Consider the following 60,948-nt stretch of genomic DNA (forward strand, 5'->3'; position numbering starts at 1 on the left):
TCTGCTACAGAGTGGCGTTTGGAAGATAATTGGCCTGGCAGCTCTCCAAGCTCGATAAAGGTCTGTAGTTGTGAAATCTCGTGAAAGACTGTTGGTCGGGACTTTGCTGGAGGGGAATTCCCTTTAGCCTAAATTAAAGGGGTTTTATTGGGGTGGGGGGTCTGCTTCATGATCTTGGGGAAGCCTAGGTCACAACAGCTACAACGGCACTGAAAAAAACTGACTTATGACCATTTCCCACACTTACGACTGTGGCAGCAATCCCCACGGTAACATGATCCAAATAATAATGCCTTTATCACTTAATTAACTCTAAAGACCATTCCATAAAGAAGCCTTATAATATTGTATCTTTTAGCCTGACAGAACAACAGGTGGCCCCAATTCCTTATCCTAACTGTGTAGGGGTTGTTGTTGTTAGTCGTGAAGTTGTGTCCAACCCATCGTGACCCCACGGACAACGTTCCTGCAAGCCTTCCTGTCCTCTACCATCTTCTGGAGTCCCTTTAAGCTCACGCCGACTGCTTCCGTGACTCCATCCAGCCTCCTCATTCTCCTCCTTCTTCTTCTTCTTCTTCTTCTTCTTCTTCTTCTTCTTCTTCTTCTTCTTCTTCTTCTTCTTCTTCTTCTTCTTCTTCTTCTTCTTCTTCTTCTTCTTCTTCTTCTTCTTCTTCTTCCTTCTTCTTCTTCTTCTCCTTCTCCTTCTCCTTCTCCTTCTTCTTCCCTCCATCATTCCCAGCATTGGGCTCTTCTCCAGGGAGTCCTTCCTTCTCATGACATGGCCAAAGTCTTTGAGTTTCATCTTCAGGATCTGGCCTTCTAAAGAGCAGTCGGGGTTGATCCCCTCTAGGACTGACCGTTTGGATGGCCTTGCAGTCCAAGGGACCCACAGGAGTCTTCTTCAGCACCAGAGTTCAAAGGCCTTCATTCTTTGGCACTCAGCCTTCCTTACGGTCCTACTTTCACAGCCATAGATTGCAACTGGGAAAAATCATAGCCTTGACTATACACCCCTTTTGTTGGCAGGGGGATATCTCTGCTTTTTAGTAGGCTATCTAGATTTGCCATCGCTTTCCTTCCCCAGGTACTCGTGTAAAATAAATTTAATGAATGTTCTCACTTAACAAAAGAGATTTGAGGCTCAATTGTGGTCATCGTTCAAGGAAGGTCTGTATAGTTTCCCTTCCACCCCAGGCCGTTTTCCTTGTAGCTTTTGCCTCTTTCCTGCCACCTTCTGCTAAAAATGCATCCAAGTGATACCAATTTGTCCCTATCTGTCCTGGGCAATGAAACAGACATGATTCCACTTGTTGGGGATCCAGACCGAGGACCTTGTTATGTTTAATATTCAAGTTCATTATTTTTAGCGTTCTCTCTCTTTCTCTCTCTCTGATACCAGTAGCATGCCTCTAATAAATTTCCTTTCATCTCCACTCTGGAGGAGAGCAGCTTGCTAATGAAATTTCTTAAAACGCAGCTTTGGGGGGGGGGTTTGGGGGGGCTGTTTGCAGCTCAGCTACACAGGTCAGCGGTGGGATTCAAATTTTTTTACTACAGGTTCTGTGGGTGTGGCTCGGTGGGCGTGGGCAGGGGAAGGATACTGCAAAATCCCCATTCTCTCCCCCACCCCACTAACCTGCTTTCCAGCTCCGTTCTCCTGTGCAGGGCAACCAAAGAAGATCCAGCCAATCAGTTGGGACTCGGGAGGCGGAGAATAGACAGGGGCGGGGCCAATCAGAGGTGGGATTTGCCAGTTCTCCAAACGACTCAAAATTTCCGCTATCGGTTCTCCAAAACCGATCAAAACCGGCTGAATCCCACCTCTGATACAGGTACTCCTCGACTTTCAACAGTTCGTTTAGTGGCCGAAGTTACAATGGCATTGGAAAAGAGGGACTGATGGCCATTTTTCACCCTTGGGACCGTTGCAGCCTCCCCGTGGTTCCCGGATTTACATTCAGATGCTGGGCAACAGGTTCATATTTACGACGGTGGCTGCGTCCCAGGCGTCGTGCAATAGCCCTTTTGCAACGTCCTGACCAGCCGCATCCACCAGGAAGCCAGGTTCACTGAGCAACCATGTTACTCAACAACTGCAGGGATTCGTGGAACCAATGTGGCAAGAAAGGTTGTAAGAAATGAGGCAAGGCTCACTTCACCAATGGCTCACTTAGCAACATAAATTCTGGGCTCGATTGTGGTCATAAGTTGAGAATGACCTGTGCTGCTCTGTCAGAAGTCAGAAGGTTGCATGGAAAAACGTTTTTCCAAACACTCCCACTGAAAAAGGGTTCTTTGGGAGGAGAAAAATAATAATAGAATAACCTGAGTTGGAAGGGATCTTGGAGGTCTTTCTAGTCCAACCCCTGGTCAGAAAGGAAACCCTCTACTCTTTCGGACGAATGGTTGTCCACTGTCTTCTTGAAAAGCTCCAGGGATGGAGCAGCCACAACTTCTGGGACCAAGCCATCGAACGTCATAGAACAGAACAGAACAGAACAGAATAGAATAGAATAGAATTCTTTATTGGCCAAGTGTGATTGGACACACAAGGAATTTGTCTTGGTGCAAATGCTCTCAGTGTATATAAAAGATACGATACATTCACCAAGAGTCAAGAATCATAACATACAACACTTAATAATAGTCATACGGTACAATAAGAATAGAATAGAATATAGAATAGAATAGAAAGAATAGAAAATAGAATAGAATATAGGAATAGAATAGAATAGAATAGAATATAGGAATAGAATAGAATAGAATAGAATAGAATAGAATAGAATAGAATAGAATAGAATAGAATAGAATAGAATATAGAATAGGAAAAGAACAAGGATAGAATAGAATATAGAATATAGAACAGGAATAGAATAGAATAGAATGAGAATGAGAATGAGAATAGAATAGAATAGAATAGAATAGAATAGAATAGAATAGAATAGAATAGAATAGAATAGAATTCTTTATTGGCCAAGTGTGATTGGACACACAAGGAATTTGTCTTGGTGCAGATGCTCTCAGAATCATCAGGTACAACGCTTAATAATAGTCATAGGGTACAATAAGCAATCAAATCATACTAGGAAACAGTCAATATCAATTGTAAGTATACAAGCGACAGAGTTACAGTCATCCAGTCATAAGTGGGAGGAGATGGGTGATAAGGAGTGATGAGGAGATTAGCAGTAATAGTAGTGCAGACTTTATAAATAGTTGAACAGTGTTGAGGGAATTATTTGTTTAGCAGAATGATGTATCATGATTCTGTTGTGACTTCAAGACCAGAAGGAATCTGAATTTATGGCTGATTGCCTTGCAGTTGCCAAAAAGAGCATCCAGGAACTTATTTTTCTTTCCTTTATTTTATTTTTTTAAAAAAAACAATAATTCAAAAGTGCCAGGCAGCCTCTAATACAATCTACCTGCCCATTTTTCTCTGCTCAGTTACAGCAGAAAACCAAAACACATTTTCTCCCGCCCCGAAGAACCACAGGACATGTTGGCAGAATCCTCTCTGCTTCTCCGGGTCATGTGATCTTCTCAAAATTACATGAGCAATTAAGTCATAATTAGCCTCTTTCACAAAAAAAAAAGAAAAAATGTCATCTGAGGCAAGGCTGAAGCAGCCCCGTGGCTCGGCGTGGATGTTCAGCGTTTAAGTTGGAGAAAATTAATCACGATGTTGATTTATTGAACAGATGACTCCTGCTCCAAAATTAAGGTGGAAATGGAAGGTGACACTCGCCGGAAGATCTGGCACAGAAGATATCCTGACATAGCAAAACATTTCCTGCAAACTAGAAAGTTCAGGAGATGTTCTTCTGGATCGAAGCAATCCAAATTCTATTCTATGTGACTCTTTAAAATCTTCTAGAGTAGACCATTTAGGAGAGCAGACTCTTCTCCTAAAGAAAATGTTTAAATCAATTGGTAGCAACCATTTTAAAAAAATCCATCTTTACCAGCTGAGCAAGTGATAAAAATGTAAGCCAAGATGAAAGGAAATTCCAGGAACTGACTTTTTAAAAATCTTAATCTAATCTTTAATTCATTTTAAACCATTTCTCCTCTTCCTCCTTCTGTCTAAACTAAACTCCCCTTTCTATAATCTGAATTTTTGAGCTTTAGTCAAGTAAGAGAACAGCTTCCTGTTTGCTTTGATAGGTCAAGGACTAAAAGATAGAGAAGAAGCCGAATATGAATTGCAGGTCTCTGGGCTTCATTAAATAAAACATGGGCTTTGAGGAATAAAAAGGGAGTTTTGTTAAATATTTTAACACATCCATTACTTTAGGGGGGTCTTCCCTCCTCCTCGCTCTCTGGGGAACTATAATTTCAAAAATTTTGCACAACGATTCAAATAAGGGCCAGATTTATTTAAAAAAGAATCTCTGGGTCCCTGGCACTTTCGTCTCTAACTGTGCACGAAAGAGGTTGAATATATATATATATATTTATATAATGATGGGCATTCAAATTAAACCAGGTTAGACATGCCAGCAGCTATGAAAGACCCATTTATTAATCAATATCAGTGCTTGAAAGCCAAGATACTTTTACGGGAGATATTTTTATGACTCCAAAGTCAAACGTTGGCTTTTACTGTTGAAATCCGACTGTAAGAAGAAGAAAGAGGAGGAGAAAAAACAGATTTAAATATCTTTTTTTGTTGTTTTTTTGGAGGGGAGGGCAGGTTAGAGAGAAAGGCACGAGTTTCTTATTTGTCAGGCAAGAAAGCAAGGATGCTAAATTATTTACAGCTTATTTGTCAAGCACAAAGGAACAGGGGGCAGCGTCTCTATTTCTAACGAAATGTTGGCTTTTCCCTTTGAAATCCATCCGTAAGCACAGTCTGGATCTGGCTTGCCTCTCACGGTTTTTCCTCTTGAAACTTACTAAATATAACAAAGGAAAGGCTGAGAGAGAGACAGAGAATTCCTGCCTGGGCCTTTGATTTCTTTCTTCTGTTAATTACCGTATCCATTCCCAACCTCAATCTCCACTCTCTCGATTGAGCGTTCACAGGTGTGTATGTGTGTATCACTTACATCAGAACAGCGTAACAAAAGGGACTTCGGAGGTCTTCTAGTCCAAGCAGGAGACTCTATACCTTTCCAGACAAATGACAAGCCAATCTCTTCTTGAAAACCTCCAGTGATGGAGCACCCACAACTTAACCAGCAGTTCCACTGGTTAATTGTCCTCACTTTTAGGAAATTCCTCCTTAGTTCTAGGTTGCTTTTCTCCTTGATTAGTTTCCATCCGTTGCTTCTTGTCCTGCCCTCAGGTGCTTTGGAAAATAGGTTTGCCTGCTCTTCTCCTGCACAGCCTGGTTCTTTAGGAACAAAGGTAACCAAATACTGTATAAAACTTCTCTCTGCTGACTCAAAAATGAAAATCCTCAACCCCGCTAATTTCCCCTGCCTAAAAGTGGCTGTCAACTCTACTCTGTCGTCAGAAGAGAAAAGAAAACAAAATCAACTGGTATTTAATGGGCAGCGATGATACCCCTCGCATGACGCAGTGCAGATGGAACTCTGTCCTCCTGGGTGCGCCCATCAATCACCTCGTCTCCTTTGGTCCCAGGCCAGAAGCTGCCACCTGGATGCCGGTCTCTTGGCTTTCCCCAGTTCCTGATTGACATTTCAATTAACCAGGTGGGTTTGTGGAATGTGCGTGTCTCTGCCTTATAGGTGTAAGCTCTTCTAATCAAGAACTCCACACTCCTGGAATGTGCAGCCTCCTCCGATGTAATTTCAGATGTGCTCAGAGCTTCTTCCAGCATCAAGGCTGCTTGGGGTCAGCCAGCGCTCCTCCTGCGCCTTCAAGATCCCCCCGCCTCTTCATGCCGCTGCCTCGGAGCTCTGGCTAAATGGACTTAACACAAAACACCGGCCCCGTGAAAGCCTAGTTAAAAATACAACATAACTGAATTGCTATTGATCCTGCATTTGGCGTGATCCTGTTGAAGGCTCGGCTGTCAGCAGAGAGATAAATGCTCTCTCCTGGGGATTGCAAAATGGGAGGCCACCAATTTTCTCAAGGTAGCGGCTCCAGGGTATCATGTCCTGAGATGTTTGCATGGAGTCATGCTTTTAAACATTCTAGGTCCAAACAGGTCCTACAGGAAGGAGAATTTAAAGCACTTTTATTTTTCTCTTAGGCAGACCTCTGAACAGAGCCTGAGTTCTCTAGGGGAGGGGAATGGCGGGGGGAGGTTATTCCACCTGGGCAGCATCCTTTGAAGACCATCATGAAAGGAAGGAAGGAGCGAACGAACGAACGAATGAAAAGATGAGAACACACCTTCTGCAAACGTTCAGATAAGCAGGGATTAACACCAGACAAACAATCAAGCAGAAACCAATAGAGTGGATTGCCGCGCTTCAGCTGAGTTAAAAAACAGTTCATGCCATTTCACCAGGTCTGTATTAAAGCCCTGCACACACAAACACGTGTGCATAGGACAAAATTGGAAACCCACCCCTGGAAGGGACCCTCTATAGCTTCTTAGGGATGGAGCAAATCTGTGCAGTACGGTAGAATTAGCTCTTCTGATCGTGCTTCCGAGTTTACCTGGGAAGTCTGATATTTTGCAACCTCTTGAGTGGCTCTCTAGTGCACTATCGCGCTAGAGTGGATCGATACCCTGTTCGAGTCCAACATCTCCCGTCTGCTCCCTCACTTTCCGTTCCTTCTGCAGCCCTTGGAGAATTGCCACGGAACTATTGATTTCTCGGCAGAGTAAGAGAAAACCTTTTCAAGGTTTCATGGTAGTAGCTGCAGCTATTTGGACATGTAAGAACGGAAGCTTCCTACAAAGCGATTGACGAATAGTTCTGGGCACAGGAGGAGGAAGAGAGGAAGCCCATTGGGCGATGCCAAAACCTACTTTTAGTTTTGTTTTTGTTTTTCTCCACGCAGAAAAAAGGGCCACCCCTTTTACAAAGAGAAACGGGGTTCCTGCTTAGTGGCAAAAGAAGAAACGTCAGAAGAAGTTGGCGTGTTTTGCAGAGAACTGTGTTTCTCCACCTCAGCGAGTGTAATGGTATGTGAGAATGAATTGGGAGACGGAGGAAGAAACACCACCAGTGGGACGGCTGAATAAGGGACAGCTAAGCCCATGTCAGGAGTGTAGGATAGGAAACATCTCAGAAGAGACACTCCCTAGTTTTGTGACCTGAAAAGATGGGCAAAACACAGTCACCAAACCAGTAGTAACACCAGTTGAATCCCACCCCTGGTTGAGATTCCTGTTGGAGTTACCTCAGTAGGTTGACAGCAACTTTTAAGATGGGTGGACTTCCAACTGCTTTGTGGGGGAATTCTGAGAGTTAAAATCCACCCACCTTAAAGTGACCCAGGTTGAGATCATCTTTTCTCTGGGAGATTCTTGCCCAGGGGATTAGAGTAGACCCATTACTTTACTGTCTGGCTTGAGATCTTTGCATTCTTCGTTATAAGCCTTTGCAGTATTCCCAAGGGACCACTTAGTGAGCCACGGTGATGCAGTGGTTAGAGTGCAATCCTGCAGGCTACTTCTGCTGACTGCCAGCTGCCTGCAATTTGGCAGTTCAAATCTCACCAGGCTCAAATGTTGACTCAGCCTTCCGTCCTTCCGAGGTGGATCAAATGAGGACCCAGACTATTGGGGGCAAGAGGCTGATTCTTTAAACCGCTTAGAGAAGCGATATATAAGTCTGCTATTGCTTGGGAAGGAAGGAAGGAAGCCATAATGGTGCAGTTGTTACAATCCAGTGTTGCAGGCTAACTCTGCTCACTGCCAGCAGTTCAATCCTGACCAACTCAAGGTTGACTCAGCCTTCCGTCCTTCCGAGGTGGGTAAATTGAGGACTCAGATTATTGGGGGCAGTAGGCTGACTCTGTAAACCGCTTAGAGAAGCACTATAAAGTGGTAGATAAGTCTAAGCTCTATTGCTAGTCCTCTGTACCTCACAAATGTTCATTCAAGACCAACATTCTTGTCAGGACTGTCATCCTGCTACGCCATGCTTCTCTTGCCGCTAGCTTGCCATACTCAATGGTGGGAAGGACTTCAAGGCAGAATGGGGGAGGTTAGCATGAGAGGAATCAAAACTACACATCATGCAGTCCCAGAAGAGCTGCCGACCGTTCCAAGGTCACACTAGAAGGCAGAACCATCCAGCTAGGGATTGTTTCCCAAACAACTTGTTAGAATCTAATTGAACCCACCAAGATATTCTGGGGGCAAAGTGGAAACAAGAGAAAAGTTAACCATAAGCTTTGGGTGTGAAAATCCCAGGTCCGGCTTGGCCTTCTTCTGCAACTACTTGGCTTTCATAAAGTATACTTTTGGCTAATCAGGGACCCGAAAGTCTTCCTTTTCTAACTGACAATGTCGGGAAGGTTAATAATTCTTTTTAAGGCTTTGTGTGTTTTAATCATCGCCCAGCACTGAGCAAGTGAAATGCAGCAGCCGAAGAATGGAGTTCTACAACTTTAACTGGATGAGATGAGGACAACGAGAAGCTGATACATCGCTTACAAGGCCTAATGATTTCACTTCGGTCTTGTGATGTTGGAGGAACTGCTATCGTAAATTGGCCTTCTCCGGGGACCAAGGATCTATTGTATTAGCCCCACAATCACATTCCTCTCCATTCACATCCGTTTCTTCCGCCCTGTCCCATGAACAATAGAGATTTTGTGGCCCATCCAACAATGACCATTGTCCCTTCTTATAATCCTCCACATAGCAGCCAGAGATAACTTGCACTCTTAAAATTTGAGCTGAATCTGGTCATTGAGTGTTGGGCACGTTGATCTGTTTCAGCAGTTTGCCTGTGCAGAAGCGGGCATAAGTCGCTTTCTTTTTATTGAGAGAATTGGGAGCTATTTGAAAACGGGCCGATAAAGGAAGACGAGAGAGAAAAATCAATTTGTAACCCAGAGCAAGAAAAAGCAAATTGCACAGAGTTGCATGTTCTTAGCTCTTCTTCCAGGTTTGAAGGGGGTCTTATCATTGGAGACCTGAGCAGACTTAAAGGTAAGACAGGAAAGGAAGTTCTGTTTAACTGAACTGGAATGAAAAAGTGACAGGTGTACATAGCTTTACACACACATGCACTTCGGATACAGTCACCAAATTCGGCCTCTAAAACTCAAATGATCTTGTGTCAGTCCCTCCATCTCTGTCTCTCTCTCCTACCCTCCCCCAGTCTCATCTACCACTTTAAGTGCTGCGAAGATAGAAATGAGATATTGGCTCTGAAAAATGAGAGGCTTGCATTAAATTTTAGAAATATCCTTGACACCAGCAGAATGCAAGATAAACCAACAGCACCACCTTGGGGTAAATCGGTGGATGGAGGGTGAATTCTGGGAGTTAAAAATCCACAAGTCATGTAGTTGCCAAGGTTGGACACTCCTGATCTAGATGAACAGCTCAGTGTTTTAAAATGAAAATCTGGGTGTTAGATGGTCTACTTTTTCAGGTGAAATATTAAACAAGAATGTTATAGCCCAAAGATAGATAGATAGATAGATAGATAGATAGATAGATAGATAGATAGATAGATAGATAGATAGATAAACCTTCTCTATTCTTAGACAGTCAGTGCTATTTGATTATGTGCCATTAAATTGGTGTCTCACACACACAGCACCCTAACTATACCGATGCGCTCCGAATCCGTTGGCAATGTCCATTTTGCTCTCCAAATTCATGGGGAGCTAACCCTAAGTGGGTTTGCTTCCCAATGGGATTTCCCCATGTATTTTTCCAAGGAATGTAGATAGGGTGCGCTCAAAAAGTCAGCACCCTCCTAAGCGTAGCTCTGTGCTCTGAATCCGTTGGCGATGTCCATTTATGGGGAGCTAACCCTAACCCTCAATGGATTTGCCCCTAATGGCATTTTCCCATGCATTTAGCAGGACATATTATCATCATGCGGACATTACGTGAATCCATATTTCCCGGTTGACTTTACTTGTCCAAAGCCAACTGGGAAGGCCTCAAATGGTGATCACACCGCCTTGGGATGCTGCAATTGTGATCAATACATGCCATTTGCCAAATTCCTGAATTTTGACCCTACCATACGCAATGTCAGAAGACGGTTACCCGCCGCTGACCGCCGCTCTTTGTTTTAACTTTGAGCTGTCACTAAGCAAAATCATTTAAGTCAAGGACTACTTGTAATGGGGATGTCAGTTAGTTCAGATTCAAATCCTTCTCTTCATTGAAAATTTCAGTGAGTGAGTGAACCAACCAACCAACAAACACTTCACCCCTTTTTAAGAAAGCCACCAAGCCAGAAACGAGATTGGGAGCGTCTTTTATTGAAAACCAACAACCAAATTAGTTATTAGAGAATCTTTCAAATCATAAAAGCACCCAGAGTTCCTTGTCTAGATATAAATAGTCTTCCATTTCCGCAGGAAACTTGAGGGGGAAGGGGAGGAGGTGGTGAAAGGAAAAACAAAATGGAAGGAGAGTTTGGGGCTCATGTGCTCTCAAGCTTTCTTCAAACCAAGATCAGCCTGGAAAGCTGGTCACTTTTGCCCCAGGGAGACCCAGCTCGTGGTCCACAAGGGCTCTGTGGTCATTTCATTTGCTGGGTTCCAAATCAAACTTTTGTTTTCTGTTTTGTTTTGCAAGATGGAGAAGAGAAAGAAGAAAAACAAACCCTGTCAAATCCAAAGGCATGCATTTGAAGAAAGAAAACATCGAAACACGAGAAGGAACTGGAGAGGCTCAGGGAGCGACGGCCGTACACCCTCTTGCTAATCCCAAACCAGTAAGAAATAAAAATATTACAGATACCCAGCAGAAGCATCAAAAACTACCCAAAGCCCATCTGATTAGACCGGTGTGGCTCCAGTTCAGTATCTTGAAAGATGCCTGGACTTCAACCCCCAGAATTCCGTCAGCCATGCTTGCTTGGGGAATTCTGGGAGTTGTAGCAGTCAACACCTTCAAGGGGTCTAGGTTGAGAAACGGACTCAAAAGAAAGAAAAAAAAAATGCAGGAAACCTTTTCTACGTTTGTTTCCGAAAAGTGCAGAGGTTAAAAAAAAGAAAAGAGAGAGCAGGGAACACAAACTAGAAGACGTGGTTGGAAAAAAACATCAACGGGGGGTATCTCAATTTCGGAAGCTGCAGGCGACATTCATCAGTTCAAGCGATGGCAATACAGAGGTGGGGGCTTTTGGGGGGTGGGGGGAGTCACATCAGGTCTCTGACCAGGCCTGAAACCCCCCTCTCCCAAATCGCATAAGATCAAGTCAAAACCCCAAAGTGGAATACTTTAACTTACAAAGGGAATGGACGGAATAGTCTCCCCGAATCATTCATGATCTGCAATTTATTGTTGTTGTTTTTAATTCTGCTTTTATTTATAGGTCACTTAATAAGGCAGTGGCAACTCTCAGAAGGGAAGGCCAAACATCTGGAAGGGAAACGTATTTCTTTGCCACCCTTCTCGTCTAAAGAGGTCAAGGACCACTGGTGGCCTTCAAATTATGAACAGATGCTTGGTCAGCAACTTAGACCTGTCAGGACAGCTCAACGGAAACATTGCTTAGAAGAGGCCCCAGGTCTGAATAAATTTCTAGGGTGCAATTTAAATTAGCCTAGATTTTTTAAAAAACCTTACAGTAGGGTGGACAGCTGTGATGCACAGCTAATCATGGAAAATATTATATTTTTTTGGATTTAGTTAATATCTGGGTGGATAGATCACCAGGGTTTTTCAAAGCTGACACTAAATTGGGAAACTTATTTTTAAAATCATCTTTGCAGAAGGAGAGATCAAGTTCAAGCTCTTGCATCGCCAAGGCTGAGCTATTTTAAGGGATCAACAGGGACTAGCAACTCATTCATAGCTTGAGATGGCTAAGGATATTACTTCAGACTGGACGGATATAATAGGTAAATTTGTTCTTTAGCATCCGACTCATACATTCCTGACATACAACCCTTTCCAGTGTCCTTAAAATGGATTTCCCCTTTTCTTTGTGTTTTAACATTCTCCTGCAAATTTCACCCGCTAGCGCTTCCTCCAAGCCTATTCTGCCTCTATTCATCATTCACACAAACATACACGCAGACTTAAAAGATAATTTACTTTTGGGGGGAAAAGCAGGAGGGAGAATTTATTGAAAAACAAGAAGTATGAATTAAGCCACTGGTAGTATTTGTTTTGGGGTAAGGGGAGGGAAGAGAACATTTTCCTAGAAGCAAATCTGTCAAAAGGGAAGAATTCTCCAGAGTTCTTTGGAGGTGAGGCAAGGAAAAATATTTAATTTGTTCCCCATTTGAGAATCATTCGCACACCCCATGTTCCTAAGGGTTTTTTTTTTCCCTGCAGAAGTAAGATATAGATATCAATCAGAAATGGGCTCAGTGCAGGAAGCACATCCTTCACAGGCTAAGCGTCTCCACTTCAATCCAGATGTTCTCCATCAGGAAGAGAAAAAAAAAGCCATCACCTAACCTCCATGGTTCTAGCATGGCTAACTCCACGCACAAACCAAGATGTGGTGCATGGGTGTGAACCCAAGTCTTGGGAGCTCCTAAACCATGAATCTTGGCCGGAATCTCATCAGCTTCAATGCGATGGCGAGCGCTTGGACTTGGTGAACGCAATCATGGACAATTCATTCGCGGTTGGGTTCGCACAGCAGACTAAACTGCACCATTGGCACTAAAGAACAAAAGTGTGTAAAACCTGGGTAGATGGAGGTAAGTTTTGTGGAAGGGTTTCTGGTGGACCCGTCTTGGAGCGAAGGAGTGATGGGGAAGACTGGACTTCTCAAGGTAAGTTAGATCCTCCAACCTGTAGGTGAAGTTCCTAGTTCCAACAGTCCAGGAAAGGATGAGGAGAGTTGAGAGAAAGGAGGAATTAGCTCACCAGATCAACAATGCTTCCCAATTTCACTTCGGTTCACGTGATCCACCTAAATCCATCTCTTGAAATCCAATAGGGGCCATTAAATTTTTTTAATTAACCATTTTTGACCTCCAGCGATGTCTCCAAAGACGAGACCCCTCCACAATAGCTGAACATTTTTGGGATTGGGGGCTCGGTGCATCTCTTTTAATGGTGAAACGTATATCAAAACCTCCGTTACGTTGAAAAGCCCAACGAAGTTTGAGAAGACGTGTAATCTTCGGGCTGCTAATACCAAAACTAGCAAATATCATCTTCGTATTATGAATTTGTTGAAGGAAACATTGGAAGGCTGGGGTGGGAAGGAGCTCTGCAATCCAGCACGAGAGGCCACGAAATTGGGCTGTAAAATCATTCCAGGAGGGGGCTTTTTTGGAGGGTGGGGGTGAGGAAGAAGGGAAATTGTTCCTCCAGAACAGCTTTTCAACTTTACGATCTGTGGACTTCATCTCCCAGAATTCCCCCGCCAGCATGTTTCTGAAGAATTCTGGGCGTCTCGAGGAATACTGCCAAGGAGTTTTTAAAAAAGGAGAGAAAGAGAGAATTGCTAAAAATAGGACACCTACTCCCAGAAACTACTAAAACCTTCTCGATTTTTCTACAGAAAGAGATTTTTTTTCTTTTTTGAAATTGCCAAGCGTTTAAAAAGCCAACACAAACTTCTCCTTTTAGTAGCGGCATCCGCCGGGAGCTCTTGAAAAGGATGGAGGGTGTTGCAGTTTTGCATTAAGTCTAGAAAATTTCTGAATGTCCACAGTTGCATTTTTTTTTTGGCGAGGGGGAGGAATTTACTGAGGGGAACACACAAAAATTCAACCTCGGCAGCTAGAAAGGGCAGTGAAGAACCGACCTCAGGTTCCCATCCCGTCCCCTCCGCAAACGGTGCTCCGAAACCGGATTTCTTCACGCAGGGTGAGGCTATGCCAGCCACCAGTCTCTCTCTCTCTCTCTCTCTCTTTCGAAGACATGAAGGTGAGATTAAACGGGGCTGAGGGAGGTGGCCGACAAAAGACATTCGATCTGTTTTTGTGCAAACTTCTGGTAATGCGAAGAAGTTTTCCAACCGTCTTGCTTCTTCCCGCTGGGAGGAAAAGGAAGGCGATGCTACTCCAGTTTATTTGGCACGACGGCGAGGTCGGGGGGGGGAGGGAGGGAGGGGAGGGCAGGAGAAATTTAAGAGTCTTCCCCAAGGATTTCCGTGACGAAGGAAGCCATCTCGGTCACTTTGGTGTCGTGGAGAGTGAAGAAGGGGTGATCCTGTTGGAGAAAGAGGACAATAAGGGTGCGTTGTGGGGAGGAGGAGGAGGAGGAGGAGGAGGACTGTAGAGTCCTTAGTGCTTCTCTGAACTAGGTTGCTTTCTTGCAGACATTTCATTATCAAACTAGGTAACACTATCAGTGCTAAACGGGAGTGGGGTTTGCAGAGAGGAAGTGGAGGAGGAGGAGAAGGAAGAGGAGGAGGAAAAGAAGGAGGAGGAGGAGGAGGAGGAGGAGGAGGAGGAGGAGGAGGAGGAGGAGGAGGAGGAGGAGGAGGAGGAGGAGGAGGAGGAGGAGGAGGAGGAGGAGGCACTAAGATTGCCCTACGCTCACCTGCTGGAATCTGAATACAACATTTTAAAACTAGGCCATAAGAAAGAAGATCAACTCACCATCATCTCCAAGTAGCTCATTCGTTCAACAGGATTCTTCCTCAGACTGGGAAAAAAAAAAAAGACATCCAGGACATCACTAATCCAGGCTTAAAAATTTGTCATTGCAACAACAGAAACACCCCCCCCCTGCACGAAAGCCAGCTGGGTGACTTTGAGCCAAGCACCAGGAGACGGTGAGGTCACACAGAGGCACTTACCACTGGGCAGTGAAGTCAACGAAGTCTTTGGAGAAACGATCGGCTGGGAGCTGGGGCGATGGCTCTTCCACCACCTGCTTAAGTTGCTGGAAAGGGGTCCCCCAGGAGTCGTAGGGGAAACGGAGAATGGCCATCTCGATCTGGAAGGAGACAAAGATTGGATATTCCAACGGAAGGGAATGTTTGGGGCTCACGGCTAAACTCTGGGGTCTCCGGTTCTCTCTGAGCTTGGTGGCTTCCTTGCAGACGGTTTCATCAACCAACTAGATAACATCATCAGTATTAAGAGGAGTGGGGTGGAGGAGGAAGAGGAGGAGAACCGTGGGGTCCTTGGTGCATTTCTGAACTTGATGGCTTCCTTGCAGACATGTCATGACCCAACTACATAACACCATCAGTGCTAGGAGGAGTGGGGTTTACGAGGAAGAGGAGGAGGAGGGTGGGGAGGAGAACTGTGGGGTCCCTAGTACTCTCTGAGCTTGGTGGCTCCCTTGCAAATGTTTCAACACCTAACTATATAATATTATCAGTGTTAGGAGTGGGGTTTACAAGGAGGAGGAGGAGGAGGAGGAGGAGGAGGAGGAGGAGGAGGAGGAGGAGGAGGAGGAGGAGGAGGGCAACGACTGTGGGGTCCCTAGTACTCTCTGAACTTGGTGGCTTCCTTGCAGACATTTCATGACCCAACCACATAACACCATCAGTGCTAGGAGGAGGACTGTGAGGTCCTTCGTGTTCCCTGAACTTGGTGGCTTCCTTGCACGGAACTGATGTTCCATGACCCATGTCATAAACCTCAATCAGCGGCAGAAGTTTTCTCAGAGGATAAACCCGACTCCCTTCTATCACTGACGTTCGCTACTTGGGTCGTGAAAAGTCTTCAAGGAATCCACAGAGCTCCGAGGACCCCACAAAGATTGGATTTATCTCCCTGTGCCTGCAGGGGAGAGGATGGAAGGGAGCCCACCAGGGAGACCCGATCCGAGGAAACCCCAACTGGGCTGCCACGGCCGGATCTCTAATCTGTACTAACTCCAAAGCACCGCAGGTGACTAGTCCTCATGCTTTTGGCCTCGCCATTCCCACAATGTCGCCTTGATTCAGGGGTGGAGTTCAAATAAAAATTTAAACACCGGTTTGGCCGAAGTGGTGCTCACCGGCTGAATCCCACCACAATCCCGCCTGGATTTCTTACCAAAGTGATTCCAAGGCTCCAGACGTCTGATTTCACATTATACCCTTTCTGGTTTAGCTCTGGATTAATCCTTTCTGGCTGCACAGGGGAGAGAGAGAGAGAGGAAAAAAAAATAGCAAATTAAAACCAGAGGAAAGGAGAGAACAGGATAAAAGGATTGGATGTTCTCTCCCAAATTCACACGCGTGTACCCCCACGAGGGGCTCCTCTTCCCCCCTACCCCTAATCACCCCTGTGATGACCCAAAGGGTCGTGGCACAAAAGCAACAAAGTCACAATAGTAGGTAAAGTCCCTTTCATTCCTCCAACTTGGCCCCCAATGTCCAGTTATCATCGGCTGAAGAAAACTCCCCAAAACAGTCTTTAAAGGGAAGAAATTCAGTCCGAACCCAAAGTACACATAGATTATAAATAAAAACCAACACAAACCACTCTGCAGCAATTAACGAGACAGGACAGGATAAGGGATTGAAGACGTCAAAAGATAATGAAACACACACAGTTGGGAGGACACCAGAACCCAGATAAGACGTGACAAACAAAGATAGTTCACGCTTTGCTTCCAGGCTGTGCCCAAACACCCTTTATATCCTGTTTTCCCAGCTGCAGCCAATGAAGGGGATCAGGGCCCTTTCCTCCCCCGTAAACCATGCAACTCACGTTGCTCCCTTATCTGTTCCTCCCTGCGTGCCCTAGGATGCAGAGGGGGTGGGCCTGGGTCTTCCTCTGAATGACCAGCCAGACTGTGCCCTTCCTCAGTTTCTTCCACAGCCACCGGAGCCACACTCCCTGTCGGCTGTTCAACCTCCCCCTCGGAATCAGACTCCAACAGGGGCACGACAGCCCCCCCCACACTTACAGCCATGTAAGGTTTGCAGCCAGCATCCAACGTTTTAGCCACCGAATCCACCAGGTAACCGCTGATCCCAAAATCACACATTTTCACGTGTCCCTGTTTGTTGATCAAGACATTGGACGGCTTCACATCTGTAAAGCAGGGAAGAAAAACGGCCTGGGGTCACAAATACCCCTTTAAAAAAAAAAAACCACAGGCGGTCCTCGATGTATTTATGACCACAACGGGGCCCAAAATTCCTTGAAGCTACAGATATTCTCCTTTATTAGTACTGTCACAAATACATGCTGGTTGTCGAGTTTTTAGTGTGTGACTACGGGGATGGCTGGTGAAAAATGGTTGTAGAGTTTATATTTTTCAGGGCCTCGGTAACTTTGAGCAGCAACTAAACAAACTGTTGTAAGGCAAGGACTACCTGTACTACTCTGGAAGGAAAACACAGCCGCCATCGTGCCATTTCCCACTTCGGAAACTGTTTCACTTAGTGACGGAATTGCCTGTCCCACTTGTGGTTGCTAAATGAGGACAGCCGGTCATTTAACCGAAGGATCTAACTTTCGGATCTCGGCTCCGCCTGTGTTATTAACCCTCAGCTGCTTTCTCTATCATCCTGATGGGATCTGCAATTAAAACCCACCTCTGTGAATCACCGACAATTTACTGTGGAGATGTTCCAGTGCTCGCACAATCTGAAGAAAGGAAAAAGGAAAGAAACAACAGGTGCCCGTAAGTTGTGGGATACTCTCACAGGTACATACTTTCTGGTAGCTGCTTAAACCATTTAATTCCATTTTTTCTCAATGGTCTCAAACACCCCTACAAAACCTTCAAACTCTGTCCTTTTATACAGGCCTTGCAACAGATCCAAACTGGATCCCTGACTCATAAAAAAATGATTACAAATGGCTGCCTTACTTTGTTCGTTTTTGTTTAGTTTAGTCTGTCATTGCACCTCGTGCAATGAAATTAAATGCCACCTTCAGTGTACAATTATGACTACGAAAATAAACACAAACACACATCCTTCACGCTCCACACATTGAGCCGAAAGTCCCCGACACCACACCAACACTGCACTATACAGCAGAATTCAAAAGAGCTCCTGCCCTGGGATAGAAGCTGTTTTTTCAGCCTATTTTGTCCTTGTTTTTAATTTTACACGGAAATAATGTCACGCAGGTAAAGCAAACACTCACAGACACGGCTATTTTTCCTAGGATATCTTCAGGAATGTTCTTCTTCTTCTCCAGAACCTTCTTATAGAATTTATCCAGAGACGTGTCCATCAATTCCATGCAGATCCACACATCGCCCTGAGAACCAGAGAAGAGGTTACGTCACTTCAGAAACATTACATAAAACGCCTTCCTTGCTCGGTTCAGACAACACATCCCATCCTTATCGAGGAAGGAAACCCTGCACAGCGAGTCCTTAACTTACAACCATGCATTTATTGACTGTTCAAAACTACCACAGCACTGGAAAAAGTGACTTCTGGCTGTTTTTCACACTTACAACCATTGCAGCCTCCTTGTAGCCACATGATCAAAATTCAAACGCTTGGCAACTGGCATGTACTTATGACGGTTGCAGTGTCCAGGGGTCATGTGATCACTTTTTGTGACCACCGGACAAGCAAAGTCAATAGGGAAGCCAGATTCACTTAACAATTGTGCTACCACCATAGTTCTCCGAAAATAAGACCAGGTCTTATATTAATGTTTTGTTCCAAAAGGCATATTAGGGCTTATTTTCAGGTGATGTTATTTTGTTGCTGTTGTTGTTGCAATGGATGTACTAAATGCATCCATCTGGTTGACGATCTTAACTGGGGCTTATTTCTGGGGTAGGGCTTATATTATGAGCATCCTGAAAAACCAGGCTTAGTTTTTTTCCAGTTAGGTCTTATTTTCAGGGAAATACAGTAGCAACAGCAATAGGGCTTATATACCGCTTTATAGTGCTTTACAGCCCTCTCTACGCGGTTTACAGAGTCAGCCTGTTGCCCCCAACAATCTGGGTCCTCATTTTACCCTCCTTGGAAGGATGGAAGGCTGAGTCAACCTTAATCAAACTCCTGGCAGTGGGCAGAGTTAGTCTGAAACACTGCATTCTAACCACTCCTTCCTTCCTTCCTTCCTTCCTTCCTTTCCTTTCCCTTCCTTCCTTCCCAAGCATTACCAGACTTATATCCTGCTTCACAGTGTTTTTACAGCCCTCTCTAAGCAGTTTACAGAGTCAGCCTCTTCCTCCCTCCCCCACCCCCCACCCAATCTGGGTCCTCACTTTACCCACTTCGGAAGGATGGAAGGCTAAGTCAACCTGGAGCCTGGAGAGATTCGAACTGCCAAATTGCAGGCAGCCGGCAGTCAGCAGAAGGAGCCTGAAGTACTGCATTTTAACCACTGCACCCCCATGACTCTGATACTACTGCAGTGATTCACTCAACTGCCGGCTGTAAAATGGAGCAAAACTCATTGAGCCAATGTCTCCCTTAGCAGCAGAAGTGTTGAGATCCACTGTGGTCATAAGCCCAAGGGCTACCTGTATTTGAACCTGGAGCGGCTTTCGCCGGGGAGTGAGGAGGGTTTCTGGATTTATTTTGGATACCTCTCTGAAAAGGGCTCCGTAGAAAGTGACGGTGTAGAAGCAATCCACTGTCCTCATGGAGACATCCAGATCCATCACCAACCTCTTCTGCTCCTGAGTATTCACAGTGGCTCGGATCCTCTGCGTTGGGAGCAAAAGGATACCAATCGGGGGTGGAGCATGGGAAGGAAGACCACTTTCCTAACCTCAAGACAATGGGACCACAATGCCCAGAATTCCCCACTGATGGCTCTGCTGGGAGTTGGCTGTCCACTCTTCCAAGATGGAGCAACGCTGATGTTGATTTATTAGAAATCAATGGCGAATTATTCCTTCCAATATTCCTTCCTGGGTTGTTTTCCCCACAACTACGACTTGGTACGGTTGGTTGGGCTGAGAGGGAGGGACCGGCAAGGTCAACCAGTGGGTTTTTTATGCCTAAGGCGGGATTAGAACTCCCTGTCTCCTGGTGGGCGGCTTTTCTGACTAAGGCAATACTAGAACTCCCTGTCCCCTGGTGATTGGCCCAAAGTCACCCAGCCACCTTTCCTGACTAAGCCAGAACTAGAACTCCCTGTCCCCTGGTGATTGGCCCAAAGTCACCCAGCCACCTTTCCTGACTAAGCCAGAACTAGAACTCCGTCTCCTGGTAATTGGCCCAAAGATACCCAGACGGCTTTTCTGACTAAGGCAGGACTAGAACTCCCTGTCCTCTGGTAATTGGCCTAAAGACACCCCGATGGCTTTTCTAACTAAGGAAGTACTAGAACTCCCTGTTTCCTGGTAATTGGCCCAAAGACACCCAGACGGCTTTTCTGACTAAGGCAGGACTAGAACTCCCTGTCTCCTGGTGATTGGCCCAAAGTCACCCAGCCGGCTTTCCTGACTAAGGCAGGACTAAAACTCCCTGTCTCCTAGTAATTGGCCTAAAAACACCCCGATGGCTTTTCTAACTAAGGAAGTACTAGAACTCCCTGTCTCCTGGTGATTGGCCCAAAGTCACCCAGCCGGCTTTCCTGACTAAGGCAGGACTAGAACTCCCTGTCTCCTGGTAATTGGCCTAAAGACACCCCGATGGCTTTTCTAACTAAGGAAGTACTAGAACTCCCTGTCTCCTGGTGATTGGCCCAAAGTCACCCAGCCAGCTTTCCTGACTAAGGCAGGACTAGAACTCCCTGTCTCCTGGTGATTGGCCCAAAGTCACCCAGCCGGCTTTTCTGACTAAAGGAGCACTAGAACTCCCCATCTCCCAGTTTCCACGCCAGCCCTGACCTCCCTTGGTGGTTGACCATGCAACCCACCAGGTCCAAAGTATTTCGAGCCCTTTTTGCTAAAGTTCTCACCTTCACAGCCATGATCGTGTCGCTCTTCGCGTGATGCACTTTCTCCACCACCCCGTAAGCGCCTCTGCCCAGTTCAGAGATGCTCACCAAGTCATCGGCCTCAACTTCAAAGTTCTGCAGATCGGATGAGATGGATGCAAAAAAAAAAAAGAGAGAGTAAAGAAATGACTAACAGGTTAAGAACATAGAAACGGGCCTCACGTCCTACACGCCCAACGAACCATCCCAAACACACTTCAAGGCACAACATGCCACCCATTCAAATCAATTTATTGCCATCGACGGTCTGGAAACCTCAGAAAACATCCTTCAAAAGGAAAAATAACCACGTTCCGACTTCCAGGGGGAATTGTGGGAGTTGAAGTCCACTCCACTGAAACTTGAACCTCTAAAGTAAAGCAACACCCAATTCTTTAGCAGCCTCTTTTTTTTCCTGGGAATACAGGTAGGTCCTCAACACAATGGAGCCCAAAATTTACGTCGCTAAGGGACAAGATTGGTTCAGCGAGTTTTGCTCCATTTTATTTGCCACGTTTGTTACGTGAATCAGTGCAGTTGTTGATTTAGTAACCTGGTTGTTCAGTAAATCTGGCTTCCCCATGGACTTGGCTTGTCAAAGTTGATCAGCTGACCCCTGGGCAGGAAACCCCTACACTACTTCACACAGATGGTTTTCCAGCATCTTTTTAAAAACCTCCAGCGTTGGAGCATGTACAACTTCTGGAGGCAAGTTGTTCCACTGGTTAATTGTTCTCCCTGTCAGAAAATTTCTCTTTAGTTCTAGGTTGCTTTTCTCCTTGATTAGTTTCCATCCATTGCTTCTTGTCCTGCCTTCAGGGGCTTTGGAAAATAAATTGACCCCCTCTTCTTTGTGGCAGCCCCTGAGATCTTGGAAGACTGCTATCCTGTCTCCCCTGGTCCTTCTCTTCCCTAGACTAGCCAGGCCCAGTTCCTACAACTGTTCTTCGTATATTTTAGCCTCCAGTCCCCTAATCATCCTGGTTGCTCTTCTCTGTACTTTTTCTAGAGTCTCAACATCTTTTTTACATCATGGCGACCAAAAATGAATTTAGAACTAGTCAAGAAGGTAAGCAAAACAGGAGATCCAGGGAAGGATCTGGTCTTTACACACACACACACAAAACTCCAGACATTTAACACAGATATCTTTGATGGCTTGGCTTTCCAACTTGGAAGAAGGAAGCGATCTCTGGTATCTAAAACTGAAGTCGTTCTTCTTTGATTGACTGTTGATGAGGCAGCTTGTAACCAGAAACCAGCAGCTATTTCTAGCTGGTGTAAGTTGTGAGGGTCACACAAACTCTCAAAGAGTCCAAGCTGGGTCACCCCACAGCCAATGAAAAGCTTTTAAAGGCAGGAATAGAAAAGGCTGTTGGGAGGAAGAGAGGAGGTGATCTCAAATGACCCATCCGTTAGATTAGGTCAGGTCAGGCCCACAAAAGAGGAATATGAAGGAGGAGGAGGAGGAGGAACTATGGAGAGCACTGAGGTCAGAGGCTCCACAGAAAACAGAGGTATGAAAGAGGAGACCTGGGTTGGGTTGCCCTAAAGCGCTTAAGATACTGGAAGAACCATGGAAGAACCTTCTTCCAGATGTTCTGGAGATGTTATCAAGCAAGCTTCCTGGAATGAGATGGATTCTCGCCTATCTTATGCTTAACTATGGCTGGTGCAAGGCTGATACAACCTACACAGGTAGTACTCGTGGTCTACAACACTGTTTTTCAAACTTGGCAAAATTTCAAGACTGGACTTCAACTCCCAGAATAGCCCAACCAGCATGTTGGGAGTTGAAGTCCGTACGTCCTAAAAGTGGCCACGTTTGAACAACAGCGTGGTCTACAAATGCGAGAAGAACTTAGTAAAAACTAAACAAATCACACAGTTGCTCGGGGTTGTGTGTGTATCCAGCCAACCTTGTTCATGTTATGGAACCACAAGGACAACTTCAACAAGAAGATGGTGAAATCCACCATACCTGGGATTTTGCCCCAACTGGGCACCTGCATACCACCTATGTCTACACAAAGAAACACTCGTATGGAGGTGGCACTATCACAGCTCATGTCTTTGCAAGCTCTGAACTTCTCCGTATTGATACCTTTTAAATTTCATGAAACGCACAAGATAAACAGTCAATCAAGGAATTCTGCAGAAGAGAAAAGGGCGAAAGCTTGGAGAATGGACAGGATGAGAACAAGGCCTACCTTTTCTCCAATGGTGATAAAAGTCCTGGAATCCAAGTTCCTTGGAGGTCTGTAGAAGAAACAAAGAAAAGAATTCAATCCAGTCTCCAAAACGGTTTTGGAGAAGATCTTGCCGGAAACCCAGGGCCCATCTCCTACGCTCTAGCATGGAAAAAAGAAAACAAGATAAAAATATAATCCACCGAGTTGTGGCTTTCGCTGATAAATCAGACAGTCCAAAGGTGAAAACACAATTCATTTCCACTCCTTCCCTCAAAATGACACTATAGAGCCTTGCACACCAGAACAACTAGACACAAGGACAGTTTTTTCCCTGAACGCCATCCCTCTGCTAAACAAACAATTCCCTCAACACTGTCCAACTATTTACAAAGTCTGCATAACTATTACTACTAATCCTCCCATCCTTCCTTTCACCCATCCCTTCCCACTTTTGACTGTATGACTATAACTTTGTCGCTTGCATCCTAATGATTTTTATTGACGGTTTCCTAGTATGATTTGATTGCTTATTGTACTCTATGACTATTATTAAGTGTTGTACCTGATGATTCTTGACTCTTGACGAAGGTATTTTTTCTTTTATGTGCACTGAGAACATTTGCACCTAGACAAATTCCTTGTGTGTCCAATCACACTTGGCCTAACCACTGCGCCACCAAGGCTCTTTAGGGGTTCCTCCCCTTTTTTCATATTGAATTGAATTGTTTACTGTCATTGTATGTATATACACAGTATACGTTCAACGAAATTCACATAACACCCAGAGACCATAGGTATGGCAACTTGGAAACCGACATAGGAATGTTCTACAAGTTGACACTTGTGTCACAACAAAACTTCCATTTAACAGGCTGTTTGGGAGAGCAGGCAGTCCGTTAAATCCAAATGATTGCAGTGGATGTTCTTTTGTGCAGTTATGTAATGGGAATGTTGACCTCGGATGCCCCAGCTTGCATCATTTGGTTGAACACATAACTAACGTCACCTAACCACACGAGTGACATAAATGGAGGCCAATTATGTGAAAACATCCATTATCTCATTATGTAATTGGATGCCACCGACATTAAATTACGCCGGTTGTCCAGACTGATTCAGAAGCAACGGACTGTGGGAGGGACCATGCCTGAAAGAACATTTCCTTCATTCCATCTGCACTTCACTAAACAAGAGAGCTGGGGCATCCGAGGTCAACATTCCCATTACATAACTGCACGAAAGAACATCCACTGCAATCATTTGGATTTAACGGACTGCCTGCTCTCCCAAACAGTCTGTTAAATGGAAGTTTTGTTGTGACGCAAGTGTCAACTTGCAAAACATTCCTATGTTGGTTTCCAAGTTGCCATACAAAAGGGGCAGAGGGACACACCTTAAGGACAGACAGTAAATAAACATTTTTATCTCATTCGGAAAATATCAAGTGTGGCTCTTCAAACTTTCAGCACCTTAAGGACAACGCTTCAATTCAAAAACAGCCTTCAGCCAAACTCCGTGGAACGTTTACAGGTAATTCCTCGGCTTACAATCATCACGGAGGCCAAAATTTCATGTTGCTAAGTGATCACCTAAATTGGTTAGGTGGGTTTTGTCTCACTGTACGGCTTTCTTTTGGTGCAGTTAAATGAACCGCTGCAGTTCTTAAGCTAGTAACGTAAGTGAATCTGATTTTCCCAATGACACCGCAACTGGCGTAAGGCCATGCCAGTCGCCAAGCCTCTGAATTTTGTTCACGTGACCAGGGGAAGGCTGCCAACAGTCGTAAGAGTGAAAAATAGCCCTAAGTCACTTTTTTCTCCAGGGGCGTTGCAACTTGGAAACGTCACTAACTCGAAGACTACCGGAACTTGTCAAGGAATTCTTAAACAGAGGTGAAATAGATCTTACGTTGCAGGAACAGCTGTTTGTTTATTAACCGGCGGCATCCTTAATATGGGTGGCCTTTTCTTCTTTGGTCCTAGAAGAAAAAGGACATTTTTAAAAACAGTTTATTCATATATTATGTCAGGGGTCTCCAACCTTGACAACTTTAAGACTTGTGGACTTCAACTCCCAGAATTCTCCAGCCGGCTATGCAGTTTATTTATACATTACATCAGAGGTCTCTAAACCTGGCGACTTTAAGATTTGTGGACTTCAACTCCCAGAATTCTCCGGCCAGCTAAATAGACCTCACTTACCAACTTATTTGGCTTCGCCGTTATGCTGGCTGGAGAATTCTGGGAGTTGAAATCCACAAGTCTTAAAGTTGCTAAGTTTGGGGACCCCTGCATTATGTACATAAGTGCTTAGTAAACAGTGTATTGTCTGCAACATTTGGCTTATATAATAGTACTTTTCCCCCTCCTAATTTCTACCTCTATTATCCAACCATTTGTAAAACTAATCATCCCATGTTCGAAAATACTGTCTTCTTTTTCTTTTATCTTTAATGTCAATCTGTCCATTTCTGCACAATCTAAATTTTTTAAAATTACATCTTCTCCTGTAGGTGTTTCCTCATTTTTGTCCAGTACTGTGCAAATACCATTCTTGCTGCTCTCAATACATTATATTAACGTAATAATATTATGTAAGGCAAAGGACATTTTTAAATAGCCAAACCGCCTGAGAGGACAAGGTTTCTGTTCATATACAGGGCCAAACTATGGTTTGTTCAATGGTGGTTTTTTAAAAACACACACGTAAGTAGCTGCGTTTACATCATGTGCTAAACCCAACCAAAGGCATGGGTGAATCAGGACTATGAGAATTGGTGCAAAATGAGGGGCTGGGCTAGAAAGACCCCATCTAAGTCAAAATGCTTTCCACCCGTTGTCGTTGCATTGGCTTCACCGTCTCACAGCCCAGCCTACCTCGCAGGGCTGTTGAGAGGATAATAGGTGAAAAAACTCATCTACATTCCTTTTTTTTTAATTCCATTCGGAAGAGACATACCCAATTCCTGACAACATATGAAGAACCGTTGCAGGAATTGGGCATGTCTAGTTTAATGAAAAGAAAGACCAGGGGTGCATGAAAGCAGTCTTCCAATATTTGAGAGGATATTGTAGACATGCCAAACAAGTGTTTTTCAGCAGTGGAGGAATTTTTTTATTTTTTATTTGAATAGACCTCACTTACCAACTTTTCGCTTTTCCAAGGATCCTTTGGGATCTGCAAGAGAAAAGGGGGGAGGTTAGAAAAGAGCTACCGTTAAAAAAAAAAAGAAGTCAGAATAGCTGCCTAAAAGCCCATGGAGGCCCATGTGAGGCCAATAAAATTCTTGCAAAAAGTTTTGTCAGATTCCATGTCGGCCAAACCCTTTCACGCAGCCAATCTGGAAACCACATTCTGAAGTCCACCATGAGAGAAACGTGCTTTAGACAGAAAACCTTCCAGTATTATTTTCTATAGAAATAGCGTTTGATTTTGTTAGTTTGCATCCACTCAACCGGTGTTGGCTAGAGAAACCTCTGCATCCAGCAGCTCCGTTCTAATTTGCAGGCTTGCTTGTCCTACTTGAACGTTAGCCAACTTTCCTGCGTCTAAGTTCCAATTCTGACATGACATGATCAAAACCACTAGAGGTCCTTTCGCTGCTAGAATTTCAAAAGCCAACCCCGGAAGGCAAGGAAGACCTCTTGTAGGTTCCCGCAAGGAGATTTTGAACCTGTATTAAAAAGTAAAAATCAAGAAAAGGGGGAGAGAGGAAACTAGTTATAAGGGATGGATAGATGGATGGTTGAAAGGAAAAATTAAGAGGGGGGGTGGGAGGAAGGAAGGATTAAAAGGAGGGAAGGAGGGAGAGAGGGAGGAAGGAAGGAAGGGACCAAGAACTCCTGAATGCTGATTGCAATTGACCACAATTTGCAAAGCTGTATAACTACTAGGAAATTTGAAGTATGATGCAAAAGCTATCCAAAAAGAGAGCTTTATTGGACGATTAACCCTTCTCCCCCTAACTTTGTCTTCTGCCTGCCTACCTACCTACCTACCTACCTACCTACCTAATCTCCAATACAAGGATAAGGGAAAGCAGCCATTGCAACAGCTTACACATTACAGTAAACCAAGGTTTGTTCTGACTGTGCTTAGCAGCTCAACAAACCATGGTGACCTGGTGTGAACCTCATGCAAACCTCTAAATGCTAGGAAGGAAGGAAGGAAGGAAGGAAGGAAGGAAGGAAGGAAGGAAGGAAGACAGGCAAGGCAGCCATCAGATTCCCTGCAGAAGGAATACAGCTCCTCTGTTTATCACCCCATTTATTTTAAGACCGTATACGCTACCCTTCCAGCTAGGTATTTCCCACTTCCACAAACATTTGCAGGGATTACAACAGGGCACAGAACCAAGGCTCCCTTATCCGTGGGAGGAGCCGTCGTCTTCTCTTGCAGAAGCAATGAAAAGGGACTTGAGAAGAATTCCGAAACTCTGGGAGAATCCCATTCTAGATACAGCAACCTCCAACCTTGGCAAATTATGTGTGGACTTTCAACTCCCAGAATTCCCCAGCCAGCGTCGCTGTCTTAAAAAGCTGCCAAAGTTGGCGACCCGGCATTTTGGCAGGTGGCTTTGTCAGAAACAGAGTAGTTTAGTTTAGTTTAATTTACTTCATTGTAATTGCACTTCGCACAATGAAATTAAATACCATCTTCAGTGTACATTATGACTATGAAAATAAAACACAAAAACACACCCTTCACATTCTATACACTGAATTGAAAACCCTTGGTATTGCATTAATATTGCACTATACAGTCTCCTGCTTGGGTGCAGGGTTGGACTAGATGACCTACAAGATCCCTTCCAATTCTGTTAATCTATCATCTGACCCCTGGGAAGAGTTTGCTCTTCAAAGCACAGAGCAGAAATCTTTCTGCCCCCTTCCCCAAAATAGCAAAATAAAGTTACTCGAACAGAGAAACACAGGACAAAACTCCACCCCGAAGTCCACTTTCATTTTATAGGTCCCTGGAACAAACGCTGCCTTGTGGCTTGATCCGAACCCAAGACTATTAAACTTTTGAGGCAATGGCTCAAAAGCCTTAGTAAGACCACACCTAGAGTAGTACTGTGTCCAGTTTTGGTCACCACACTATAAAAAAAAGATGCTGAGGATCTAGAAAATGTGCAGAGAAGAGCAACGAGGATGATTAGGGGACTGGAGACTAAAAACATATGAAGAACGGTTGCAGGAACTGGGCCTGGCTAGTCTATTATTATTATTATTATTATTATTATTATTATTACTTTTTAAGAGAAAGTGCAGAGAAGAGCAACCAGGATGATTAGGGGACTAGAGACTAAAACACATGATAAATGGTTGCAGGAACTGGGCCTGGCTAGTCTAGGGAAGAGAAGGACCAGGGGAGACAGGATAGCAGCCTTCCAATATTTGAGGGGCTACCACAGAGAGGAGAAAGGGGTCAAGCTATTTTCCAAGACACCCCAAAGGCCAGAAAAGGAATAACGGACGGAAGCTGATCAAGGAGAGATTCAACCTAGAAATAAGGAGAAATTTTCTGACAGTGAGAACCATCAACCCATGGAACAGACGTTGCCCTCAGAAGTTGTGGGAGCTTCATCCCTGGAGACTTTCAAGAAAGAGACCGGACTGCCATCTGTCAGAAATGGTGTAGGGTCTCCCACTTGGGCTAGGGGTTGGTCTAGGTGACCTACAAGGTCCCGTTCCAACTCTGATTATCTGTTCTCTGCTTGATTTTACAAAAGGGCGCTTTTTAAAAGAAAAAAGAAAAATCAAGAGGCACGTGGCTTGTGTAATAGCTCTCCCCAGCCCCCCGCTTCCCTCCCCAAATTTGGCAAGCGACAAGGAGCGTTCACGGGTGGATTTGAACCAGGATTTAAGGAAGAGGAGAGAGAGAGAGAGAGAGAGCCTGGCAGAGTACATTATTTGGCTTTGCCGCAGACGATGAATAGCCCTTTACTCATCCAGTGTGACTAACCACCCAGTCTGGTCAATCCAGTTTTTTTCGGTCCGCTAAAAATCTCCTGAGAGCTATGAGAGGATGATGTATAATTTGCATATACTGTCCAAGGTAGTCCTCAACCCCCATGGCTCATTTAGCGACCGTTCCAAGTTACGAAGGCCCTGAAGGAAATGACTGACGACCGTGTTTCACACTTCGTAGGAGCTGAAATTCAGGCGCTTGGCAATGGATTCGTACTTACGACCGCTGCCATGTCCTGGAGGTCACGTGATTCCCCTTTTGCAAACTTTGGACAAGCGAAGATCGCTACAGATCCGCTTAATAACCGTGTTACTAACTTAACGATGGCAGGTGATTTGCTTAACAACCGTGGCAAGAAACGTGGTTGTAAGTCGAGAAGTACCTGTGTATGATTCTGCAAATTCAGAAGGGAAGCCAAAACTATATTTGCACACACACATTTCCCCTTTTGGTGCCTGGAATGGGCCACCCTCCTGTGTGCAGAACATTAAGGAGAAGATTAGCTTTGGATTTGCGATTTTTTTTTTCCAGGACCGTTGCAACTTGGAACGGTCACTAACTCGATGACTACCTGAGCTTGTCAGGAATTCTTAAAAAGAAAGAAAATAGATCTTACTCAAACTGACGGCCGTTTGTTTAACCGCCGATTGAAATTACAACAGGGTGCATGAAAAATGTCACCCCAACACACACACACACACACACCCGTAAGTCACACGACGTTTGGCAAATGTCTTGCCTTTAGGAAGGCACAATGAGGACTAGCACCTCGCCTGGCAGCCTCACGGGGATGGACAGACGGAGCCCTAACTTCAACTAAAAAAAAACCCCAACTATTCACCTTCCACCGCCTTCCTTCCTCTAAGTCTCCTTGGCGGGGCGCCTGCAACACCCCGAATTTGGAAAAGGACAACCTGTAACTCTCCGCCCACTCAGGCTGCCAGCCCTGTGAACACCTGAAGCCTGGAGCGTTTGGGCGACTAGGATCCTGACCCAACAAGCTCTGCAGGAAATTCCACCTTGGTTGGAAGGCTTCTCAGGCAACCAGGACGCAGTATCGGGTTGCTGCACTGAGCTTGCAGCTCCTTAGGGACAGCCATGTATGCACACGCACCACAGGCAGAGGCTGCAGAAAACACAACGGAGGCCAGGCCTCTGTGCACTTTGCACCTCCTGACTCCTTCCAGTTCACGGGTGCGTTGGCAAGCTAACCATCACTAAACCAGGGTTATCCAACGTTGCTGGGTTTTAAGACTTGTGGATTTCAACTCCCAGAATCCCCCAACCAGCAATCTTGTTGACTTTGAGACTTTTGGACTTCAACTCCCAGAATTCCCCAGCTAGCAACCTCGGTGACGTTAAGATTTGTGGATTTCAACTCCCAGAATTCCCCAGCCAGCAATCTTGGTGACTTTGGGAGTTGCGGACTTCAAACTCCCAGAATTCCCCAACCAGCAATCTTGTTGACTTTTGATTCTTTGGGCTTCAACTCCCAGAATTCCCCAGCCAGAAATTCTATTGATTTTTAAGACTTGTGGACTTCAACTCCCAGAATTCCCCAACCAGCAACCTTGGTGACATTAAGTTTTGTGGATTTCGACTCCCAGAATTCCCCAGCCAATAATCTTGGTGACTTTGAGACTTGTGGACTTCAACTCCCAGAATTCCCCAGCCAGTTTTGGGAGTTCTGAGAGTTGGAAGTCCGCAAGTCTTAAAGTCACCAAGATTTGACACACCTGATTTAAAGGAAACAGGGGTGGGGAGGAATCCCGCAGGTCCAAAATCCTCCTCCAGAATGGACAGCATCCTAGTTGGATCACCAGCTGATTATCCAAAGGCCCAGCAGAGGATTCTACATTTCTGCAAAGTTTGCTCATCTGGTGGCTTTGAATTTTTTTCTCCCCCTTTTACACCAGTGGCTGGAGATCAACCACAGACGGAAAGCGCACGTCAGAAAAATAAAAAACCAACCAGGACCCAAAACCTTCAGAAATGATTCCGCAGCAATATTTGGATTTAAAACAGGAAGGTTGTGGAATGGATGATAATGCATAATATCTCATCCAAAGCAAAGCCAAACCTTAAGCACCCACAGGCAACGGGAGTTTGCTTGTTTATTTCGCTTACTGTATGGACTGGGAAATCGACTGCAAAGGCAATTCTAATAAGCATTCTTTTCCAAATTCAAAACAAAAACAAACTGGAGATAGGAGGAAGAGATTTTTTTCCCCCCGAAGATTCTGGATTGGGGCATTTAATTGTCCAGGCAATGCAAAATCTCCTGTTTTACTACTACTGATATCCCTTCTATTGTGGCACAGATTTCTGGGTTATGCATTGACAGGAAGGAAGGAAGGAAGGAAGGAAGGAAGGAAGGAAGGAAGGAAGGAAGGAAGGAAGGAAGGAAGGAAGGAAGGAAGGAAGGAGTGAGTGAGTGAGTAAAGGGAGGGAGGGAGGAAGGAAGGAAAAAGGGAGTGAATGAGTAAAGGGAGGAAGGAGGAAGAAAGAAAAAGGGAGTGAATGAGTGAATAAAGGAAGGGAGGGAGGGAGGGAGGAAGGGAGGGAAGAAAGAAGGAAGAAAAAGGGAGTGAATGAGTGAAAAAAGGGAGGGAGGGAGGAAAGAAGGAAAAAGGGAGTGAATGAGTAAAGGGAGGAAGGAGGAAAAAGGGAGTGAATGAGTAAAGGAAGGAGAGAGGGAGGAAGGAAGGAAAAGGGGAGTGAATGAGTAAACGAAGGGAAGGAGGGAGGAAGGAAGGAAGGAAGGAAGGAAAAAGGGAATGAATGAGTGAGTGAGTAAAGGGAGGGAGGGAGGAAAGAAGGAAAAAGGGAATGAATGAGTAAAGGGAGGGAGGAAAGAAGGAAAAAGGAAGTGAATGAGTAAAGGAAGGGAGGGAGGGAGGAAGGAAGGAAGGACTTAATTCCTTGGATGTCAGACACGCTTCGCCCCATGAGAGCAGGACAGGGGTGCCTTAAAAGCCCTATAAACGTGCCACCGTTTGTTTTCTGAGGACTCAAAAGAAGACCCGATCCCCAGCCAGTGCAATCCAGGATTGAGACCCACTGGGCCTGTTTTAGAAGGCCAGGAGAGCTTGGATCCATTTCCTAGTGGACAGATGGACATTTCTCAAAAGCTGCAATGCAGGACACACGCACTGCCACGATTGTCCTGGCTGGGTTGCCCAGCAACTGTTGGTTTTGGTCCAGGCGGCAACCTATAGCAAGTAGAACTCTCCGTTGCTGGCCTTCTCCATTAATTTCCCTAAAAGGGAAATCCCTCTTTAAACAAAAACCCAAAAATAAACACCCTCTTCTTTAAAAGCTTGCTAGCAGGACAGCAAGGTGTGTTTTTTGGGGAAAGAAAAGCTCAGCTACACACCCTAATCCCTGAAAGAATGGATCATTATATGCTGAGTTGGAAACACTGAATTTAAGGAAAAGAAGGACCGGGGTGACATGATAGACGTCTTCCAATATTGGAGGGGCTGCCCCGAAGAAGAGGGAGTCGAGCTATTCTCCAAAGCACCCGAAGGCAGGACAAGAAGCAACGGGTGGAAACTCACCAAGGACAGAAGCAACTTAGAACTAAGGAGAAACTTCCTTAACGGTGAGGACAATTAACCAATGAAACGGGAGTTGACTCCAGAAGTTGTGGGAGCTCCATCACTGGAGGTTTTTAAGAGATTGGACAACTAGAATGGTACATAGAGGACCTCCTGCTTGGGCAGGAGGTTGGACTAGAAGATCTCCAACGCCCCCTCCAACTCTGTTCTTCTATTCAATGTCCCTACATCTAAGGACCTGCCACAAAGAAGACGTGGGTCAACTTATTTTCCAAACCACCAGGAGGAAAGACGAAAAGCAACGAGTGGAAATGAATCAAGGAGAGAAGCAACCGAGAACCTAGAGAAATGTTCTGACAGGGAGAATGGTTGACTGAAATGACTTGTCTCCAGGAGTTGGGAATACTCAGACACTGGAAGTTTTGAAGAAGAGGCTGGACAGCCACTTGGCTGAAATGGTCTAGGGTTTCCTGCCTGACCAAAGGGGTTTGACTAGAAGGCCTCTTCCAACTCTTGTTATTCTCAATAGATTGTCCCTCATAAAGCAACACAATTAACCAGCAAATGGCGTAAAGCAACACAATTAACCAACAAACAGCAACAGACTCCAATTCTCACTCGTCCTCTGCAGAACTGACCGACTGAAAAAGGGGAGCTGCAAAGGATCTGGCAATCCCTCCAGAAGGATCCTGGTTGCTGACCGCTGCCCTGGTTTTTCTGACGCTGGCACAGTTGCAGCCAGAGAAAGAAGGAAAGGCGGCTGTACTATATTTCATGAATAGGTTGTATACAAAACGCTGCCAAGACAGTAGCAAATCCGGCTTCTCTTTTCTATTCTGGCTGAGAAATGAAATTGACTCATTTATCAAAAGGGCATTGACACTTGCGATAAACGACTGCCAGGTGTTACTTGACTGTATAGGAACAGATAGAAGCATTAAAGCTGGCTGGGTGATTCTGGGCCAATTGCCAGGAGATTGTGAGTTCTAGTCTTCCCTTCGGCATGAAAGCCAGCTGGGTGACTTTGGGCCAAACACTGGGAGACTGTGAGTTCTAGTCTTCCCTTCGGCATGAAAGCCAGCTGGCTGACTTTGGGCCAAACACTGGGAGACTGTGAGTTCTAGTCTTCCCTTTGGTATGAAAGCCAGCTGGGTGATTTTGGGTTTGTCACTCTCTCTCAGTCCAACCTACCCCACAGGGTTGCTGTTCTGGGGAAAATAAGAGGAGGGGGAATTAGGTATGTTCGCCACCTTGACTTATAAATCAAACAATAAAAAAGGCAGGGATTGAAAACCCCAATAAATACATGATTTACTTCTATTTGTTAAGCTTCCTTTTCTCCTCAAAGGGTTTTGATGATCCTTTTTTGAGGTTCTGCCAGCGCTCCATTCTCTCTAAGGCTTGGCTTGGCACCCCGTCCCCAAAACCATCCTGGAGACCCCTACCAAAGCTGTTTTTAAGTCTAAAGGGGCTGCTCTTTAGACCGAGGCAAACTTAAGTTCCAATCCTTAAAAAAAAAAAAAAAAACCTCAAAGATTAAACATTCTGCAGTGGTGCCATCTCACTTTCCTCCCTCGCTGCCCGGTTCAGTCTTTCCAAATGCCAAGACTTCTCCCCTACTACTGTATTATTTTAATAAAAAGCAAGACAAAAAAAAAACCAAACAGCCTTCCAGCAACCTTCATTTGGAATTCTCCTCCTAAACTTCCTTGCACGGTTTCCAAGAAGACTGTAAAACTCCTCTTTTGTTCCAGAAGAACATTTTGGCCTGCCTGAAGCCGGTGAGGTCACCAGCCTTTGAGTCACCAAAAGGATGGTAAAAATACATTCACCCCCTTCCTCTGGCGACTGGACAGATCTCCGAGACAAGCAAAACTTCTGTTGGGCTGGGAAAAACATGTAAATCTTGCAGGCCACAAGGCAGATGATTTGAGTCTTGGGAAAACCACGGGTTGGGATGGGTTTGGGGCCGGCGATCAAAAGAAAGAATACAGGTAGTCCTTAACTTATGACCACAATGGAGCCCCCCGCAACATTCTGTTGTTAAGTGAGACCTTTGTTCAATTTTGCTCCCTTTCCCCATCTTTCGTTGCCAACGTTGTTCGGTGAATCAGTGCAAGAGGATAAGTTAGTAACCTGCTTGGTAAGTGAATCTGACTTCTCCGTTGCTTGCGGGAAGGTCGCCGAAAGGGGTTAATGTGACAGCCCACCCCGAAGGCTGCGATTTTCATAAATACGAGTCAATGGCCAAGCATCCGAATGATCATGGGGACGGCTGCCAAGGTTGTAACTCTGAAAGACGGTCGTAAGCCAGGTTTTTCAGTGCCGTTGTAACTGGAACAGCCACTAAATGAACTGCTGTTAAATCGCAGACTTTCTGTATTCCCTTCCTGTGGGTCATCCTTTCTTAAAATAGCTGGTTGATTACAATCCGGATCCTCTCTCGCAGAGCTAGTGTTTCAAAACTCCTAAGTTGGCCTCTTTCTATGTGTGAGGAGCAGTCGTAAGTCCCTGTTTTCCGGCACCGTTGTAACTTCCAACAGTTGCTCAACAAAACGGTTGAGGGACCACTTATACATCTTGGCATTCCATGTCAAAGTTGAGACCAGCCTCTTAAAACGCAAGGGTAGGATTCTGCCGGTTCGGACCGGTTCACATGAACTGGTTGTTCCAACGATTAGTTGCCCCTGCGCCAGTCTGTCCTATATTTCTGTGTTTTGCAGCTCAGCTGATTCCCACGGCAACAGCGGATTGCCGCATAAATCAACTGTTTTTAATTCACCAGGGCTGCAGTAGAAGGTGTTGTGGTTTGCTGGCAGCAGGTGTGGATGGCTGAGGTCTCGGAGAGCGAGGACTCAGATGAGTGGCCTGCGTGTGATGCAGGAATGGGGCCAGGACCATCAGGGAGTGGAGGCCTTCGGAGATTGTGGAGGCTGGCAGCAGCGATGAAGAGGTCCCCGAGGAGCCTGTTTCCACTGTGCATGCATGCAGGGCTGTTCAAAGGAAAGAGCAGCTGCAGCAGCAAGGGCGACTCAAAAGTAAGGCTGCAAGGTGATGGCCCCTCCCTTAAGAGATAAAAGCCAGCTGAGAAACCGGAGTTCTTTGCAGGAAGCAAAGAAGTTTTTGCACTTAAGCCTTGTAGATGTTCGGAATGTCTTGGTTGGTGTTTGGAGAATCTTTGTGTTTGAAATATTTCTTAGTAACTTTACCCAGTGTTCTTGACAGCCTTGCACAACCATAGCAAGGCTCGATGAGTTTGAAACAGCCTTTTAACCGGGAAGGAACGGAATTCATAGAGAAGCATTAAAAGGTTTTGCTGTTACCTCCGTTTGGTGGTTGTTTCCTTGGAACAAGGTTTGGGTCAGAACAGAAGGTAAGTTTTAGAGCTGTTTTCAAACACACCGCCCGCATGCTCACCAAACCGGTTGTTACACCGGTTGAATCCCACCTCTAGGTGGGTGCCATTTTCCAACTAGACCTTCTCGGTGGCAGCCCCTTCTGATCTTTCCCGCCAAGAACGACCCGGTGCGCTTCCTTCTCCGACACTGTTAGCCCAAACTAAAATGCAGGGGGATTGGTGCCACTTTTTGAAAGGGGAGAAAGGGGCACCCCTGGAAATATGATGACATTTTTGAATAAAAATACGGCCGCTTCGGTTTGCCAAGGACACTGCTGTCCGCCGGACTTCATCGAGGTTTGCAAAATGTCCCCACTCCCCAGTGGAATGTGGAACATCCCACTGCAAAAGTGGCCAGAGGGGACCGGAGATTAAGAAGAGCTTAATCTCCGCTTAATCTGGGGCTCGGAATGCCCCATTTGGAGGGGTGCATGTGTGAGTGTGTGTGTGTGTCACAATGCTCCATGACAGCACAATTTCCGATAGCCTTGGCATTCGGTTTGACGTCCTGCACCAAAAAGTCCCAGGAAAGAAGGAAGCAGCTGGCGATAGACTCTCCTGCCTTCTAAAGAGGAAAAAAAAATGCCCTGGGATTTCAATTCCCAGGGCAAATTATAGCCCTCACCCACCCACTCACTCAAAGAGGCAGAGTGTAATGCCAACCGACAAAATAAAATAAAATAAAATAAAAAATTGGCTGGCAGCGGGAGAGGAAGTCCGAAAATAAATAAAAATCAAGACGCTTTGGACTGAATTATTTGCAGCGGCCTGGCATCAGAATTACGGATTGCACCGCTTCTATAACTCTACCTCTCTTTCCAGGAAAGCCTCGTGCAATTTTGCATTAAGGCGGCATCCAAATCCAGTCTGGTCCTCGTTTAGCAACTGGCAGCTTGGTCTCTCACAGGAGCAGTCACTAAACGAAACCATGATTCTGATCTTTCTGCTTTTTCACCAGCTTTGCACACCCGCCATCGAAGGGAAGATGGTTTGCCAAGGGACTTTCTCATCAAACGGTCACTGAGCAAGGAGGAGCCGTTGTGGGTCCCGCAAGAGGAACACGCTGGCCTACCTCACAGGGGTGTTAACACCGGCTCATCTGATCTTTAGGATTTGCAGTCTCTAACCCTCACAAGAGACAGCCAGGGTGAAGAAGGACCTTCCTGCAAAATGTTTCGAGTGTAGAAACGTTGAGGCCAGCTCCACTGATGTGCAGAGGGTCGCTGTGTGCCCTTGCGTGTCAATTGCACAACAGCCCTCTGGAACGCTTCAAACAATGCTAGCAATTCTTTCATCCTAAAACCAGCAACTTGCCTCTTGTCCTTATGTCAACACAATGAGTTCCTAGGAATTTCGACTCAGATACCAAAGATTCTATACTGGTGCAATAATCCAGGAAACGGGCAAAGACACAAACACAGCATTCTTAACTTAAAAAAAAAAACACTTTAAAAAAAACCTATATTCATGGCTGGCTGGGGAATTCTGGGAGTTGAAGTCTACTCATGTTCAAACTGCCAATGTTGAGAAACACTTGTCTGTCTGTCTAATTATCTATCAATCGTTATCTATCTATTTATCTATTTTCTGTTATCTATCATCCATCATCTATATCTTCTATTAATTATCTATCATATCTATCAATCATTATCAATCATTATCTATTTTATATTATCTAACTAGCATCTATCTAGCATCTCTCCAACTCTCTAGCTATCTACTTATCATTATCTATATATCTGTATCTGTATCATCTATCATTATCTATCTATCTATCTATCTATCTATCTATCTATCTATCTATCTATCTACCTATCCTTTGCAAACTTTTCTGCATTTGGGCACGAAAAAAAAAATAAACTGGCAGGATTGAGCATAATTTAATTTACATAAAGGGAAAAAAAAAATGTCAGTCAAGCTTACTTTTTGGTGACTGCATGGCTATCCCCACCTAGTGTTTTTTGGCAGCCGTACAAAAGTACGGCTAGCCACCTGCAGTCTAGTCTAATATCACTTAGTGGTCTCCCATCCAACTATCATACCCAAGTCCATTTGGTTTAGCAAATGCGCAGACCGTAGTCCCCTTCTTGTAGGGGATTCAGAATAAATTTGCTATCCTGACCGATATGCGCTAAAGATTGCAATTTGCAACTGTTTTCAGAAAATTGAGCTGCAGGGGAGTATTCCCCCCCACCCATAACCTCACTCCCCCTTCCACCCCATGATAAAGGGGGGCCATGAATATTTATCCCTGCCCATCTGTAAGCCACATAGCCTTTGCAAGACAGCATGCAGTCTACCAACAGCTCCTGAAAGAGGGGGAAGAGGCTACCTCTAAGCATGGACAGAGCACACTGGCCCAACACACAAACACACACACCAGTTTCGGTCGATTGGAAAGCAGGAAACACAGCTCAGTATATTTCTTTTGAGGTGGGAGGAGAGAAGGAAGAATGAGCAAAGGTTGCAAGGAAGGATGCACGGGGACTAACGTCAGCTCCCTCTCCCCGGCCGTTTGGGTGGGGGGTGCAGGGGGGGGCTGGAAACAGCAGCTGATCGGGGAGGAGCCAATGGAATTCCCCCCACCTTCCTTCCCGTCGCTTTTTTCCCCCCCTTTTTGTCCAAAGGAAGGCCGGGCCTCCCGTTTGCAGAAGTTGCAAAAAGAAAAGGGGAGGAAGGCGAGAAGCCGCAATCCTTTTCTTTGCAAAAAGACAGAGCAAAATTATATATACATATATATATATATATATATATATATATATATATATATACATATATATATATTTTAAGGCATGGGTGCAGCTTTTTCCGAACTTCGCCTGCACGACAGAGCTGCAAATTCGTCAAGCGCCGGCCGGAAATCCCGTAGAAAGTTTTGCAAGAGCCCCCCTCGCCTCCTTCTCCTCCTCCTCAACCTGCCCCCGGCTTTCGCGACGGGGTCAGATCTCTCCCCCACCCCACCGCCCCAATTGCTCATATAACCACAATTTGAGGAAAGGGCGCAAGCCCACAAGCGGCGACCCCTTCCCACCTACCCCAACCGGCGCCGTGCAAAAGCCTTTGCACCGCCGCCCTTTGCATTTTCTGCTTCCCCCGTGCAAAAACTGTGCAAACCAGCCCCCCGTGCAAAAGTTCGGAGCTTTGTTTTTGCACTTTCATAACGCATTTCCCTTTCTTTCCCTCTCTCCCCCGTGCATATTTTAACTTTTCAAAACCCCCCATCACCCCACGCCACCGCTGCAGAAACGGGCGTGTTTAACCTTGCACAGGGAAAAGAAGAAAAAGAAAAGGAGAAAACTCGGATCGCAGCAGCCCCTTCTCTCGCCCTCCCTCCTCCTCCTCCTCCCCCCCTCCCCGCAGCCACACAATTCTTGTTATTATTATTATTATTATTAATTTGCAATTGCAACATAAGCGCTACCTTGTTTTTGTCCATTGCCGATTTCCCAGAAGTTACGGAACCAGCAAAAAAAAAAAACGCAGACACACACACACACACACACACACGCCTTGCAGGGGTGACTCTGTACGTGTGTGTGTGAGTGTGTGTGTGTTGTGCGCCCGCTTCGAGGCACCTGGTCTGGTTGCAAAAAAAAAAAAAAGATTTTTTTTTTAAAAACCACCCGGTGACAGTTAGTCCAAGGATCGATGCACGCGCTTAAGATCCCGGGCACGACCGCGGCCGCTGTCCCATTTCGCTTGCACGCTCAGTCCTCGCTTAAGGTCCGTCCTTCTGCGGGTCGGCCGCACACGCCGGGGGCCGCCGAGTCTCGCCGAGCCGCCGGGAAGCCCATCTTCCTCTTCCTCCTCCGGGAAAGGCGGAGGGGAAATAATAATAATAATAAAATAAAATACAAATATATATATATATATATATATCCAAAATCTTAGTTCCTTCCGACAATAAAAACAGAGGAAATTTTCCCCACCAAAAAAAAGAAAAAAAAAGGAAAGGAAAAAAAAAAGAGAAAAGGTTGCAGGGAATCTTTTGGGGGGCTGCTGCTCAGATTACATGGGGGGGAAAGAAACACACAAACAAAGACACACACACACACACACTCCGCAACTGAAGTTGTAAAAAGAACCCGGAGAGATTCAGCGCTTGACGTCAAACAGGAAGCTGGAAAGAAGCCAAAAGGGGCGGGGCTCCAGGAATGCCCTGTTCTTTTTTGGAGGGGGGGCGGGAAGAGAGAGAGAGAGAGAGAGAGAGAGAGACCGGTCTACCTCCGATGCACCCAGCGGAGTCCCCGTCCCTTTTCAAGGGGAGGGGGCGTGTGCAACACCCACCCGCGGCTTGCTTCTTCTCTCCTTTGTGGGGGTCTTTTTTTGTGTGTGTGCAAAAGCTGCCCCCTCCTCTTGCTAAAGAGGATGCCCCCCTGCGTCGTCCAACCCCTCCCCCCCGTCCCCTCCCCTCCTTAAGGGCTGCAGGGAGGAGGGGAAGATGTGGGGGGCGATGGCCCACCCCTCAATGACGAAGAGGGTGGACAGTTTCTCCTTTGAGGGTCTCCCTGCTCTAATTCGAAGGCTGGTTGCTCTTTAAGGTTCTCCCCCACCCACGCACCCCTTCCCCGTTTGGCTATGGGTGCAACCCGGGCAGGGGTTTAAAAACGGGAGGGAGGGAAGAAAAAGAAAAAAGGGAGGGAGGAAAGAAGGGAAGGGAAGGAAAAAGGGTGGGAGGGAAGGAAGGAGGGAGGAAGAAGGGCAAGTAAAGGAAAAGGAGGGAAGGAGAAGGAAAGGAAAAGGAGGAAGGGAAGGAGGAAGGAGGGAAGGTAAAGGGAAAAGGGTAGGAGGGAGGAAGAAGGGTAGGTAAAGGAAAAGAGAGAGGGAAGGAGAAGGAAAAGGAAAAAGGAAGGAGGGAAGGTAAAGGAAGAAGGGCAGGTAAAGGAAAAGAGGGAGGGAAGGAGAAGGAAAGGAAAAGGAGGAAGGGAAGGAGGAAGAAGGAAAAGTAAAAGAAAAAGGGAGGGAAGGAAAGGAAAAGGAAGGGAAGGAGGAAGAGTAAAAGAAAAAGGGAGGGAAGGAGGAAGAAGGGTAGGTAAAGGAAAAGAGGGAGGGAAGGAGAAGGAAAAGGACGGAGGGAAGGACAAAGGATGAAAAGTAAAAGAAAAAGGGAAGGAGGGAAGGTAAAGGAAAAAGGGAAGGAGAGGAGGAGGGAGGAAGAAGGGTAGCTAAAGGAAAGGAGGAAGGGAAGGAGAAGGAAAGGTAAAAGAGAAAAGGGAGGGAAGGAGGAATGATGAAGGAAAAAGGGAGGTAGGGAAGGAGAGGAGGAGGGAGGAAGGAGGGAAGGTAAAGGAAAAGAGGGAGGGAAGGAGGAGCAAAGGTAAAGGAAAAGAGGGAGGGAGGGAGAGGAGGAGGGAGGGAGGAAGCCAAACACCCAGAGAGTTTGCATAACAGGTGCAAGAGATGGAAAACGCCTGGTAATTTATTAGGGATAATTTCGTGATCATTTCTCATCTATGGACGGCTTATATAAACCCTCAGTGGGCGAGGTGGCCATCTTTATCCTTCCTTCCCCTAGGACGGCTTGTATCCTCCGATAGGTATTCGTACATTTTTTGGGGGGGGGGTCCCCTCTGTTTGTTACCTTTCGGATGGGGGTATTGCCCCCCTTCTTCCAGGAGCTTCCAGCTGAGGCTTAAAGGAAGTGGGGCCTGGCCCTCCTTGGGGCTCCCAGTCTGAAAGAACTGGGCCTTGTGGGCAGTGTGTGTGTGTGTGTCTGTGGGGTGGGGGGAGAGACAGGAAAAAGCAGGTCTCTTGGCAAAAGCCAAGACCCAGAGATTTAAAAATAAAAGATCTTTCCCGCTTCCCCCCCACTCCCTTGTGGTAGGAAAATGTTTTGTTTGTGTGGCTGGGTAGCCAGGGAACTTTCCTGGATGGGCCCCCACACGATCACGCTCCCCAATCCTGGGTGCTCGGCTCCCCCACCCACTCCCCTCCCCACCCCACCCCTCGTGGTGTCAACCTGCGTCAGGAGTGAAACAGAAGCCCCGCTGGAGCGTGGACAAGGCAGATGCCAGCAAGGGACGATATAAGCTTACACCAGCCTGATATATTTTGAAAGAGGGGTGGGGAGGAGGAGACGGAAAGCAAACACACAGACACACACACACACAGAGGCACAAACGCACACAGGGCTCCTCTGCACAGACAGACAGACAGAAAGAGATCCCAGGAAGGTCCCTGCTGGCAGCATAGTTTGCGCTGGCAGCCCTGATGAGAAAAATGCAACTCGGTCTTTAATTTCTTCTCTTCTTTTCTTTCTTTCCTTCTTTTCCTTCCTTTTCTTCCTTCCGTTTTCTTTCTCTATCTGTCCTTTTTCTTTCTTTCCTTCGTTTCTCTCCTTTTTCTCTTTCCTCTTTCTCTTTTCTCTTTTTCCTCTTTCTTTCATTCCTTTTCTTTCTCCCTCTCCTTTCTCTCTCTCTCTCTTTTCTTTCTTTTCTCCCTCTTTCTTCTTTCTGTCTGTCTGTCTCCCAAAGGCCCGTGCATTTTCCTTTTTTTTTAAAAAAAAAAAGGAATAAAAGAACCAAAGTTTCTAGTCTTCACCCTTTTCTCCATCCTGCTTAAAAACAAAAAACCAACCCCTTGCATTCTGCCCGTGGGATCAGAAAGGGCAAATGTGCTCTGAGCCGAGGATTAAGCGAAGGGGATGTGAGAAAGAACAGCGTCTCAAGATAAGCTAAGCTAGAAAAAGAGGCCTAGGCGAGATCTGCTTGTAACGTCCCTACCGAGGAATGTCAATCCTCCAGCAAGTTGCGTATTCACAAGTGCAATTTATATTGGGGAAGAAGAAGGCCTATTTTATTTTATTTTTGTAAGATGGGGGGGTCCTTTCTTCAGCTACGCAGAAATGAGGGCGCCACTCCACGAATCGGACGTTACAACCATCCCCCCATATTAATTAAAGGAAGAGAATCCCGCTCATGAAACCCGGAAGGCCCCTTTCATAAAACGGATTCCAGGTGGGCCTCTAGTTACATCCTTCGGATAATCCCTGCGTGCATCTGAAGCAACCAAACAGAGACCAACTGTGGACCAATGGATCCAGGTTCTCCGTTGCCGAGTCCCAGATCTGCAGATTGAGATTAGACCAAAGGTAGGATTCAGCCGGTTCTGACCGGTTCTAGAGAACCGGTAGCGGAAATTTTAAGCAGTTCGGAGAACCGGCCAATCCCGCCTCTGACTGGCCCCGCCGACCCCATCTCTTCTCCGCCTCCCATTGAGTCCCAGCTGATCGGCTGGGTCTCCTTTGGTTGCCCTGCACAGGAGAACGGAGCTGGAAAGCAGGTTAGTGGGAAATGGGGATTTTGCAGTATTCTTCCCCTGCCACGCCCACCCAGCCACGCCCATAGAACCGGTCGTAAATGAATACCAACCACTGCCCGCCCCCATCTCTTGTCTGCTTCCCATTGAGTCCCAGCTGATCGGCTGGCCCTTCTCTGGTTGCCCTGCACAGGAGAACGGAACTGGAAAGCAGGTTAGTGGGGTGGGGAGGGAAGGGGGATTTTGCAGGATACTTCCCCGGCCACGCCCACCAAGCTGCGCCCACCAAGCCACGCCCACAGAACCGGTAGTAAAAAAATAAAATAAAATTGAATCCCACCACTGGATTAGATCCAATCCAAATGCCACCTCTCCCCCTTGATCTGAGGGCCAGCGAATTTCTCCCTTGGAGAATAAACCGTCCCACCTGCCCGTCTGAGGAGCAAAGTCATCCTGCGCTCCTTGGAGCAGAAAAACTAAATTCTGCAGAATCCAAAGGATGCTGTGAGGGCCCTGAAGTTTGGGGAGTCCTGGCTTGACTCGCCCTTGCACATTAAAAACCGCCATCTGCCGTCAGATTGCAGAGGAAGGTGGTGGTGGGGGAAAAAAAAAGAAAACCGAAGTTTCGGTGCAGCTGGAGAAACTCGTTTTCTTTTCGAGCTTTTAAAAATGAGTCAGGCACCTCACGCCTGGGCCTGGTTGGCAAGAGAAGAGCGGGGCGGGGGGAGCCGGGGCAAGAAAACGTGCCAGTTAGGTTCACCTGGTGTTTCTCAACCTCAGCTATTTGATCATGGGAGGACTTCAACTCCCAGAATTCCCCAGGGAGCCACATATGATAGAGTTGGAAAGAGCAAAAGGATCACCTATATTCCCCAACTTCAGGAACTTGGAGATGGATGGACTTCAACTCCCAGAATTCCCTGGACAGCCATGAATGAATGATAGAGTTGGAAAGAGCAGAAGGATCACCTATATTTCTCAACTTCAGGAACTTGGAGATGGATGGACTTCAACTCCCAGAATTCCCTGGACAGCCATGAATGAATGATAGAGTTGGAAAGAGCAGAAGGATCACCTATATTTCTCAACTTCAGGAACTTGAACATGGGAGGACTTCAACTCCCAGAATTCCCCAGGGAGCCATATATGATAGAGTTGAAAAGAGCAGAAGGAGCACCTAATCCAATTTTTCTCAACCTCCAGAACTTGAACATGGGAGGACTTCAACTCCCAGAATTCCCCAGCCAGCATTGGCACGCCGGGAGTTCAAGTCCACCCAACTTCAAGCTGTTGTGGTGAAGAAACCCTGGGTTAAACCCTGGACAGGGCTATGGGGAGGGGCTGGGATGTGGGGGTCAGAAGAGGGGGGGGGGGAAGGAACTTGGGTTGATGCAACCACAAAATACTTATGTTATGAGACTTTGCCTGCAAGTCCTGTAATAATAGGATCCAGATGAGTTGGAGAAGGGGGAGACTTCCATACACAGATATGCTGAGGTTTGCAAGGCGAAAGTTTTTTTAAAGTGAGAAAATTTTTAAAAAAAGGGATTTAGCAACCCTGTTATTGGCCTTCCATCTAGCTAGGGCGACTGTCATTGCTGCGGGAGGGGGAGTGTGATCTCAACTCCCCCCTCCCTCCGCCAGGGAAGGAAACCCTGACACACACATGTGTGACACATTTTCAGAGAGAGAGAGAGAGAGAGAGAGAGAGAGAACTTTCCTCTCTGGCTTCTTGCAAGATTTCAAGGTCAAGCAGGAAGGAAGACAAAATAATCCACCCCCTCCCCATTATTCCCCAAAACAGTTCAGAAATGGCCATCAACAAGATAGCACCTGGCGGAAAGAGAATCCTGCAGGAACTTCAATTTATGGCCAAAAAAATTAAAAAAATCCTGTGCATTGATGCGTAGAGCAGAACAACGTGGATGGAATAGAATAGAATATGAATAGAATTAGAATTAGAATTAGAATTAGAATTAGCATAGCATAGCATAGCATAGCATAGCATAGCATAACATAGCATAGAAAATATGGAATGGAATAAAGAATAGAATAGAATATGAATAGAATAGAATATGAATAGAATATAGAATAGAATAGAGTATGAATAGAACAGAATATAGAATAGAATAGAAAAATAGAATATAAATATAGAATAAGAATAGAATAGAATTAGAATAGAATTGAATATTGAATATGAATAGAATAGAATATAGAATAGAATAGAAAAATAGAATATAAAATAAGAATAGAATAGAATTAGAATAGAATTGAATATTGAATATGAATAGAATAGAATAGAGCATTATTTATTGGCCATCATCAGTGCTAGAAGAAAAAGGGGTTTGTGGAGATGAGGAGGAGGAGGAGGAGGACTGTGGGGCTGTCCTTGTTGCTCTCTGAGCTTGGTGGTTTTCTTGCAGACATTTCATGACCCAAATTGGGTAACATCATCCTGCTAGTAAAACCCCCACCCCCGACTCCTTACTGGCACCGATGAGGTTACCTAGTTGGGTCATCCAACGTCTGCAGGAAAACCGCCCAGCTCTGAGACAAGGACGATTTCTCCTTCGGAGCAGGAGAGACCAAGCCTGGAATTAGGCAGGCGTGAACCGCCACAGCTGCCTTCTTCACCTGCGGCAGCGAGCTCCCCCTTGACCCGCCCCATCCCACCCGTCACATCACGATCGGTGTGGCAATCATCTGGCCTCCCCTTCTTCTTGAGGAGCTGCCCACCGTTCTCAGCACCGCTTGCCAAATCGTGCCGTGCCCTCTTCTCCCAGCTGCTTCTAAAATATCTGGGAACCGGAGCCCTCGGGGAGGCGCCTGACAGCAAGACAGCTAACCTCTCCGCAAAGCCAGACTTTGGCACATTCACGAGTTCCTGAAAACCTTCCTGGCTTCTCAGAACTGGGAGCGAAAAGGAAAGGGTGTTAAGCAGGCAAGAGTGACTCAGCCTCAGGCAGGGGGATCTTCCTCAGAGCTTGCCACTTGGTGGAAAGAAGGAGGGAGGGAGGGGAGGAGAGGGAGGAAGTTAGTGCTCAGGAGGCTGAATAGCCTTGTGGCCTGACCTCCCCCCGCCCCCCCAGGGAAGGAGGAGACCCAACAACAGATCACGAAGGAGTAAGGTGAGAATAGGATAGGATAGGATAGGATAGGATAGGATAGGATAGGATAGAAATATTGGAATGTAGAATGGAATGGAATGGAACAGAACAGAACAGAACAGAACAGAACAGAACAGAATAGAATAGAAATATTGGAATGTAGAATAGAATAGAATGGAATGGAATGGAACGGAAAATAGAATAGAATAGAATAGAATAGAATAGAATAGAATAGAATAGAAATATTGAATGTAGAATGGAATGGAACGGAACAGAACAGAACAGAACAGAACAGAATAGAATAGAAATATTGGAATGTAGAATCGAATGGAATGGAATGGAATGGAACGGAACGGAATGGAAAATAGAATAGAATAGAATAGAATAGGAATAAGAATCAATAGAATAGAATAGAATAGAATAGAATAGAATAGAATAGAATAGAATAGAAATATTGGAATGTAGAATAGAATAGAATGGAATGGAATGGAACGGAAAATAGAATAGAATAGAATAGAATAGAATAGAATAGAATAGAATAGAATAGAATAGAATAGAAATATTGGAATGTAGAATGGAATGGAACGGAACAGAACAGAACAGAACAGAACAGAATAGAATAGAAATATTGGAATGTAGAATCGAATGGAATGGAATGGAATGGAACGGAACGGAATGGAAAATAGAATAGAATAGAATAGAATAGGAATAAGAATCAATAGAATAGAATAGAATAGAATAGAATAGAATAGAATAGAATAGAATAGAAATATTGGAATGTAGAATAGAATAGAATGGAATGGAATGGAACGGAAAATAGAATAGAATAGAATAGAATAGAATAGAAATATTGGAATGTAGAATAGAATAGAATAGAACAGAACAGGGAAGGGAATAGCATAGCATAGCATAGCATAGCATAGCATAGCATAGCATAGCATAGGGAATAAAATAAGGAATAAAATACATTCATCAAGAACGATAAGATACAACACTTAGTGATAGTCACAGGTTACTAATAAGCAATCAGATCATACTAGGAAACAAATAAAACAATATAAATTGTAAAGGTACAAGCAACATGGTAATAGTCATAAGTAGAAAAGGGAATAGGTCCTAGGAAGGATGAGAAGAAGAATAGTAACACAGTCTTAGTAAATAATCTGACAGTGTTGGGGGAATGAGTTGTTTAGCAGAGGGATGGCATTTGGGGAAAAAAACCTGTCCTTGTATCTAGTTGTTCTGGTGTGAGGTGCCCGATAGCGTCATTTTGAGGGTATGAGTTCAAACAATTTATGTCCAGGATGTGAGGGGTCTGTAAATATTTTCACAGCCCTCTTTTTGACCTGTGCAGTAGGTTGGTTTTGCAAACGAAGGCACGCCAGAATGAAGGCCCCAAGGCCCCAATTGCATTCCCAGCTAGCTAGGAATGGGATGTATTTATTTATAGTCAGGATTAGACGGTCCCATCCCCTTCTTTCCCTGAAGGAAAGATAACAAAATGACAACAACAGCGTCACAAAAAGGCTATTAACACCACCAAGGAAAATCCCAAACAACGGAATGCACAGTAAACTTCCGGACGTAAGCCAGAAAGAGGTGAGGGGGGGCTCCCCACTCCCCACTCATTCCAGGGCTGCGTGAAAAAGCCAACTTTCCTAAAAGTCAAGATGATGACGGCATTGAGGAAGACTGTAGCCCCAACCAATCCAAGGGTTAGAATTACCTGGAAATCTACTGTAGGGGTTGACTGTCACTCCCACCAGGTGTGTTTATGATGAAATGAAAATCACCTTATCCTACAGACACCAAAATCCACTTTGTGGGATCCCTGGCGCTCTCTGAGCTTAGTGGCTTTTCTTGCAGACATTTCATTACCCAACTAGGGAACATCTTCAGTGTAAATCCCACTCCTTTCTAGCACTGATAACGTTCCTTAGCTGGGTAATGAAATGTCTGCAAGAAAGCTAGCTTAGAGAATATCCAGGACCCTACAATTTCTCCTTCTCCTCTTCTTCTCTGCAAACCCCATTCCCATCTAGCACTGATGATGTCACCTAGTTGGGTTATGAAAGGTCTGTAAGAAAAGCCCCAAGCTCAGAAATCCCCAGAGATTCCCACAGTTCAAACAGAGCTACAAATATTATTATTTTTGTGAGGGGGGGTGTTAACCATCCAGCAGGGTATTTAAACCAGCATGGTTCATCTCACTAATTCTTGAAATAGAAGGAAGCTAATCTATGGGCCTGATAAGCACCTAAGATCCAGCGGTTAAGACCTCCTTCCCCGCAAACCCTGATCCTTTAGTTTAAACAAACTCTTGTTTTTTGCCAATGTCAGTTCAAACTATGGCTTGCATCCGAGACTTGCAAGCCATAGGTTGCAGCCTCGTGCGGTGGGTGAACCAGCCAATGTGGTTTAAGGTTAAAAGCAGCACAGATGTGGCTGAACAGAAATTGCCAGCCAATTTTCAGCTGCTCTTTTTCTCAAGTCGCCTTCCTGGGATGGGAAAATCTTTTGCAAAAGCCCCAAGCGATAAAACCTAGACTTTGCTCCGGCTTTCATTCACAACTTGGCCGCCCACACTTGCACACACACACTCTCTCTCTCTCTCTCTCTCCCTCCAGCCCATGTCTGACACATACACACACTTTTTATAGTTGCTTTATTTGGCCACAGAGCATCAACCGGGCTCCCCAGCCAATGGGAAAGGAAGGGAGGCAACCGGAAGTGTCAACAGCTGACCCAAAGTTTGAAATCAAACGGGCACTGCTGGGTGGGCAGAAACAGAGGAGGAGGGGCAGTGGCTGATTGACAGCAAGGGAAGGGACCGCTGGCCCCAGGAGGGGGAGGAGGAAGGGGGAGGAGCAGGAGGAGGAGGAGGAGGAGGGGAGAAGGACAAGGAAGAGGAAGGGGGAGCAGGAGGGAAAGGAGGATGAGGAAGAAGGGGGGAGAAGGGGGAAGATGGGGAGGAGGAGGGGAGAAAGAGGAGGAAGATTAGGGGATGAAGAGGGAGGGGAAGAGAAGTAGGAGGGGGAGGAAGAGGAGGGAGAGGAAGAGGAAGAGGAGGGAATTAAGGGCATCCTCTCCCGCCTGCACTTCCTCAACTAGATTGCATCATTTGGAAGCCAACATGTTGCATCTTTTTCCAGGCATTTCATCTGTATTTTATTTTGGAATACTCTTTAGTTTCCAAATAGATGTCTGCTTATCTTGCATTGCACCCTTTTTTAAAAAAAAAAAATGAAACAGAGACTTAAAGTAAGCATGCAACGCTACCAACTAAAGGTTAAATAGGCTCTCAAAAACGTAGACCCAACCAAACCTCCCTTCCCCCTCAAAAAAAGCTGTCTCTGGTTTAAAAGATAAAAATTCAGGGGTTTGTGGCAGGGGGGAAGAGTCTTGGAAGCCCAAGGAGTGCTTCAGAAAATGCAGAACTGAAAAAAAAGAAAAAAACCAACCTCCAGAAAATAGAAAATATCAACCCCACGAAAAGAGGGCTTGGCTACCGCAAGTTTTTATCTTCCGCAAAGGTCCTCACCCCGATTTCCAGGACGGCTCCGCCTCTTACAACATCCAAAAAGAAACAAGACTTCCTTTCCCAGAAAGAATGAATGCCCCATTCATGGCTGTCAAGTCCTACCCTTTGAGCCTGGGATCTTGAAAGCCGGATGCAACCTCCTCTTTCCACCACGAAGGCTGCAGCGGGCATACAAGACGGTCCTCCACTCATAAAAGTCTGTTTTTAGTGATCCTTCAAAGTTACAAGGGCGCTTGTAAAGATGCAAGTAGAAAAATAGGGACCGCTTTGGTGGGAAGAAGGGATCAGTGTTCTGTGCGCCTTATCGGTGTTTAGTCCTGCCGGCCACATGACCATGGAGACGTCTTCGGACAGCGCTGGCTCTTCGGCTTTGTAACAGAGATGAGCACTGGCGCTCCCTAGAGCCGGAAACAACTAGCACCTATGCGCGAGGGGAACCTTTACCTTTAATCGGCATACGTTAACATGAAATTTTGTTGCATGCAGCTCTCACAGGGTCACCACCTCCAATACACACTCCAAGAAACATGACAAAATAAATAAATACAAAATTATGCATCTAGCCACATGCATTCAGAAGACATTTACGCATTGCATGCACAAAGACCCCAGATAGGAAGTGCAAATCTGAATTCACTTCCTTCAAAAGCACCAACGCAAATCTTGGCTGGACCAGCCCCAAGGAGGGATTGAGAAGGTCCTCACGACAAGTCACCCAGATGGACTCATCTTTCCGGAAACAAGGTTGAGACTCAGATACGGGGACCCCAGCACAACGGTGTTGCAGAACACGCAACAGTATGGCAAAAGCTTTGAGGCTCAACAATTTCTTTAACAAAGCTACGAGCTAAACAAATCACCAGCAACCAGATGCACAACAATGTTTGCAAGTCAAACTACCTGCCTCTTTCTTATAAGAAACCAAAGAAGACATTTTTTGGATGCGCTAAATTATCTCCAAGGCATTCCGATTAAAATCCAAGTCTCTTTTCAGCCAGTGTGCTTGTACTGGTTTTTTTTTTTTTTAAACAAATGTTAATTTGTCACCTGCAAAGGAGCATGACCTGTAACTTGCTCACCTGCCTATTCCATAACCTCATGTGAAAAGGATGTTGGGTGAGACTAAACAGCCAAGTATTTAATTGAATACATAACCAAGTAATCCAGATTATCATCACACCCAGCCTGGAACTTTGGAAGAAGACTTCAAGTTAAGGAAGGCACAAGAGGGGTTGATTTACACGCCTGCCCTAATTGGAAAGATATACGGGATTGATTCTGGTTTATTTAGCGTGGGAAAGACATTTATCCTGCTTGCATTTTAATAAACTCTCTCCCCCCGCCCCCCCATGAACACATATTACATGCAGAAATTGGGTGTCAATGAGGGGTCTTTGAGATTTTGAATTTTGAAGCTTGGCACTGCTGTTCTTTTCCACTTCTGCCTCCAAAGAAAAAGCATTTAAAAGGTGTAAAAGAAGAAGAAGTATTGAAAAATGTAAAATGCAAAGAAGATAGAATAATAGGGTTGGAAGGGACTTTGGAGGTCTTCTAGTCCAACCCCTGGCCAAAAGCAGGATATTCTGCATCTACACCTTTAAGGGACATGCTAAATAAATATCCTGAAAAAGTATTTCAAAAGTGTAGAAGAGCAAGTAATTCAAAAAAATAATAAAACGTGTGTGTGTATTTATACACACACACATACATACATACATACATACATACGTACACACACACAGAGAGACAGACAGACAGACACACACACACACACACATACACACACACACATATATGATACAAAATATCACATGGAGTTTTGTTTGCTTTGCAAAACTAACTCAAAAGCCAGTTTAAACAACTTGTGCTTTCCACAACTTGGAACCCGCAACAATCCCAAGAAAGCCGTTTTTTTTTTTTTAAAGTGAAGTTGCATCCTGACTTCACTTGTTCAGTGTGGTTAGCCCCATGTTACAACCTTTCCTGCCACCGTTGTTAAGTGAATCGCTAGCGTTGTTAAGTTAACAATAGAGTTTTTACGTGAATCTGGCTCCCCCCCCCTGCCCCCCCCATTGACTTGGCTTCTCAAGAAGGTTCCAGAAAGGGATCGGGTGATCCCGGGATGCTGCGACCATCATAAATACGAGTCAGGTTGCCAAGCGTGATCATGAGGAGTCTGCAATGGTCGTAAGTGTGGAAAAACAATCCCAAACCACTTTTTCCAGTGCTGTTGTAACCTCAAGCAGTCACTAAACGAATCGTTGTAAGTTGAGGACGAGCTGTATGGTCCCTGTAACCCCAGCTGACCAAGCGCTGGTCCTTCTAAGCAGCCCTCGAGCCACCTGGACAGAGAAAACTAAAACATGCCCTATTACAAAGTCAGTTACGTAAATAGTAATTACTTTATTATACACAACTATGCAAACAATGTGCCGTTCGGAGTTCTCTAGTCATTAGTGAAGCACTTGAAAGGATTCCCCGGGCCTTTGATGTGAAGCCCTTAATGAATCACCACATATATATTTTTTTTTCCAACTTTGATCCCAAAAAGGACATTCCCTTCGAGTTGTGTGCCTGGGTTGGGGGTGCAGGCCAGGGCGTGCGTGCGTGCGTGAGCGAGATTGTTTTTCAGCAGCTACAAACGTAATGCTGGATCTTCTTCTCGGGCGACCTTCTCATCCCACTACTACACTATTACTCTACGGAAGGTGACATCATCCCATTGCAAGAGGGGTGGTGGGGTCTGTTTGTGGGATCTTGCAACGATTTGCAGGACGCCGCCATGACAGCGTGCAAGGAATCCAAACCCATGACCTCTTAACATGTTCTGCATCCAAGTTTTGTGGTTGTATTTCTCCAAGCTTTAAGAATTCCACAGTAGCCACCATCTGGGTGGACTTCAACTCCCAGAATAAACTGAACTGAATCGAAGAAGGAATTGATCCTGCTTCTTCTTCTTCTTGAGCCCTATCCGTCATCGGACGTTGGCAATTATGTTCCTATTTTTTTAATCAACACACAAAAAAGTGCTGTTGAGTTTTGTCCAAACCGATCCCTTCGATTTTGAAGCCATGATGTTCTTCTGCTTGGACCACGTTTGCCTTCCATCTTTCCTTGGAGGATTAAGTGAAGGATGCTGTATTTTTCTGAGAATCCTTTAATAGTGAGGCCTAAACAGAGTCTCACTTTTCAGCAGACAGGTATTAATCTATCATTACAATTAGTAATTCCTCCTCCTCCTCCTCCTCCTCCTCCTCCTCCTCCTCCTCCTCCTCCTCCTCCTCCTCCTCCTCCTCCTCCTCCTCCTCCTCCTCCTCCTCCTCTTCTTCTTCTTCTTCTTCTTCTTCTTCTTCTTCTTCTTCTTCTTCTTCTTCTTCTTCTTCTTCTTCTTCTGTTTCTCCTCCTCCTCCTCCTGCCCTATCCATCATCGGACGTTGGCAATTTTATTTTTATCAACAGCCACACAAAAAAGGGCTGTTGAGTTTTGTCCAAAACAGTCCCTTAGATTGTGATTAAGGATGCTGTATTTTTCTGGGAATCCTTCAATAGTGAGGCCTAAACAGAGTTTCACTTTTCAGCACCCAGGTATTAACAAGCTATCATTACAATTAATTTTTCTCCTTCTCCTCCTGCCCTGTCCGTCATTGGATGTTGGTGATCATGTTGGCGATCCTATTTTTATCAACAGCCACAAAAAAAGGGCTGCTGAGTTTTGTTCAAACCAGTCCCTTCGATTTTGAAATCACAATGTTCTTCTTCTGCCTGGATGTTGTTTGCCTTCAATCTTTCCTTGGAGGATTAAGTGAAGGATGCCGTATTTTTCCGGGTGTCGCATCCCATGTGCAAAATATTCTAAGTTTTGCTTTTTTTAATGGTTTTGATGATTTCCCTTGGATTTATTTCCCAGGCGGCTTCTCACCTCCTCCTTTCTGATTTTGTCAACCCAGCTTATACATAACAGCCATATTGAAGGCCACCCATCTTATAATGGCTACTTTGGGGGAACGCTGGCCAACAGAATGATTGACGCTTCCCTGCATTCCTGCATTTCTAAAATTCAGTCTAGCTCCCTCTGGCCTTCCTGTCATTGCTGGATTAAAATCCCATCGATTAGCCATGAGCAAAAGCTACCTTGGGCTCAACACCTTTTGAAAAACATTATAGATTCACCGTCTCTATTTTATTTTACAGATGTCCATCCAGGACCGAGAAGCAAAATTTGTTCTCCCCCCACAAAAATCCATCTTTTCTTTTGTTCGTGGATCTTTTTTGGCAACCTAAAACCAGCTTTAGGGCTTCTGCCTTTTGTTAAATTGTCAAAAAAACAACTACCATTGTGGTTGGGTTTTGTTTTGTTTTTGGAGAACATCATGTTGATATTCATCACCAAAGACAACCAGAGATAAATGTCAGCTCCTTGTCGAGTCTTGCATTTGAAGTGTGCTGATAGATCTTCGCCACCACCCTTTTTATTAAAACACACACACACACACACACACACACACACACACACACACACACACACACACTGTTCCTCCAATTTTCTCCAAGCAAATTCCCAACATTGCTTGGCAGCTGGTCAATACTCTCAGCTCAATTCTTAAATATATATAAAAAATAGGAGCAAACCCACTCCCTTCTAGCACTGATGATATTACCTAGTTTGGTAATGAAACATCTGCAAGAAATAAAACAAGCTCAGAGAGCACCAAGGACCTCACATTCCTCCTCCTCCTCCTCTCCACAAACCCCCCTCCCTTCTAGCACTGATGATGTTCCCTAATTGGGTCATGAAAGGTCTGCAAGAAAACAACCCAGCTCAGAGAGCACCAAGGACCCCATAGTCATTTTCCTCCTCCTCCTCCTCCTCCACAAACCCCACTCCCTTCTAGCACTGATCATGTTACCTAGTTTGGTAATGAAACGTCTGCAAGAAACCCACCAAGCTCAGAAATCACCAAAAACTCCGCAGCTCTACTCTGCCTACTTCTGAACAGATAATTTTGCACAGATGTCCCACACGTCTCTCTTCTTTACGCTGTTACACCCTTTTTCAGGGCCTCAAAGGTTATTGTCCCATGTACCCCCATCTCAGCTCCAAGAGGACAAACAAACAACTGTGCCCTTTAACACCTGACTCGTGCTAAAATGTGTCATGCTCAGAGATACTTAGGAATGCCCTTCCAGATAATGACAGAAATATAAATTTGCTCCTCAGTGTCATCTCCACCTTTGCTGCATTAGTGGGATTCAAATTATTTTTACTACTGGTTCTGTGGGCCTGGCTTGGTAGGCGTGGTGTGGCTTGGTAGGTGTGGCATGGCTTGTTGGGCGTGGCAGGGGAAGGTTACTGCAAAATCCCCATTCCCTCCCCACCCCACTAACCTGCTTTCCAGCTCCGTTCTCCTGTGCAGGGCAACCAAAGAAGATCCAGCCAATCAGCTGTAGGCATGGCTTGGTGGGCGTGGTGTTCTGTGGGCATGGCCGGGGAAGGATACTGCAATATCCCCATTCCCACCCCACCCCACTGACCTGCTTTCCAGCTCCGTTCTCCTGTGCAGGGCAACCAAGGAAGACCCAGCCGATCAGCTGGGACTCAGGAGGTGGAGAATAAATGGGAGCAGAGCCAGTCAGAGGCGGCATTTGCCGATTCTCCAAACTACCCGTATAGTGTTCACAGACGAACACAACACAGAAGCCTGATGATGGCAGATGAGATTCTGCCGAAACGTCGCCACAACTTTAAAAGCACAACTATAATGATGTGGGAAAATACCCGAACAAAGCTGAATACCATATATACATATACGTGTGTATGTATATATGTATACATCTTTGACCTCTCTGCAAAATTTGCAAGAAGGAGCCAAGGCAGTGAATTACATTACACCCTAATAAAATTCTCTTAAAACAACAACAGAAATTAAAGTCTCCTTCCCATTGAAGGTCACACCTAGCAACCTAACAGAATGCTGTTTTTCTTCTTCCACTGTTTTCCTTGTAGGATGCTTTTTTTTTCTTTTTCTTTCCTTCTTTCAGCCTAAGGAACCTGAGTTTTAATTTGAGTTCAGGCAAGCCATGGTTTTTGCAGATCTGAGAGGGGTTGGCTAAGTGATGGTGCTCCTTAGCCAGGCATCAGCTTCTAAGCCTAAATCATCTTCCAGGCAGTTCAGGTCATGTCCTCACCTTGGAGGAAACGAGAAAGACGGGCGTTAGAGGAAGAGGCCTCTAACGCCGAGAAAAGCAGAAAGGAAACAGAACAGGTCGTCTGAAAGGGTATAGCTTTCCTTGCTTGAGCAGGGGTTGGACTAGAAGACCACCAAGGCTCCCTTCCAACTCCTGTGATACGGGGCAATCAGCAGCAAAGCAGATGGTCTCAGTTACAAGGGAAGACCTAAGGGACCAGGTTGGAGACAAACGATCCTGCAGAGAGTCTACCTATTGGATTCTTAAAAGTCAGCACCGACCAACTTAATGGCACACTTTGTCGCTTGTATCCTTACAATTTATATGGACTGTTTCCTAGTAGGATTTGATGGCTTATTGTACCCTAGGACTATTATTAAGTGTTGTATGTTAAGATTCTTGACTCTTGATGAATGTATCTTTTCTTTTATGTACACTGAGAGCATTTGCACCAAAGACAAATTCCTTGTGTGTCCAATCACACTTGGCCAATAAAGAATTCTGTTCTATTCTATTCTATTCTATTCTATTCTATTCTATTCTATTCTATTCTATTCTATTCTACTCTACTCTACTTGTACCCTAGGACTATCATTAAGTGTTGGACCTGATGATTCTTGACTCTTGACGAATGTATCTTTTCTTTTATGTACACTGAGAGCATTTGCACCAAAGACAAATTCCTTGTGTGTCCAATCACACTTGGCCAATAAAGAATTCTATTCTATTCTATTCTATTCTATTCTATTCTATTCTATTCTATTCTGATTGCTATTCTTATTTTATTCTTATTCTATTCTAATTCTGTATTCTATTCTATTCTATTCTATTCTATTCTTATTCTTATTCTATTCCTCTATTCTATTCTATTCTGTTTTCATTCTATTCTATATTCTTATTCTTACTCTTATTCTATTCTATTCTACTCTATACTGATTGCTATTCTTATTCTATTCTTATTCTATTTTATTCTTATTCTATTCTAATTCTCTATTCTATTCTTATTCTATTCTATTCTATTCTAATTCTCTATTCTCTATTCTATTCCTATTCTATTCTATTCTATTCTATTCTATTCTATTCTATTCTATTCTATTCTTATTGTATTCTTATTCTATTCTATTCCTCTATTCTCTATTCTATTCTATTCTGTTTTCATTCTATTCTCATTCTCATTCTCTTCTATTCTTATTCTTATTCTATTCTATTATCAATGAACCCGAAGACCCAGCTGTCTTGAGAAGATATTTCAGAAAGATGGACCAAAAGAAGACACGCAACAACAAAGTTAGGGACAAGGTTCAACCGACAATGGATGCGCTGTTGGGCGACCATTGGATGGACCTTCTCAAGGATGATTTGTCCCCAAGTTAGTTCCTTCAGGACAGGTCAGAAGATCTGCCTAGCACAAGGGTGTCAAACTCAATTTCATGGAGGGCTGCATCAGGGTTTTGTGTTTGACCTCGGTGGGGGTGGGTGGGGCACGGCCAGAGGATGCGGCCAGCTAAACGTCACTCATCGAGGCTCCGTTTTTGGCCACAACGGCCTCCTGCACATTCTGCCGGCAAAAACAGAGCTTTCAATCCATCAGAATTGGCCTGGAAGGGAGCTTGAAGTTCTTCTAGTTCAGCCCCCCCTCCAAGCAGGAGATCCATTTCACCTCGGGGAGGCTGCACCGGGGCTCCGTTTTCACTGGCAGAGGGCTGCAGGAGGCCACCATGGCCAAACACAGAGCCCAGGCTGCCTGCACGCGGCTCCCCTGAGCTCCATTTTCACTGGCAGAAGGCACCGTGGGCTGATCCTTCTCTGTTCCCAGAATGGGCCCATAGGCCAGATCTTAGCATCCTGCGGGCTGAATCTAGCCCATGGGCCTTGAGTTGGAGATCCCCGTTCTAGAACCGGGGTGGCCAAACTTCTGGGTGTCAGGAACCACCAAACTCATAATTTTAAATCCTGCAGACCAGAGACCCTGGGAAAATCCCCCCCCCCAAAGTCTGCAGGAAAATCCCCTACCCCATTTTCCTACCGATCAATCATTCCTTATTTAGGATCGCAGGATACTGTCTCCAGCTCCGTTCTTGGGGGAGAAAGAGAGACTTTTGGCTTCATGCAAGGAAAGCAGCAGAAGCTGCAGAAGTCTTTCTTTCTCTCCCCCAAACTCTGCCGGAAATGAGTCTTTGCCGGCGCAGCCTCTTGGAGCAGGAGGCCTTGCAGGGTCCCAAAGACTCATTTCTGGTGGAGTTTGGGGGAGAGAAAGAAAGACTTTGGCTGCTTTCCTTGCATGCAGCCAAAAGCAGAAGAAGGAAGAAGCGGAAAGGCCAGGCACGTAGGGTAAGTGGGGCAAGTTCCCCCCCTGCCCTTTCCCCCTTCCCCTCACTACCTCATGTTATTTGCAATGCAAGCGACACAAGCATTGTGTTCCCACGCAGTCTGGATTAATTGCTTTGCGGGGGACATTTCTCTGCGGACCACCAAAACTTTCTCGCAGACCACCACTGGTCCCTGGCTCACTGGTTAGAGACCGCTATTCTAGAAGATGGTCCTTAAAAGTTGACCTTGGCTTGATCACCCCCTCATCCCCAGGAATCACCATTCCAGAAGCTCTACCTAATGTCAGATGTTCTCCATCAAAGAGACCATCACTTCAGAGTGGACGTCAAAGCCAACAAACCTCTTTGATATCTCTCAGCTTGTCCAAGGAATTATGGCCCCCCACTTCTGCGGACCTGATTGATCGGAGCAGGATGGGAGTGGCTTCCTTTCCACCAGGTATGTTGCTTGTGGAAGTCCCACAGCCACCAACTTGGGGAAAAAACCTTTCAGGTAAAGAACATAACCTGGGATCCTACAGGGATCCCTACTAAAACATATGAAGAACGGTTACAGGAACTGAGCCTGGCTGGTCTAGGGAAGAGAAGGACCGGGGGAGACAGGAGAGCAGCCTTCCAATATTTGAGGGGCTGCCACAGAGAGGAGGAAGGGGGTCAAGCTATTTTCTAAATCACCTGAAGGCCAGACAAGGAATAATGGATGGAAACTGAACAAGGAGAGATTTAACCTGGAAATAAGGAGGAATTTTCTGACAGAACGATCAACCCATGGAACAGAAGTTGCCCTTGGAAGTTGGGGGATTTGGACTGCCCTCTGTCAGAAATGGTGTAGGGTCTCCAGCTTGGGTGGGGGTGGGGGTTGGACTAGATGACCTCCAAGGTCCCTTCCAACTCTGATTATCTGTAAAACAGGGAAATGGGATGTAGCATCTCTCTCACGCACAAACGTTCAAGTTCATCCTGCAGGATTTTTTTTTTCGAGTTCCCTTTTCAATTATTGCAGCAGGCAACCTGTTTTTTTTTTTTTTTTCATCCTGTGTGTCCGGGCAACACAGTGTGGATGATAACAGCACAGAAATCCCAAGCATGAAAAACAATGACCAACAGCCAGGTCATCCGAGGTAGCTCTCATAAACCAGCCACACCGTGCCGGTGACGTCAGAGCATCATCACACACCGAGCGTAGCTCCAGCAACCTGCTGAACTCAAACCTCCTAGGGGAGAACTCCCGACGCTAAGACCGGGATGCGACGGTTTAGGAAGCCCACCCACTCAACCCCGCCGGGGGAAAAAAAAATGGCTTAATTTTAGAACTCGGCCAAGGTGCTTAAAGCCCCGCTCTCTTCTTCCCTCTCCTTTCCCTCTCTCCAACCCTGCAAAATAACACCAAAAAAAGCCCAGCTAAGGCTTTGCACCCAGAATCTTTTCCTTCCAACTCCGTGCCCGAACGCCCCAGTCCCTGCTTAACCCAACCCTTGGCGAGGCTGCGCTGCACGGTTCACACGACCGCCGGACGCCTCCCTCCTGCAGGCTCCCGCCTGGACAAGCCGGGAGTCGGGTCTCGTGATTGCTTGCCTTCGCTTGGCCGCTCGCGATGGGTTCAAAGTCCGGAGGGATGCTTCCCGCGCTCTCTGTATCTATCTATCTATCTATCTTCCGTATCATCAATTATCTATCATTTATACCTATCATCTCCCTCTCTCCCTCTCTCTTCTATCTATCTATCTATCTATCTATCTATCTATCTATCTATCTATCTATCTATCTATCTATCTATCTATCTATCTATCTATCTATCATCTATCTATCTATCTATCTATCTATCTATCTATCTATCTATCCTTTCACATTGCCCCCTTACCTTTGGGCAGGGACATGGCTGCGTCGTGCCGACCTCCCCCTGACTCAGATCCGACCCGGCACGCAGGTGAGACGGCCGCAGGTACCCAAGCGCCCCGGAGCGCAACCGCGAGGCACATCCAGACACGTGCGCGCAAACCCACCAGCGCGATCTGAGCCCACGAAAGGAACTCCGCCCGCCTAAAAGCCTTCGCCCCGCCCAGCTTCCCACCCCATTGGCTTAAGCCCTCTTGAAGGGGGCGGGGTCCCGCTGCAAACCCCGCCCCCGCCCAGGTCCCGAGACTTTTTTTTTTTGCCCAGGTGACCTGAGAGGAAATTCCAGCTGTCTTGTTGTTCCTCTGCAGGGCGGGGAGCCTGTGACACGCCTGGCAGGATGCGCCCAGCCTCGGGCTGTCCCTGGGCTACCAACCAGGCTCGGGCACGAGCAGCTGAGCTGCCCTCGGCATCATCATGATCTGATGCCCAAGCCAGCATTGGCTGACTTTGCCTTGTCCCCTGGGTGTGGAATCCTGGTTTACCTGGGTTCCTCTTCCCCTTGCCAAGGAGCCTTCGGCACCCATTTCGGGTGCCCTCCTGTCGAAGAGACCCTTGCATCATCACGATCTGGGGAATCAAACCAGCATTGGCTGACTTTGCATCGGGTCTTGAGAGGGGAATCCTGATTGAACCAGCATTGGCTGACTTTGCAAACTGGGAGAGGAATCCTTTGGCACCTGTTTCAATGCCCGCCTATTGAGGTGCCCTTTGCACCATCATTAGCC

General features: G+C 45.6%; 1 protein-coding gene across 1 annotated transcript; it reads right to left on the reverse strand.

Moving 5' to 3' along the window:
- Positions 1 to 10,305: 10,305 nt before the first annotated feature.
- MAP2K3 (mitogen-activated protein kinase kinase 3) lies at positions 10,306 to 60,378 on the reverse strand. The gene is made up of 13 exons (XM_087941997.1): positions 60,189 to 60,378; positions 26,121 to 26,153; positions 24,885 to 24,954; positions 22,995 to 23,043; positions 20,767 to 20,880; positions 19,445 to 19,564; positions 18,031 to 18,147; positions 17,472 to 17,523; positions 16,838 to 16,965; positions 15,979 to 16,056; positions 14,787 to 14,926; positions 14,587 to 14,632; positions 10,306 to 14,194 (listed from the first exon to the last, which is right to left on the reverse strand). The coding sequence occupies exons 1-13, from the start codon at positions 60,304 to 60,306 to the stop codon at positions 14,111 to 14,113; spliced, it is 1,149 nt and encodes a 382-aa protein (XP_087798123.1). The 5' UTR covers positions 60,307 to 60,378; the 3' UTR covers positions 10,306 to 14,110.
- Positions 60,379 to 60,948: the final 570 nt, after the last annotated feature.

The sequence above is a fragment of the Pseudonaja textilis genome, chromosome 14 (genome assembly GCF_049901715.1).
Source record: "Pseudonaja textilis isolate UNSWEBS1 chromosome 14, rPseTex1.2, whole genome shotgun sequence".
In the NCBI taxonomy this organism is placed as follows: domain Eukaryota; kingdom Metazoa; phylum Chordata; class Lepidosauria; order Squamata; family Elapidae; genus Pseudonaja; species Pseudonaja textilis.

Bases quoted from the DNA above. Each gene is read 5' to 3' on its own strand.
- MAP2K3 (XM_087941997.1), bottom strand. From the start codon at position 60,306: ATGTGCCTCGCGGTTGCGCTCCGGGGCGCTTGGGTACCTGCGGCCGTC. The intron at 23,044-24,884 runs GTAAGATCTATT...TTTCTTCTACAG, and splicing joins CAAACAGCTGTTCCTGCAAC to ACCTCCAAGGAACTTGGATT. The intron at 20,881-22,994 runs GTAGGCCTTGTT...TCCGATCTGCAG, and splicing joins TTATCACCATTGGAGAAAAG to AACTTTGAAGTTGAGGCCGA.